The following is a 72,089-nucleotide window of genomic DNA, read 5'->3' as shown; positions in this document are numbered from 1 at the left end:
GAAGTAAATAAAATAATAAATTTAAACCAAAAAAAATCCCTGTCCTCAAGGAGCTTACCTTCCAGTGGGGGAAACATTAAAAATACATAGTAGACATAAGGTTGCATTAGAGAAGAAAGCACAAGCTGCTGGAGAGACCAGGAAAGGCTTCCTGCAGGAGACGGTCCTTGAGTTGAAGATTAAAGAAAGCCAAGGATTCTTCTAAAAGTCAGAGGCGAGCATTCCAGGCATAGCAGACAGCCAATACAAAAGAGGATGCTACACATGTCCTGTCCTCATCTCTAAATATATTCTAATTCTGTAATAAAATTTTATATCCATTCACGGAATCCTCTCAAGCTTCCCATTTTCTAGAATTTTGTCTTTTAGTCTTCTTGCTTCTTTCAGTTATAGGATCATAATGTCTTAGTATCATGGATCTAGCTCTGGAAGGAATCCCAATGTCATGTAGTCCATACCTTCATTTTATAAACTAGGAACCTAAGGCTGGGGGAGGTCTAGTAGCTTGCCCAAGGTCCCACAGATAGCAAGCATCAGGGGTAAAATGAGAACCTATGTCCTTTGCCTTGAAAAAAAAATGCTCTTTTCCATGAGACCATTTCTCGGACTTCTGTTCCAGATTCAGCATACAGGGATTGTAGAGAGGGTTTTTGAGCCATATGTTGGACCAGGTCAGGGATTCTTAACCTGAATATCTGTAAACTTGGTTTTTAAAAGCATTCTGATAACTATATTTTGATATGATTAATTTCCTTTGAAATCCCATATATTATATTTTATAAATCCCATGTATTTTATTTTATTTTTATATTTGCATTTAAGAACATTATTCTATGAAAGGGTCCATAGGCTTCATCAGACTGTGAAAGAGGTCAAAGTTTAAGAACTCCTAGTCTAGGAGATCTCTGACTTTCCTCTGCTTCTCACATTCTGTGATTCATTTGCTCTTTCCTCCTCACTCTTTATCTTATCCCATCTTTTTTCCTCCTTCAGCCTACAACAATCTCCCATGTTGTCCTCACTTATCTTGCTGTCTTTTCTGGTTTTTTTTCCTTACTGATCTCTTCCTCCACTCTCCTTTTTTAAAACTTCTTTCTTTTTCTCTTCTCTCCATTCATTTTCACTACAACCAGTTTCTCTTTAGGTCTTTTTTTATTTCTCCTTTCTCTCCATCTCTTTCTATTATGGTTTTAATCTGTGTCTATATTCCTATCCTGCATTAACCCATCTGAATCATGTTCACTTTATATGTTAATGGAAAACTACCCAAAAGAGTGGCCTAACCATCATATTTAGCTTTGTCAGATTCTTTTAGTTTAAGCATTTCAATGTTGCCAGTTTGCATTTTTACAAAATAAAAAAGTTCCTTCATCTAGGCCATTTGGCAAAGTAGTGAGTCATCTCTTTAATTCTGATTCAGTTTTATCACTGGTGATGTTTTTATTGAAAAGGTGTACAACAAATAGAAAATAAGTTTTGGTTTTTTTTCCATTTTGCCTTTGGTACCTAGTTTAACAAAAATCAAAAAATTCTTTGAAAATGGTCAGATTGTAAATAACGTTCATTAAAAATTGAGCAATCTTTCCTCCAGCTACATTCTTTCTTAGGAAAAGAACGGTAAGAATCAGCAAACAATAAGCCCTGGGGGCAGTTGGGTTGGGAGGCAGCCCTCAGCCTTAGAAATTGTCATCTCACAGACAATGTGGGGGGTCTGATGGCTGAATAGGAGAAAATTGAAGGGCCTTCCACTGTTGAGGATGTCAAGTACAGTGGCTGAGACTACAGGAGAGAAGGTGCTAGCACATACCCGGTGAGTGCAACAGCAGTATCTGCTGGTTGTGGACACTTGCAGAAGAGCAGAGTCCATGGTTTCAGTTCTAGGGCAGAGAGGACAGCTTTGGTTTGCAGGTACCCAAGGGACCATACAGAGCAGGATTATTTGTGGGACAGTGTGGCTAGGGGTCCTAGCCATGACTTAAGAATGGAGAGGAGAGCCCAAGGTTGAGCCCCAAGAGAGACCTCAGAAAACAGCAGTAAGAAGGATCTGAGACTTGGAGCATCATTCCTCATACCTTAGGACTATAACTTGATTACACTAATAGCTGCTAAAAACAAAGCAAAACAAAACAAAACAAAAATGAATAAGCAGAGGAGAAAGAACTCAACCATAGATGGATATTATGGGGACAGAGAAGATCTGGGTTCACATTCAGAGGAAGATAATGGAGCAAAAAAAACCAGATCACTCCTTTTACAATGAAAAACATCAAATGTCTCAAGCACAAAAAGAGTTCTTTGAGGAATTGTAACAGCAATTTAGATTTGAAGAACTTTTCTACCCATTAATGGGCCATGTGACCTGCTTACATCACAGGAAGTCTATGCCACATGTGGTAGGAGGAGCTTCCTGACAGGAAAAGGAAGTTGTGTCACAGGAAGTACAGAGAGAGAGAGAGAGAGAGAGAGAGAGAGAGAGCAAGAGAGAGCTGTTATGGCTGTTAATGGATGCTGTGACTGTTAGAGCTGAGGTGACGCAAGTCAACCTCTGATAGCTGCACAGATTGTGATACCCGTACTGTGAGTTTGTCTTTGGGAAGACTCCAACAGGAGGTCTGAGAGGTTTTGGGATGGGAGGCTCCATGATGTGATATTATGTATCCAATGCTTTGCTGTTGTGATGGTTTAGGTAGATGGCTTATGAGGTACGGTTCTCTGGTATCTGAATAAATGGTTTACATCTTCTACCTTCTATGTGGAGAGTCTCATATACTTTGCGATACAGAACCACATAGGCATTTTGACAATTATCATTTACATTGTTATTATTGACTTACTGATACAGGAACTTAAAAAGGACTTTAAAAACCAAGTAAGAGAAATCAAGGAAAAATTAGAAAAAATAAGAGCAATCTAAAAAATCAAGAAAATTATGGAAAGAAAATCAGCCAACTTGAAATAAAGAATCAAAAGCTTAAGGAAAAAATAATTTCTTTAAAACTAGAATTGGGCAAAAAGAACCTAATGACATTCTGAAACAGCAAGAAATAATAAAACAATGAAAAAATAGAAGAGAGTGTGAAACATCTCATCGGAAAAACAACTAATCTGGAGAAAAGATCAAAGAGAAATAATACAAGAATAGCTGGATTACTTAAAAATTATTATAAAAGAATCTTCATACAATATTACAAGAAATTATTGAGGAAAATTTCCCCAAAGTTCTAGAACAAGAAGGCAAAGCAGAAATAGAAAAAATCCACTGATTACTACCTAAAAGAGATGTCAGGAGAAAAACTTACAGGAATAGCATAGCCAAGTTTCAAAGCTCCCAGATTGAGGAGAAAATATAGGAAGCAACAAGAAAAAAACAATTTAAAGATCATGGAGCTACAATAAGGATTACACAAGACCTAGCAGCTACTACATTCAAGGACTATAGGTCTTGAAATACTATATTTTGTAGAGCAAAAGTTATGACCAAAGGGGTTATGACCAAAGGAAACTACCCCAGCAAAGTTAACTAAAATCTCAAATGAAAAAAATGGACATTTAATGAACTGAAAGACTTTCTGGTATTTGTGTCAAAAACAGCACAACTTAGGAAAATTTGATATATAACATCCAGGAGAAATATAAGGTGAATATTAAAGAGCAGTTATAAGGGACTCAATAAGGTCAAAATGTTTCCTTCTTATGTGTGAAAATATTATAAATTCTTAAGACTATCATCATTATTTGAGTAGTCTGAAAAAAGGCTTGGGCTGAACTGTGTATAATAAGGTGATTCACAAAAAATAAAACTGTGTAAGGAGAGATAAAAAGAAGTAATTATCTCATACAAATGAAGCATAAAAGGAAAAATTGATACAGAAAAAGAGAGTAAGGGGAGGGCAGGTAGTGCTGGAACTTTCATTGGGAACAAGTTAAAGAAGGAACAACATATATATCTAGGAAGGTATAAAAGTCTTCTAAATACAGAAAGAAATAATTGGGCAAGGGGAGAGGATAAGGGAGGGACTCTTGGAGGGGTGGGTATGTTAAGAAATAGGAGGCCAAGGTAGTAGGTAGAAGTAAAGCAGAGGAATGAGGAGGGATCAGAATAGGGCAAGAAGGATAGTGAGGAAAAATAGGAAGGAGGAAAAAACACAAGTAATTATGGTTCAGAATGTGAATGGGATGAATTTACCCATAAAATGGAAACTGATAACAGATTAAAATTTTGAATTCAACAGTATGTTGCTTTTAGGAAACACTATAAAAATGGGAGATGCGCACAAAGATAAAATGAAGATCAGTAGTAGAATTTATTATATAAAAAATGCAAGTGTAGTAATGCTCTCAGGCAAAGTTAGAGCTAAAATAGATTTACTCAAAAGAGAAAGGTAGGGAAACTACAGTATGTGTCAACAATATTACTTAATATTGTTTTGAAATAACTAGACTGTACAAAATGCCTGATGGTATACCTGCCAAAATAGATGCAGGATCTACATGAACATGAACATAAAATGCTTTCTATACAAATAAAGTCAGATCTAAGTAATTGAAATAATAGTTATTGTTCATGGGTAGGTAAAGGCAATATAATAAAAATGACAATTTTACCTAATTATTTATTCAATGTCATCCTAATTAAATTACTAAAAAATTATCTTACTGAATTAGAAAAAATAACAACAAAGTTCATATGGAAGAACAAAGGGTCAGGGACTTCAAAGAAACTAAGGGAAAAAAGATATAAAATAAGCAGATTCAGCAGTATCAGACTTTAAACTATATTGAAAGGTGAGAGCATTGTTGAAGTATAAAATGGATAATTTTGATTATTTTAAATTAAAATTTTTTTGTATTAATAAAACCTACGAAGTCAAAAATAGAAGGAACACAGAAAATTGGGGCAGGGGGACCTTTCACAGGCAATATTTCAGATAGAATGTGATTGGGTTGGAATATTGCTGTATTGTAAGAAATGATGAGCTGATTGATTAAGAAAAAACATGGGAGGGTTTGGACTTATGAAGGAAGATGCTATCCACCTTCAGAGAAACAGATGGCAAGTGGAAATAAGCATAGTACGATCTTATATATACGTGCATGAGTATGTATGTGTATATATGTGTATGTTTATAACTTTCTTTTGGGCAGAGGCAGGGAGGTGGGGGAGGGAGGAGAAAAATAAAGTAAAAAGTGTACAGCAAAGAACAAAAGAAAATCTACAAAGAAACAAAGAAAAGCTGGGCAGCTTTGAAGACAAAGTGTAGTGTTTATTATATAGATTTTCTTGAAAGTGGGAATGTATTATTACATACTGAATCTTCTCTTATGTTCTGCTGTGTACATGGCAATTTTTTTTTCTTTTCTCATCTTGTATTTAAGTTCAAAATAAATAATAAAATTTACAAAAAAAGAATAGTAATCAGGTATATGGTAGAATCAATCTATAGTGATCAGCATTGTGCCAAATTATTTGGTACTATGGGCTCTCTCACTGAATCCAGTGTTCTATCTATATGGAGAGACTCTTCAGATGATTAAATATTAAACCAAACTACTCTTCTAAAAATTGTATAGCTTCTAACTAAATAAAAGAAAGACCTTTTATTCTTACTTTTTTCCCCAGATAAACTTCTGCAGGGTCTTTTGGAGGTATTTATTCTAACTGTAGTGTTTGTATTCTTTCCTGAATGGTTCTGTGGGTTTACATCCATGTATAGGCAGAGCTAGACTTAGGAAAACCTGTGAAGTAGGTGTAGCAAGAATGTGTGAGAGAAATCCTAGGAATTTAAGCACACAATAGATGGATGTGGCCTTGACTCTCCTTGAGGCTTCTACTTTTATGAAGGAGTAGAGATAGGGGATGGAGGGAGGCCCACGATAGCATATGCCAAGAATGCATCATGGATAAGGTTAAAGAGGCATTCCATTTCCCAGAATTCTGAGGACTAAAGAAATATTGCAGGAAAAGCACCAACTAGAAGTTGCTAGAGTAACAAGATGGAGCTAGGAGAGGGAGAAAGTAGGAAATAGCACCTCCCTTCAGAGATAAGAGATTCTACATTATGGAACTGACTTTGGGCTCACTAATTTAAGGGTCATTTAGACCAAAAGACCATAAGCCATAGAAGACAGAGTGCTAGTTTAGAGACCTTTTAGCTGAAAGACTAACTGAATGAATGTAGTGTAGTTAAAATGTCATGGCAGAAGGCCCCAGAATTCACAGAAGTCACATGATCCCAGGAGGAAGGAAGAAGAGAAGTGGTGTATAGACTCTATTATGGGAAACGTGGCTGCAGTGCAGGTATCATTGGATTCACCTATTGTCATTGTGAGTTTTTCTGGTAGAGAATAGAGCAATTCTCTAAGAGAGGAAAGGAAGACTGGAGGAAGGAATCAATGAAAGAAGGAAGAGAATGGCACTCGCCAGAACATAGGGTGATCACTATTCACTACTGCATTGGCTAAAGAGGTCTAGAATTATTGAGAAGGCAGGAAAAAGTCAATTACATACACACACATACATATACATATATGTGTATATATATAATATATATATGTATATATATGAAATGATGCTATATTAGCCATGTTTGGAAAAAAAGCAAGAAAAATAAAGTGAAAAAAATTATATTTCAGTTTGCAGAGTTCATCACTTCTCTCTAAGGAGGTGGATAACATTTTTCATGATGAATCCTTTGGAATTGTCTTTGTAGCACTGCATTGATCAGAGTAGCTAAGTCTTCCACAGTTTATCATCGTTATAATATTACTATTAATGGGTGCAATAAATGATCTCCTTCTTCTGCTCACTTCACTCTACATTAGCTCATACAGGTCTTCTCAGGTTTTTCTGAAATTATCCTACTCATCATTTGTTATAATAATTTTTAAAGGGAATTGTTGTTGTTGGTGGTGGTGATAGTCCTTCATTGTTGAAGAATACCAATGAAATCATGAGGGTCCAGCCTTGACTTGTGCATGAGTTGGATATGAGTGGGGCAGAGCATCACAAAGTCACCAGCCTCAATCTCTTCTCATTAAAGTCCGGTGGCAAGACAAAGGTCAAAGTGACTGGCAAGAGCCCAGGATGCAGAGAGTGATGTTGGACTTTCTAAAGTAAGCTCGTTCTCAGTTCTCAGTTTTATTGGTGTGTTGGCTATTACTAGGAAAATGAACCCACTTAAAAGTTCACAATGCCCCAACTATAAGCCTCTGCTTTTACTAAGTTATTAAATAAAGTTATAACAGTTTTTAAAATGGTCCGTAACTTGGGTATATGGAGATCAAAATAAAGTTTAATGATACACGGTTCCTAAAAACATTTGACTCAGGAACCAGCCATTTCAATGGTACTTTCAAACTTTTCCTAATCAAGCCTTAGAATAAGTAAGGACTAAGAGCAATATAAAAGACTTTTAAGGGCAATAACACTAGCCAACCTGGTATACTTGGGAAAGAGAATGACTAATGCCATCTTATGGGAGCTGAGGAGAACTTCAGGAATAATGAAATGCTCCTTGGAATGAAAGAGAGTACCACAAGAAGAAGCATCATAGGGAATGAAATTGCATTAAAGCAGGTTTTGGCTTAATGTGAGGAAACAGAGCTACCTAAAAGCAAAATGGACTGCCCAAAGAAGTAATGGATTGCTTCTCAAAGAAAAACACAGAAACATAATTTATTTGTATAAAATTAACAAAAAGCAGCTGGGCTGCATATTACTTCTTTTCCTGAATGGACATCTGAGCAACAGCCTTCTGTGCTTCATCTGCAGCATCAGGGGAGGCTGGTGGATACCATCTGATGATATATCCAACTAGTTCTTTTGCTCTAATTCTACAGTGGTAGACTGTAGAACAAAGGCCAATTGTTAGGTAGGTGTGTTGTAGAAAGGATCTTTGTTCAGCTGCAGGTTAGCTTTGGTAGCTTCTGAGGTTCATTGAGATACTTGTTGACTGTTGAGGAGAATGTTAGAGGCAGTGAGCTGTAGGAATAGTAATGGAGCCAGATAACATTGATGATGGGCAATGATTCTGTGCTTATGGTCAGTGGAGCTGAGAATGAAACTGCCAACTTGAAAGAACCACACTGGCAAACCCCTGCTGGAGACCTACCCAAGAGAAAATTGTGAAGGGGATTAAAAAGGTGGAATTCCTTAATGGTAGATATTGTTATTTTCTGGGAGCTCCCTTGTGCTCTTTAGCATTTTCTGACCCGGCAATAAATCTGGTCATTCTTTGAGTCTGTGAAACATGTGCTTGAAAAGAGATATAGTAACACTGGTGGGATCAGATGAAAATTCTTCTTTTGAGCCTTTTACTCTCTGTGGAATCTGGCTTAGTGGAAATGTGTGGGTCAATTTCTCCCACCTTCTTTCATTTTCAGAGCCAGCCTTCACTAAAACTGTCAAGTGGGCAAAGTCTCTCAGCTGTCAGCTGCCTGCCTAAGCCTTCCCACTGCATTGTCCTAGTGGAGTGGTGCTTCTTAAAGGCCCAGGGTAACAGGTGATTTGCAAAGTTTGGGATGTTATATCATTGCAGATAAAATAAAATTATAGATAATTCTAATATGTGGTGTCCAGTTTCAAGCTTTACCTGATGTATATAGTTGGCCAAGTAGAGTATACATAAAACAAATAGAACTTGTCAATTACATTTATGACCCAACTTCAAAACAATTCAATGTCAGATAATGAATTTGCAAAGACAACAAAAGGCTACCTTTTTAGAGTGGAGCTTTATGTGTTCAAGTCTCACAATTTTCCCATAATGTTTCCAACTTAAGAGTATACCTGGATTCCTCAAGGCAAAGAATGCTGTACAACAAACAGCAAGTATTTGAGAAACATTGTCATAGGATTTTCCCACTGGACATGCTCCAGACCTAGGCTTTTTTCTCCAATCAGATTTTACTAGTCAAGTATCCCATTCCTTCAAGTTTCTGCTAGATAACCATTCAGGTTTTTCATCTACTTCAGTTTAAGTATTAATAATTGATAGTCTCAAAAAATCTTACCTAGACCAAACAAGAGCACTTTACAGGATTCTTTGGTATGTAACTTTAACCTGAAGGATTGAGGATTGAGAAATGTAAGCATTACAATGAAATTCAGTGGGGAAGATTAAAGAATGATAGGATCATGGATTTAGAGCTGGAAGATACCTTAGAAATCTTCTAATCTATCCCTTTCCTTTTACAAATGACAAAACTGAGGGCCAAAGAGTTGACGTGATTTACCAAAGTTCAATAACTAAACAGAGCTAAGATCCAAATAAAGGTCTTCTGGCTCTTTCCCCTATAACATGACTCTTTTTGTGACCTTTAGTGTCTTATAAATTATAACTTGTTGAGAGCTCTCTACTCAGTAAGGCTAATACTGACTTCAGGTAAGTTCCAGTCAAAGGCTAGCCCATTGCATGACAGCTATGCATCAGGCAGAGTTCCATTGGGGCAAGGGGGTGGAGAAACTATTTTTATCTCATGGGATGCTTTTTATCTAAAGTCATTTATGCTCAAGATAAAGAACCCTTTCAATTGGTCTCAAATCTCAGCTTGAGGAAGCTTGATTGAGGAAAAGCTCAATTGCTTCCAACTGGAAGATTAGAGCCTAAGATCTTTTCTGGAGTTTTGAGAGACTTAAGCTATTAAAGTCAAGTATGATGTCATTTAATATCCAATAAATGTCAGGTGATGAGTTTGCCTTTGCAACAAGCAGGCAGACACATAGTGAAATTCAAATCACAGAAATGTGCCCTTACCTTTGATTTAAAATTGATGTGGAATCCTAAGGAGCAACCTCGGATACTTGAAATCACTCCTTCAAAATGCCTCTGCTTTCTTTCCATCATTTATGTGTTCAATAGACATCATATTAATTGGCACTTGTTGATAGTTAACTTTTCTAAGTATCTTGAACTTACTTTATGTGTATCGTGGTGGGGCAGATATTATTTTCTTTAATGAAATCAGCAAGTTACTTGGAGGACAATGGCTGTGTCACATAGCAGTTTGGTTTGTGTACTTCAGTATTTTGATCTGTGTTTGTGTCATATCCCCCAACTCAAGGGCTAACTCACTAAGGGCAGAGACTATGTCTTAACTAGATATTGTACCTCACAAAGATCCAAGTCCCAGTTCTCTTCATTCATTGGTTGTTGTCCTTTGTGCTCAAAGAGGACCAAAATGGAATCATTATGTTGAGTCAAAGTACAGTAAGTTCAGCTGTAGCTGATCAGACTAATACAAGCTCAGAAGGCTCTACAAGTTGGGCACAAATAGTCCACATGAACATTTGGAGTGGAGATGTCTCTAGATTTGTTCATCTCACATTTCTTTTGAGCTACTGCAATTCTGTTTTGCTCATAGAACACAGTGCCTTTTTTGATTAAGGCATGCCAGGCTGGGTGGTTCTGTGCCAGTGTCTTCCATATCTCACGTTCGATTCCAAAGTTCTTCAAAGAGACATTAAGAGTGTCTTTGCATCGCTTCTTCTGACTTCCACATAAGCACTTGCCTTTAGTGAATTCTCCACAATATAGTGCTTTAGGCAAATGTATGTTTGGCATTCAAACAACATGGCCTGCCCATCAGAGTTGCACTCTTTGTAGTAGGGTTTGAACACTTGGCAGTTCAGCTTGAGAAAGGACCTTGGTGTCTAGCACCTTATCTTACCAGGTGAACTTCAGAGTCTTTTTAAGACAATTCAAATGGAATTTGACTGTAGACTATCCCAGCTTCATAGGCAAACAACAATGAGGTCAGCACAATGGTTCTATAGACTGCTACCTCTTCTTTTCTACTTTGGAACCTCCCAAACAATGAGGTAGTTCTGGGAATGCATGTGTCAACCTCAGCATCTTCTATGTGTATATCCCTGGAAAGTATACTGCCAAGGTAAGTGAACTTAACCACAGCATTCAAAATTTCTCCATTTGCTATAATCAATGGTTCTATGCATGGATGATGCAGTGTTGGCTGGTGGAGAACCTCTCTTTTCTTGATGTTAACTGTCTGGCTAAAATTAGCATAGGCAGCAGAGAATTATTGATGATGAAGGTCTCCAAGTATTCATAAAGCTTTTCTTTGACCTCATCAGGGTTTGTCAAGCAGGGAGCATATACACTGATGATGGTGGCATGGCAATTTCCTGAAAACAGCAATCACATTGTCATGAACCTGTCATTCATTCCTTTTGGGAGGCATACAAGCTTGTTGACTAGATTACTTTTTATTGTGCAACCTATGCCAGCTTCTCAGCATTGCCCATCACTGCAGCCAGTCCAGAAAAATGTGCATCCAGCTCTGACTTCAGTAAGCTGGCCTTCATTTACCAGCCTTGTTTCACTCAGGGCTATGATTTGGATTTGGTACCTTTTGAGTTCATTTGCAACTAGAGCTGTTCATCTTTCAGGTCTACTGAATTTCATGTTGTCCATAAGCATGTGTACAATCCACATACTAATGGTGAGTGAAATCATCTTTGCAAAAGTTTTTGCACATATTTTTTGTGTTTCAACTGCAGAGTGGGATCCTCGCCAACTGCAGGAAGCAGGCCAGGGTTTGGTGAAGCAGACAATTTTAGGGCATTTTTTCTATCTCCTTCCTCATGCCAAGAGGTGAGCAGTGCAGTCCTTTAAAAAGGCTGCTGACACCTAGGGGGCTGCCAAATCCCACTGCGCTTCAGTCCAGTGAGAAGACAACCCTATGCCCTGGGCCATCTGTGTGCAGTGTTGTAACTACAGCTCCCAGTGTATCTGCACCTGCTGCTTCATCACTCATCAGCCACCACAAGACTTTGAGGTAGGTAAAATTGGTAAAAGAGTATAGGTGATATCTTTTGATTTGGATTTATAAATTGGATTTAAGTGAGGCATAGTTGCACAAAATTGTTGTCTTCACTCTTCCAGAGCCTTTGGAGTCCATTGTCAAGACAAAAGTCAAGATTACTGGCTATGACCTGGGATTCAGTGGATGACCTTGGCATTTTCATATATAAACACGCTCTAATCACTCCACAACACCTGCGTCAGCCACCTTCATAGCCACTGGAACAAATTGTTCTCATCTACCCAGTCCGCCAAAAAAGTTTTCATGCTCATGGGATAGACACTTCCCTACCTCATCCACAGATGACTTGGTTACTGTCAACCTGGTTTAGCCTGTTTACTAAGAAGGTTTATTGGAGTGTGGCTGCTGTGCATGCTAAAGCTTCATGGAGCCACAGGTGAGAGAGAGATGGGTGAATCAGATGGACACCAAAGGTAGATGAGCAGCCCTGAAAAGGCCTTAGCAGCCTTCACAGCAGAGGTGCTAGTACTCCCTACACACTCCTACATCCATGCATTAGGTACTTAGTAAAGGTTTGTTGTTAAGTTGAAGATGCATGGAATTGAATTTCTTTTCTTTTGTAAACCTACTCTCCTCTGCAATACCTACTACTATGCTATATATGACACTCTATAGGACCTGCTTACTCTGTGTCCAGAGCTTCAGAGCAGAGATCGACAGATGAGAACATTATCTCAAAGCTTTTGGTGCTGAAACAAGGCCTGACCATTCTGCATTCAAGTTAGAACAACAGAGAAGGTGTGAGGAAGGGAGTTTGCAGAAGACTTGGTCATAAGCTTAGGAGAGAGCAGTGTGTTGTAAAGATCCTGCCCTTCTCCCAAGAAAGAGGCATAGAGAAGGGGAAATGGATGACTTCTGAGGTTCTGACAGCCAGGTTCTGGTTGTTCTCCAAACTCAACTTGTCTTCTTTCTCATGTTTTTTCCTTTCTTCAGACTTGCCCAGGCCTGATGTTCACACCAGCCTCATCTTTGCCTGTCACAATCCTTATGTTCCATCAAGGTTGGGCTTAGGAGTCACCTCCTACTTAAAGATGGCCCTCCTTCCTTCTCTCTCTACTCAGCTCTTCTTGTAGTGTTTTGTATAGATGACTTTTTTTTTGGCCCCAGCATTCCCTACAGAAGCTGCTTGAAATCAGGAACTGCATTGTTTTTGCATTCCCGGGACCTAGCAAGGTGTCTTGTAGACCGTATGAACTTACCAAATCTTTGTGGAATTGAGTTAATGTTTAGATACCTACTTCAGTGTAACAGGAAAGGTTCCATTGGAGGACCAGGTTTTGGTTCAGCAGAGGATGGACCTTTGCTGAAGGAGATAGATATACAACCAGAATGTTCTGGTTCCTTTCCACATTCAACACTCCACCCTACCTCCAAAACAAAAGCAAAACACCTCTTATATTGGGAGCTGTGTCATAAGGGCTAGCCCTTTCTCTCTCTTTTGGTCCACAGGGTGTGTGGGACTCTCATACTTCCAGAAGAGGGAAAAGGGTTCTCTCCCCATCCCAGGCAGCACTTACAGCTGTCTACATCTGGAAATGAGAGTATATGCTGGTGTTCTTTTCACTGAACACAGATGACTGACTGGACTGCATTCCTGAGACAGTTTTCCTCCTTCCCCAAAAGTCTTGTATTTTTAAAATACTTAATATGTACCTGTTGTATTCCTGCTAGAATGTGAGCCCACTGAGGACAGTGATTATTTTTCTTGTCTTTGCATCCCCAGGCCAGCTCAAGTACATTACTAAATACTTTTTGCTTGATCCGTTGATATTTATATGGCAGTAACATATTAAGGGCTGTTCCTAAAGTCTGGACACATAGGCAAAAATGCATATTTTCAAGGAATGAAATGAATGACATTTTCAACAACATTTTATTTAATTGGAATATTAACAAATAACATCTTCAATAAGATTTCCATCATTTGTGATGCAGAGGTTGATGCGCTTTGCAAGATTCAAGTGAACTCAATGCAGTAACTCCATATTGCCGTCAATTTTAGCACATTCACTCTTTATACGTTCAATCAAGTATGTTGTATCTGTGATTTTCATCGAGTACACCTTCTCCTTTAGCATATGCCAGCAAAAGAAGTCAAGGGGGCTCAGGTCTGTTAATATTCCAGATATTTAGGAACACCCTGTATATTGGATAGAGTGCTAGGCTTGGTTTAAGGAAGTCCTGGTTTCAGTTTCCATATTAATTAGGAAACCAAGGGCACAGTTCCTAGAAAAAGACCAGAGTCAAGACCTCCCATAGATGTTTCCTCTAGTCCGTGTTATTCTTTCCTTTCACTACTTGACTAAACTATCACCCAATTTCTGTTAACTTTCAGAAGTTGATCATATATTAGTCCAGAATAAAAGGATTGAAAACACAGCAGATATCAGAGGAAGCAAAATTTTGTTTTAAGTACCAGAAACCAATAGTGCAGAAAATAAGCCTGCCTCCTGTATCCCAACTTGGAGGGACAACCCGACACACAGAATTTTTAGTTTTATATTATGTATGGAAGCTTAATGAGAACAGATCAGACAGAGTCAGAAGGCCTAAATTTGCTTCTTGGCTCACCTGACTGTGTGAGCTTGCGTGCTTGTGAAGAGCATTGAATTTGGAGTCAGAAGATCTGGGTTTAATCCTGTCCCTGCAGTTCACTACTTGTGTGACTTTGGGTCTCAACTCTAATTGATACAACTGCAGAACAATCTCCAGCAGGTCGTACCAGATCAGAAAAGGTTTTCAAGTCCAGGGCTGAGGTCAAAGGGCCAGTCTAAGTAGTTGAGGAGAGCCTCATCATCATTCTGGCTACACGGACATGAATTTTTCAGCCAGTGTAACTCTAGATGACCACTCCTTAAGTCACAGAAGGGTGCTAAATCATAAAAGTGTGGAATCTACTTTTTTTTCAGGAAATCTCTGGTCTTTGAACTATGGAGGTGTAAGTGATGGAGTCACTTCCCCTTTCGAACCTCAGTTTCTTCATCTATAAAATGAGGAGGTTGGGCTATCATAGGTTCCCAAAGTGGGCAATACTGCCCCCTGGGGGACTCTGGAATAATCTAGGGGAACATTAGTAGCCTTGGGTGCAATTGAGGGGGGTGGTGTGCGGCATTGAATAAAAATAAGGGAGTGGTGGAAGCATAAGGAAAGAAGAGAAGAAAATTTTGAAAAATCATTTGTGCATATTTCATCTGTTGTGTAACAGAGTTAAAGTCATAGTGATTACATTATTTTCAAAATAAACACACAAAATACAAGTTATAACTTGTACATTGCAAGTTATAACACTGGTCCAGTCTACCTACAGGTCTTAATAAGCAAGCATTGGCAGGCAAGCATGTTGTCTGTTGTCTGGAAGTCCAGCATGCATCAGCAGGAATATGTGCGTGTAATGACTTGTTTACAATATGATATTATACAGTTACGTGATGCCATATTGTGTCATCAAAATTTCAACTCAGGAAAAAACCCCATGAATTTACAATAAATCATTAAATTTAAGATACGTCATTTAAACAAATACATTTCATATTTTTTAAAAAGTGATGCAAATTAAAAAAAAACATTCAAGGGTCAAAGAAAGTAGATTTCCAGCCAGAACACTGGCCAGATAAGTTTGGGAACCTCTGGGTTAAATGATCTCTAAAGCCCTTACTAACCCTAAATCCTATAATCCTCTTTTGTAAACTGGGGGTAGAAATATTTGCACTAGCTTTCTCACAGAACTATTGTAAAGAAAATGCTTTGTAAACCTTACAGCCCATTACAAAGCTATATGTGATCTATTATTACCTTAGTTTCAGTTGCTTTTCAGATAAACAAGCCACTCCCCAAGCCAGCCACATACCTACATCACCCCAAGCTCTCTATGTTATTCTCTCCTTTCCCACCTAAGCCTACAAGACCCCTTGTAAAGAAAACCCCTCAAATCAAGGGATCCTCTTATCTTGAGAATGGAGTCTATGGACTTAGGAAAGATATGTTCCTTCTTCTTTAGGGTTTCTCAGTCTTCCAAAGGTAGGGCCTATAATAAAGCAAGGCCAGGGATTTGGGACTTAGCATTGGCTAAGTTGGCATTTTGGACTTTGGAATCTGAATCCGGCCTCCAGTCTGTATCCTAAAGTTCAGTATTTTGGCCTACATTACAATGTTCTTTGTCTCATGTTTAAATCTTGTCTCTCTAACAAAAGTGTCAATTCCCAGCAAAACAAAGTTTCCTAACTAGTGACTAGAGGCACAAAAATCAAGTAGTGAATGATCTATAAAGAAGTACTGAAAGGCAGTGGGGGTATTGCTACTAAAATAATCCTTTGATTAATTATTTTGTGGAGTTAAATAATTACCACTTAATCTATTTTTCTAATTGGGATTTCCACATATTGAATTAATATGTTCAGAGTTGGAGGGGATATTAGAGGTCATTGAGTTTATTGCCCTCAATTTATAGCTGAGTTGGCAGCTTGGCTTTATGGAATGAACACTGGATCTGGAATAGGAGGAATAGAGTTTTATTCTCCCTCTGATGTGGATTGACCATGGGTAAGTCACTTAAAACTTTCTTAGTTTCTTTATGTGTAAATTGAGATGGTTGGATTAGATGACCTGAAAGGTGTTTCCAGATACAGCCCTATGAATCATCTGTAGTATAGAATGAGGTTTGGAATTCAGGACCTCCTCTGTATTCATATGTACTACTCTTTCCACTAGTTTTTTTTTTAAATTTTACTTTTATAGTCTTTTAAACTACATATACCTTTATGTTTTTGTATATTTTAGAGAAGAGAAAGAAAAAGCCCCATTTCCAGTCATAGGACAGAACTCATAATATGTATTCACAAGTGAACACCTGAGTTCAGGACCAAGACATTTACCATTATTGCATGCTAATAATAATAATCTCAATTTTTTGAATAATGTATAATGAGAGTCAGAGGCCTAGATTTTGTAGAGTTGCTAAAGAAAGGCCCACAGAGAAATAAAACATACAGGCAATGGGGTATAGAAATCTATCTTGCTCTACAAGAAAATAGAAGGGAAGGGGATAAGAGAAAGGGGGCATGTGATAGAAAGGAGGGCAGATTGTAGGAAGGGATAATCAGAATGCATTCAGTCTTAGAGTGGAGGAGGGGAGAGATGGGGAGAAAATTTGAAACTCAAAATCTTGTGGAAGTGAATGTTAAAAACTAAAAATAAATTAATTAATAGACAAAAACTGATATTTCCAAAACCAAAAAAAAGAAAGGGAGTTAAACAATTTAGTTACCGTAGTGCGCCCATCAGAACAGAAATGCAAATCAGGCCAGTCCTGTATTTTACCACATAATCATTGCAGATTTTATGCCAAATTTTTTTTTGCAAAAATGGTGTGACCATTATGTGAAGCTTTAAAAATTGTGCTGGTACTACTCAAAAATCATTTATTACTAGATTCTCCTTGGTGCAAGATTAGGATTCACATAACATTCATGAATATATGTTAAAATTGGGAAGATGCAAGTCCTACCGTATCACGTGACTTACTTGTGGCAGCTTTGCCTGCCCCCCCCTCCCCTCTGCTCCCCTTGAGCCTATGATTCTTCATTGGATTGAGTGACAATACTGTCAGTACTGCAGTGCTCTAAACAAACTACACAAGTCAGCTTTGGAAATATAGTGACAATGAGTGTGTGCTGAGAATTCTAGGCTCGTGGATCGTAATGTGCAAGAGATAAATGTGTATCCATATGCCACTGGTGAATACATTTCTGCTCTGTTTACCTTTTAAGCAGCATGATGAGCAGAATCATACCATGAGATGGTTGTGTGCCAAAAGGTTATAAACCAATTTTTGGACTAAATAAACAGAGTGCGACAATTATGCGGTGTTGACCATTATGAGGTGCAATTTGGTGGATGAGTCAAAATGTGAGGAGATTGAGCTCAGTTCTTCTATATGTTTGGGGGGGACTTTTTAACCATCCATTCATCCATTTGGCCACTCCCACCAGTTCAGCTTCTATTCTGCAACCCAAGCAGGACAGAGTCCTGTGACAGAAAAATCTTAATACTGCTACTGCCACTCATTCTGGAGCTGTCATAACATCCTGTACTTGGGATAGATTGACATAGAGATGGAGCCTACCACAGAACACTGGATTTCACACAACAAACAGCAGGGAGGGAAGACTGGGGGCAGAGGCAGGTTTAAAAGAATAATCAATGGCTGAAAAATGTGGATTCAATGAATCCAGACTAGCACCACTCCATTACAATGCTTTCTGTAAATCCTCTTTATGTTTACAACACTAACAGGGGCTGCCAGCTCAGCTTTCTGCACAATTCATCCTACCAATGGCCAGTCAGAAAAAAGAATGGTAGCTTGTCTGTAAGCATCAGAAGGCCTGACTCAGAGCTGGAGACAAAAAGATCTCTGGCAATTTGTTCCAGAGAACATGTGGGTAACTTCTTTGGCTGGCTACTAGTCTAGCATGTGCAATTGTCATCAGAACTGTGGGACAATAACAGATACGGACAGAGGGTCCAAAGAGGTCCAGCTACAATGATAATAGAGATTATATAAATTAATTTGGAAAACAGGATGTGAAAGAATGTGAATTTTTATGAGTTGGGAGAAAATGTCTTTGATCTCCCATTTGCATCCTGTCTCTGACTCCTACTCAAGAAACTGACTCCTACCCACATGCAAACAAACAAGTCTGTGTAATAAAAAGGGTACCATTCACAGTGAGACATAAGGACATTATAAAGGAAGAAGAATGAAATGGAAATTTAAAGCAATTTGTGAGTGTTTAGATACTGAGGGGGAGTATCAAAGATAAATAGGTTATCAAAAATGTACATTGGTTGTTTATATGGCCAAAGGGTGACTATGCTTCTATTTGGGGCATGGATACAGTATTTCTATGTGACTTGTAGACCATGAAATCCCAGGAAGGGCATGGTCATAAACAAGAAGAGGAAAGACTAGAGAGAACCTTTATCTTGGACTCTCTGGGACAGGTTTCCCGACTTTCCAAACATTATGCAGGCCTTTGTTGGCATGCCAAAAATGTGGCCAGCCTATAGCTGGCCACTTCATTCCTAATGTAGCTGAAACACAGCTCCCAGGAAAATGCAGTTGGTACGTTGATTTTCCAATTCAATTAAGAGTAAACTTGGACAGGGCTGATGTGAGAGGTTGCTCTTCCTTTCATCTCCAAGGACACATGAAGAAGAGATGGTCTTACTCAGAAGAAACAAAAATATAATTGATTGTATGACCTTTAGAGAAATAATAACATGAATCAGTAAAAGTTTAAAAAATGAAAGATTACCAAATGTCAACTTTAAAGTCGATATGACATGAAAGCCAAGGTCTTTGATATGAAAGATTTGAGGGCTGTTAGGAATTACCTTCTTTTTAGGAATATCGAAAAAATCTTAATACTAATAATAATAACCTCCTTAAAGCCCAACCCATTTTTCATAAGGTGAAGTGACATGGGGGATGGGGTGAGTGAGGGTGGCAAGGGGAAGCCTAGATAGGGTAATGCACTGAGTACTTATGTGCACTGAAACTGTTATGGTAGCTTTGAAGACCTGAAGCCTAGCAGGAGCCCTGAAGTGCTATCCAGTGTATTGATTGATTAATAGGGTTAATACACTGTTTAGTGTGGTATAACTGCTCCTAAGAGTCAAACAAATAGAGCAGCAAAGGATTATGGGCTAGCCCTACTTCTAAGCAGAAGGTGGAAGGGAATAAGACAATTGAAAGTCAAAAGTTTTAAGTAATACAAACCAAAGCAGTTCAAAGGATAAAGTAATTTAACATAAGTCAAAAATTTTACCACAGAAGCTTGAGAAGCAATGACAAGAACAAAAAAGCAGAAAAAGAGAAGCTGAATATGGAACATTTCTTGTTTTCCATGTGTTTGTACCCAATACAAACAGTACAACAGAACACATGAGATCAAACAGAAAATAAAAAGCTCATGCACCATTTACACAAAAAATGAAACAAGTTACATCTAGAGAGGTAACTAAAATTTCACCTTCTCTATAAAAGTGGATGCGGGAAGGTCAGAAAATATCCATAATTATTGGCTCAAACACTTTGAAGTAGCACAAGCATTACTAGAAAATGCTTTACTAACTTCCTTTCATAAGCAAGCCAGATCCCACCTTTAGCTATCAAAGAGGAAGCTATAGCTAAATATGTTAAGAGATGTAATGTCTTCCCAAAATCTAAATGGGAAGGACATGTCTAGAGCAGTTAGTAATTCAAATTATCAGTCAATTTACCCTTTTGGAACTGACAAATGGACCATAATGTATTTGTATCTTCCCTACTAAAAACTCATGTAATATTAACAAAACACAGGGTCTATTGCCCTAAGATAGCCTAGGAAAGAGCAATGTTTCCTCACCAAAAACAAGGAAGAGGCTCACTCTTTCAAGGACTGACATATGATAAATCCCTATACTACAAACACAGACCTCAAAATAGCCTTGAAATCTCAATCAATAAACCAATAAATCAATAAACCAATAAACTGGACAATTGTCATAAACTGAACCTTTGCCCACAATCACCCGAAAATACTACTGATCCATTAAAATAATATTTTTATTATGTTTCAACACCAATATTCAAAATTTCCAAGTTGTATAGAAGGAAAGGCTTTCAAGACAAGGAGATTGAGAAGAAATAAAGATCTTGTAAAACAAGATGAGGTACATATCATACCCATCAGCCCATCTCCCAATAGAGTTGTTTTGAGGATGATTTTAGTGAGCATCCTCATATTTATATTCAATTTTAAAAAATAGTTATTTTACCTACCTGTGCAAGAGTTCACTTAACATTAAGTATGAAAGAGTAATAGCAGGACAGTGACTTTTTCCAGGACTTTTCCTATGCATAAAACAAGATAATTATTTTTCAATAATTATAATAACACATTTATATAGTGTTTTAATTTCAATTTAGTTCAACACGCATAAGTGCCTATTATATGCAAGGCATGGTGCTAAGCACACAAAGCTATTTCTTCAGAGCAATACAATGAGAACAGTAGAGTATATAGTTCTACTTGCAAACTTTGTTTATAAACAAATTCTCTGTCTTTCCTTTCCTTTTTTTTTTCTGATATATCTTTTCTTCTTCTCCCCTTTCCTTTTTTTTCTGACAGGATCTTCAAAGCACAACAAAACTCTTCATGGGTCTTCCGTCTCAGTTGCCTACATCTATAACCTATTGTGATATCACTATTCTAAGGAAACTCTATTAACAAACTATCTCCATTAGAATGTAAACAGTTCATAGTTATAAAGTCCCTTTTGATTGTTAATTTGTTTACCTGTTTATTTTCTTTTGACTCTAATGTTTGAATTTCAAATTTCCTCTTCAACTCCTGGTTTGTCTGTTTGTCTATTTTTCCCCAATCAGGAATACTTGAAAATCCTTTATTTCATTGCATACCTTTGTTTGCCTTCTAGATTATACTTAGTTTTGCTGAGCAAGATATTCTTGGTTCTAGACGTTTATCATTTGTCTTTTAAAATAACTTGTTACATGTTCTTCACTCCTTCATAGTGATAGCTGCTAAAACCTCTTGCCATCCTGATAGTAGTACCTTGATATTTGAATTTTTTCTTTCTGGGTAATTGAATTATTTTTCATTTTATCTGACTTTTGGTGATGACATTCCTGGGAGTTTTCATTTGAGGGTTTCTTTCAAGAAGTGATAAATGGATTCTTTGTACTTTCATGTTGCCCTTTTGTTCTAATAAGTCTGATGATATATGAATGCAATTAAATACTACTGTGCTATATGTAATGAGGAAATTGATGATTTTGAAAAGACATGAAAAGACTTCTATGAACTAATGCAGAGTGAAGTAAACAAAATTATAAGAATAATTTATAACATCAGTATCATAAAAGTGAACAATTTTGAAAACTTTTATAAACTAATGAAAAATGAAATGAGTAGAACCAGGAGAACAACTTATATAATAATAAAAACACTGTAAAGACAAATTACTTTAATAGCTGTAAGAACTATGATCAATGCAATGACCATTTATGATTCCAGAGGAGAATTGGTGAAATATACTTCCTGATAAATAGGTGATAGATTTAGGGTACAGAATTATATCTATATATCTACATAAAATTACATATTATACATAATAATATTGTGTGTATGCATATATATGTACACACACATAAAGTGCTATAGATGTGATATGTTGCATGCACTTTCAGATGAGGTCATTGTGTTCTTAATTGTTCAATTAATTGTTCAATTAAGCTTTACTTTTCCTGGAGAGGCGTAATCTGGAAATGTTTGTAATGTAAAACCAAAATGCATCAAACTTTGAAAAAGAGAATGGTAGTATAAGCATTATTAGCTCCTTCAGGAAAAATGAGAACCAAAGAAGTAAAGTGACATATTCAAGGTCATACAGCTAGCAAATGAGAATTAGAACTTGAAGCTAGATCTTTCAACTGTTTTTCCACTTCACCATACTACCATGGGAAAAATGAGAAATTGATTGATATTTTTCCTTACTCATTTTGAGTAATTGCCAAGGTTACTCTAGATGCTACTTTTATCTCGGACCAGAGAAGCTCTGATTTTGGAAATGGACTTTAGAAATCATCATGACTCTGATAACTGAACGCAGATCTCAAAATGTGGAAAACGTTTTCCTCCATATACTCTTCTTATCCCAGATCTCAACTCCTTTGTTTGAGAAGCAAAGATACAGTAAGTGTTAAGGTCAGGAGAGTTGTTCCCAAGCAGGAATTTGTCCCTTTCCGGTGATGAAGATGATGATGATGATGATGATGGTGATGATAATCACAGCAGACATTTATATAGTGCCTTGAGTTCCTTTTCAAAGTACTTTTCCACTACCCTATAACGCAAATAATATCATCCTCATTTTACAGATGAGAAAACTGAGGCTGACATTAAATGATTTACCATGGCTTATATATCTAATAAGTATCTGAAGTAGACTTTGAACTCAAGTCTTCCTAGCTCCAGTTCTAGTGCTAGATTCTGTGCCTACCTAGGGGACTTACAGGATTCAGAGACCTGGAAGAGCCTTTTTGAGCAGGAATTTCATTATGGATGTGGTAGTATTTGACATAACCCACTATCACGAATCATAATAGGACTAGAATTGACTCTGTTGTTGTTCAGTCATTTCAGTTGTGTTCAATGCTTCATGATCTTGCTTAGGTTTTGTTGCATTGTTTTGTTTTTGTTTTTTTGCAAAGATACTGGAGTGGTTTGCCATTTCCTTCTCCTGCTTATTTTAAAGAAGACAAGACTGAGGATAACCAGGTTAAGTGACTTGTCCAGGGTCACACAGCTAGTAAAAGAATGGACTGAATCTGAATCTTCTTCAATCTATTCTTCAAGAAGGAGTACTTCTCTAAAAAAGTATGGCAAATGGAAATTGTGTTGAAATTGGAATAAGGATGACTTGAGTTCTAATTTGACCTCAGACATTTACTAACTATGAGACTCTGTAAAAGTCATTCAATAGTTCCATACCTTAGTTTCCTTATTAGTAAAATGATGGAGTTTGGACTCTTGACTTCTATGGTCCTTTCCTGCTTTAAACCTATATTCTATAAAACTAAGAACAATAAGACTCTATGAATTCAATTCAACAAATATCTATTAAGTGTCTATGACATACAAAGCACTTTGCTTAGCACCGGGCCCATGAAAACCAAAATGAAATAATTCCTTCTATTAAAGAATTTATATTCTACTCAGGGATATAATATGAGCATAAAAATATAGTTCAAGGTAAACTGAGGGAGAAAGCACTAACTGGTAGGATAAGGGAAGGCTTTCAGGAAGTAGGTGGCATCTAAACTGAGTTTTAAAAGGGATATGAGAATGCTGAGAGGCAAAGATAAGGAAGGGTGCATTCTGGGTGTAAGACATAGTTCGTGTCAATATACAGAACCAGGGGACAGAGCCCCCAAGGAAAATTCAGTTAGATGGGAAACTTACAGGAGTGGCTGTCCTAGGTAGTTAAAGTTGTACTAGGAAAGAGAGCAATGTAGATGGCAGGTATGACAGATTGGGGGCACTAGCGGTATTGGAAGGCAGATCTTAAGAGATGGGCAGAGGACTATGAGGTAGAGGAATGGTAGACCAGAATTCTACCAAAGAGAAGAAATGAACCCCTACCCCTAGATATTGGTACCTTGAAAAGATAGTAGGTGTTAAGGTTAAGAGAGTTGCTCCTAAAGCAGGAATTTTTCCTTGAATTTGTCCCTTTCCTAGTCATCTGTGTGATTACCCTAAGCTACAGCTAGAAGTCTGGTTTGGCTGAAGTACAGAAAAGGTCTAAAAATAGGATGAATAAGCAGACCTCCTGAGAAGGAGAATCTATACAACTTTTATTGGTACTGTAAATTATTCTAGTGTTTAACAGGGCTCTCAAAGAGGGTTAGGAAACATCATCAAGGTATGAGGGAGCAGAAAGTAACATATTGCACATTACAATTTGAAATGTGGCTGTTTTTATTTGTTTAATAGAAAAAGAGAAAGAGGAAATAATGAGAAAATAAAAAGAAAAGGAAAATAAAAGAAAACAAATACTTAAAAACAAGAGACTTCTCTGAAATTCTTTTGGGCTTCTTTGGTTGGGTTCCTGATCACTGATATTTCTCCTGGTTCCTCAGAATACTCCATTCCTAATACAGTGTTTGAATATGCTTCTCTGTATATTGAGACATCATAGCCTATAGCACAACAACAGGAAATCAGAAAGAATGTTGAAAGTATGCCAGCTTCACTTGCCGCATTATGCATGCTCAATATTGCTTTTCCAGACATGAAGAGGAAATAACAACCTTTCTTTGTAAATATGCATCTCAAAAGGATTTATATCATGGGTGAAAGCACAGAAAACAGGTTATTAGGTGTGGTATTCTTGATGAATTAAAATGACAATACTTAATGTCAGCTGTTTAACTTAGTTTAGAATCAATAGGACCTCAAAATTGAGAATGTCTTTATGAATCACATTACAACATTAGGCATTTATGCCTCCTAGTACATCCACCAGTAGCAGCCATATAGCCCCTGACTGAAGAAAATCAGTGCTAGGAATTACCTTGTCTTTTGAGATAGCCCATTACATTTGGGGATTGCCCTAAATGTTAGGAAATTCGTTCTTACATTAAACTAAAATCTGCATCCTTGAAGCTTCCATTTTTGATTATAGTTAAGTCCTTTGGTACCAAGCTCTTTTACAGAACAAACCCTTAAAATACTTAAAGGATACCCTTGCCCCATCAAGTAATTTCCTTATGCTAAATGTGCCCAGTTCTGTCAACTGATCCTCATATGATATGGTTCTGAGTCTCCTGACTGTACTGGTCACCTTCATCTGGGCCTCCTCTGACTTGTTAATGTCTTTTCTAAAATGTAGGGCCCAGAATTGAACACTGAACTCTGGATTTGTCTGAGCAGGGTAGGATACAATAGATGATCATTTCCCTTATTCTAGAGACTGTGGAAGGTCAGTGTAAAGGAATGAGTGATGGACATTCAATCAGGAGAAACTTGGGTTCACTGGTCACTGAATCTCCCTGACCCTCCATTTTCACATCTGTTAAATGGGGTTGACAATAATATCTATAATATCGACCTTACAGGGTTGTTGTGAAACTCAGAAGAGATAATGTATGTAGGACAGTGGATAAATATCAGCTATTGTTAATGGGGTCAGAATTTGCCTTAGGTTTTCTGGCTGATATGTCAGACTCAGATTGAACCTACGGACCCAACAGATACTAAGTATTTTTCCCATAGAACATCCTCAACCTGTACCTCTCAAATCTGTGCTTATATGCTTTTTAAAATACTTCTATAAAATTTCATCTTATTAGAAGTGAACTCTCATTCCAACCTACTGAGTTTTTTTCAATCCCAATTCTGTCATCAAAAGGGTTAAGCCATTTGGCCCAGTTTTTTGTCATTGTGCAGTCTGTGTGTGTGTGTGCTGTGTGCAACACTCAAAATATTCTGCAAAAATACTGAATTGAACAAGACCAAAGATGGCCCTGCAACATTTCACTGGTGATCTTCCATGCTAACATGAATCCAATAATCAGCTGCCTCTGGGGTCCATCATTCACTCAATTCTAAGCCTACTTAACTATAATATACAGTTCATGCCTCTCCATCTTACCTAGGAAGACATTATGAGATACTCCGTCAGGTATCTTTCAGATAGCATAAACCTGTATGCAGTGTGTGCCCAGAAATATCTTAAAGAAAGCCAGCAATTTTCTTGATATAGTGGGACTGCCTGTGATACAGGGTCTGAAGGAGTGAGTATGGCTTTCACTGTTTCTGTGGACACCAATCATTACAACTACTCTTGCTTCCTTCTTCTGTTTTCCATTTATTTCCCCTTCACAGAATCCAGGAGGCTCTTGCACCTGAGGAAGGAAGCACAGCCAGTAAAATAGTCACCCCCATAAACTTTATTCTCACTCTCAGTCTCTCTCTGTCTCCACCTCTCTCTCTGTTTCTCTGTCCCTATCTCTGACTCTGGCTCTGTCTCTGGTTCTGTCCCTCTCTGTCTCTGTCTTTCTCTATCTGAATCTATCTCTCTGTCTCTGTTTCTGTCTCTATCGCTCTGTCTCTCTCTCTGTCTCTGTCTCTCTGTCTCTCTCTGTCTCTCTCTGTCTCTCTGTCTCTGTCTCTCTGTCTCTGTCTCTGTCTCTCTCTCTCTCTCTCTCTCTCTCTCTCTCTCTGTCTCTCTCACACTCTCCAGATTACCTCACCTGCCCTGTTGGCACTTCTACTAGTAAGGATCAAATTCCCGTCTGTCCTCTTCACCCACCCCATCACCCACCCCCAACCCCAACCTAATTCCTGATTAAGAAATGTAGTCTGTTGCATTTAGGTCAAAGAAGAATCTACTAAATTTTTCCCCCACTGATTCCTCTGGTCATTTTGTTTTCCATGTCTTAGATGGTATTACATGGTCCTGGGGCTCAGGTTGGTAGAAGCAAGGAAGGACAAAAAGTTAATAAAAAAAATTAATAGGCTATGCCTCTAGTCTCTTGACCTTAAACTCTGTAACTGATTCTCTAAGGCAAAGCTGAGGGGAGGAGAGAGCAGGGTATAGTTGGAAAGTACTTTTTAAGCCAAAAAAATTGGGAGCAACTAGATGGTACAGTGGATAGAACACCAGCCCTGGAGTCAGGAGGCTGAGTTCAAATCCAGCCTCAGACACTTGATGCGTACTAGCTGTGTGACCCTGGACAAGTCACTTAACACTGAACACCAAGAAAAAAAAAGACTTAAAAGGTCATTGTATATTTTAGGGGAAGGGTTTCATTAATAGGAAATAGGAGTCTTTTGTAAAGTTCAAATTTTTAAAGAAAAGTTTAGTTGTTAATTTTTTATTGAAGTTTTAGTTTCTTTTGGTATTTTTTGAGAAATAAAAATATTGTCTATTGTGATTGGGTATTGACCTTTAATTTTTTTAAATTCCCTGGGTGTTCATCTCAAAGTTATGCATGCTATGCCAAATATACCATAATGTTAATTAATGTAATCTCTTGTTCAACTAGTCTAGCAAACCTACCTAAAAAGGAAAAGAGATTAGTACCACATATCTTATACTTAATGAACCCATAATAGTTTGGAGTGATCATCTCTTCCCTTTCTAATTTTTAGAAATTAATTACTCCTTTAATTCTAGAACTTTTAAAGTCATCACCATAAAACTCATTGGACGGGTGGCAGAGCCAAGATGGTGGCTGGAAAGCAGGGACTTGCTTAAGCTCTCCCCCAGGTCCCTCCAAACACCCATGAAAAATGGCTCTGAACAAACTGTAGAGCTGCAGAACCCATGAAATAGCAGAGGGAAACAGGGCTCTAGCCCAGGAGAGCCTGGATGGTCGCTGGGAAGGGTCTATCAGACAGAGCTGGGAGCGGAGCAGAGCAGAGCCCAGTGTGGGTGACACCAGGACCAACGAGACTGTGAGCCAGGCAGAACAGGCCATAAGGCCCTGAATCATTAAGCTGTGGCAGTTACCAGACTTCTCAACCCACAAAAGCCAAAGACAACAGAGCAGGTTAGTGGGAAAAGCTTCTGGGACAGAGTGAAAGGAGTTCGAGGTTGGCCACCACCCAGGGGGCAGCGGAGGTGGTGCACCTTTGTGGCTGCTTCCAGAGCTACAGCTGCAGTTGCTTCCAGCCCTAAGCCCACCTGGTGGGAGGAATTAAGCAGCAAATTAGAGCAAGAGTGCAAAGCCTGCTTTGCCCTGCCTGGATCAGGGCCACAATCCTGGTTGGTGATTCTTGGGGGAGAAGGTGTGCTGGCATGGCAGAGCTTGCTGTGTAGAAATAGCTCTGAAAACAGCAGTGCAGCCCCTAAAGCTTGGGACAAAGCACTCTTTACTCTACAAGCAGTCGTACCCTGACAAAAAGCTCAAGGGTCAAGTAGTTGGCTGGGAACATGAACAGGCAGCGAAAATGGTCTCAGATTCAGACTCAGACTTTGGAATCTTTTTTTGGTGACAAAGAAAACCAAAACATACAGCTAGAAGAAGTCCACAAAGTCAAAGAGCCTACATCAAAAGCCTCCAAGAAAATATGAATTTGTCTCAGGCCATGGAAGAGCTCAAAAAGGACTTGTAAAAGCAAGTTAGAGAAGTAGAGGAAAAATTGGGAAGAGAAATGAGAAGGATGTGGGAAAACCATGAAAAATAAGTCAATGACTTGTTAAAGGAGACCCAAAAAATACTGAAGAAAATAACACCTTAAAAAATTGACTAACTCAAATGGCAAAAGAGCTCCAAAAAGCCAATGAGGAGAAGAATTCCTTGAAAGGCAGAATTAGCTAAATGGAAAAGGAGGTGCACAAGACCACTGAAAAAAAATGCTACCTTAAAAATTAGATTGGTGCAAGTGGAAGCTAGTGACTTTATGAGAAATCAAGATGTCATAAAACAGAACCAAAGGAATGAAAAAAATGGAAGACAATGTGAAATATCTCATTAGAAAAAGTGACCTGGAAAATAGATCCAGGAGAGAGAATTTAAAAATTATTGGGCTACCTGAAAGCCACAATCAAAAAAAGAGCCTAGATATCATCTTTCAAGAAATTATCAAGGAAAATTGCCCTGATATTCTAGAGCCAGAGTATAAAATAGAAATTGAAAGAATCCACTGATTACCTCCTAGGTATATTGTCACCAAATTCCAGAGCTCCCTCATCAAGGAGAAAATGCTGCAAGCAGCCAGAAAGAAACAATTTGAATATTGTGGAAACACAATTAGGATAATGTGAGATCTAGCAGCTTCTACATTAAGGGATCGAAGGGCTTGGAATATGATATTCTGGAGGTCAATGGAGCTAGGATTAAAACCAGGAATCACCTACCCAGCAAAACTGAGTATCATGCTCCAAGGTATAATATGGACTTTCAATAAAATAGAGAACTTTAAAGATTTCTCAGTGAAAAGACCAGAGCTGAATAGAAAATTTGACTTTCAAACACAAGAATCAAGAGAAGCATGAAAAGGTAAACAAGAAAGAGAAATCATAAGGGACTTACTAAAGTTGAACTGTTTTGTTTACATTCCTACATGGAAAGATGATGTGTATAATTCATGAGACCTCAGTATTAGGGTAGCTGAAGGGAAAATACACACACACACACACACACACACAGAGGGCACAGGGTTTGTTGAATATGAAGGGATGATATCTAAAAAAATAAAATTAAGGCATGAGAGAGGAATATATTGAGAGAGGGAGAAAGGGAGAGATAGAATGGGGTAAATTATCTCACATAAAAGGGTCAAGAAAAAGCAGTTTGTTAGAAGGGAAGAGGGTGCAGGCGAGGGGGAATGAGTGAATCTTGTTCTCTTCAGATTTGACTTGAGGAGGCAATAACATACACACTCAACTGGGTATCTTACCACACAGGAAAGAATGAGGAAGGGGATAAAAAAGGGGGGATGATAGAAGAGAGGGCAGATAGGGGGAGGAGGTAATCAAAAGCAAACACTTTCGAAAAGGGACAGGGTCAAGGGAGAAAACTGAATAAAAGGGGACAGGATAGAAGGGAGCAAAATATAGTTAGCCTTTCACAACATGAGTATTGTGGAAGGGTTTTGCATAATGATATATGTGTGGCCTATGTTGAATTGCTTGTCTTCTTAGGGAGTGTGGGTGGGGAGGGAAGAGGGGAGAGAATTTGGAACTCAAAGTTTTAAAAGCAGATGTTCAAAAAAAAGTTGCTTTTCCATGCAACTGGGAAATAAGATATACAGAGAATGGGGCATAGAAATCTACCTTGCCCTACAAAAAAGTAAGGAAAAGGGGATCGGGGGGAAGTGGGGTTACAGAAGGGAGGGCTGACTGGGGATTGGGGCAATCAGAATATATGCCATCTTGGAGTAGGGGGGAGGGTAGAAATGGGGAGAAAATTTTTAATTCAAAATCTTGTGGAAATCAATGCTGAAAACTAAAAATATTAAATAATCAAATATAAACAAAAAAATAAAACCCATTGGTCAATGTTTGTAGAGTATGCTTCCTGCTTTTAGTCTCCAATCCTTTGATATTTCCCCCATTGTGTACAATTTACATTTTCCACCTAAAGTCTGACATGTAACAAAATCACTCCCCATATCTTTGAATTAAATTATGAATCTATACCTTAGACAAGACTTACACATTCAAGATGTTGAATATTCTTGTCACCTATATTAACTAGACATTCAATTTGGTTTTTTTAAAAAAAAGAATTTTAAGTTTACACTTTAGATTGATGAACTTCCAAAGTCTATATCTCATGTTTCTATACAGGAAATCTTTGCCAGATCATACAGAATTATGGAATTCCCTTGCAAAAATTATTTTTGAACATTCTGCTAACCAACACAGATCACCATTCCTCTATGTATTAGTAGATAATCTTAATTCTTTATGGCAGAAAATCCATCTTTTTATAGCCAATCTGGTCATGAGTCACTCCAAATTTAGTTAGAATGATCCTCAAATGTTATATATAAGGGATCCATGATTCTAGTTTTTCTTGCTTAGTAAGACCTAACAGACTTTATATTCTGCTGGCATAATTTTCAAGGATTCAAAGTAACTTTTGCTTCATAATAAGGCGACAGAGTAGGGTTTTAGCAGAGGACTAAAAAAATAAATCAACCAGTAACATTTCTCTCTTAAAAAGTTCACCTTTGTAAATGCTGCTAAGTATACATATATCAAGAATACTTTCATTTCAATAATAAGAATAAATAGATATCAGAATAAGAAAATCCACCATATGTTTAATAGAGATCAATCAAAAAATATTTGCATCTATTATGTGTCTGGCACTGTGCTAGGGGCAGAAGACATGTTAAGTTTAAGATGCATGTGGTGATGGGACTAGAGCTCAGGAAAGATACTATGGCTTGATACATAGCTTGATACATGGGAGCCATCTTCATAGAGATAATAATTAAACCAGTTCGAGCTAATGGTGTTAACCAAGACAAAGTATAAGAGGGAAAGGGGGCCTATGACAAAGCCTTGAAATTACATCTACAATTAGAGGGTGGGAGGTGGATGGTGATCCAAAGTAATAATCAAGTAGGAAGAAGAAAACCCAGAGAGGAGAAATTATCCAGGAGGAGAGGTAGTTAAATTTTCTATACTGTTGCCACTTTGAATATTTATTTGATTTTTTTTATTATATTTTAAGTTCTGAATTGTCTCTCTCCCTCCTAACACTGTACTAGAGCGGGCCATCACTTCACATACACATACACACATACACATATGCAAAACTATACTATGCATATTTCTATTTATCAGCTCTTTCTCTGGAGGTGGATAGTATCTTCCTTCACAGGTTCTTTGTAGTTGATTGGAGTATTTATTATACTCAGAATAACTTAGTCATTCACAGTTATTCTTTGAACAATATTATTGTTACTATATACAATGTTCCCTTGATTCCACTCATTCTACTTCATTATTTCATGTAATTCTTTCCATATTTTTTTTCTAAAGTTGATCAGCTCATCATTTCTTACAGCACAATAGTATTGCATCACAATCATATGCCAAAACTTGTTTAGCTATTGATGGACATCTGTAATGGTAATGTAAATTTGAAGATCTCTCCCATGCATTAATAGGCCCATGTGACCTGCTTAAGTCACATGGAAGCTTAAGTCACGTGGAGACTGTTGTGGGAGGAGCTTGCTGAAGGATGAAACAGAACTGACAGGAAGTGAGGTCAGAGCAGTTAGAGTGGTGGGAGAGAGAGGATTCAGGCAAGGAGATAGCTAGGATTGTGAGTGTTTTATTTGTGGAAAGGCCGGAGCAGGGGGAAGACTTGGGAATGGTAGTGTCCCCTGAATTGTTACTGTGTATAGATTTCTTTGTTGCTATGATGAATTGGAATTTCTGGTGTTGGGATTTGGTTTTCTGATGTCTGAATAAATGTTTTGGTTGTGTCTTCTATATGGAGACTCTTTTATATTTTGCAATTCAGAACCACGCCAGCATATTCATAGTCGCTGTCAGAGTTATGAATATTGCATTGGTGTTACAACATCTCCTTAATTCCCATGGGCTTTTAAATAAATGCTAAGCGTCATTGGGAGTGTTTCCTAATGTAATCTGTCAACATTATGGAGGAAGTGTGATCGAGTTTTCAATTGGCTTAGGTTAATTAAAAAAGAATATGTGATAAATTCTGAGTGTTTTCATATGAGTAAAATGTTTATGTATTGTTAAGTTAGTAGAGATCAATAATCTATCCATTTAGGGCAAGGAATTCTTAACTATTTTTAATGTTAGGAACTCCTTCTGGCAGTCTGGTGAAGCCTATGGACACCTTCTAAGAATAATGGTTTCAAATGCATAAAATAAAATACATAGGATTAGAAAGGAAACCAATTATATTGAATGAAAGTTATCAAGATATGAAAAAAAATCACAAACCCCAGGTTAAAAAACCCCTATTTAAAGCTTAGAGAAAATCACTTACCAGAAAATGTTTCTATGGTCAACTAAATTAGAATTACACTGGGATTTTGACTTATTAACTCTCATACAATGGCAAGATAACAGTAAAGTGTCAAAGGAGTTGTCTACACTCAAATTGGTCTGAAGTGGTCTCCAAGCAGTAACAATATTCAACATGATGTCCAGCTTCATAATGGATTTCTAGTTAGAACTTCATCAGCAAATAATACCACAAACTCAGGAGCACAATTTAAGAGCCCTAATTATATGCATGCTTTCCCTAAAGAACACTTCAATGTGCCAGACAAATGGGGCACATGACTAGGTGGTGATTTCGTTGTTGTTATAAATTATTAGGTTCTGTTTTACTTTTACTGTAGAAAATAGTTTTTCCCTAGATGCTGAAAGGATGCAAAAACAGACATGTTTACTAGTAAGAATGCCTACAAATACAAAAGCTTAGAGTTTATTTTTTCCATATGCATTTTATCTAAAAATATTTCCCCCTGGAATTGATCCTCTGTTTTGGGTTGGTCTCCAGGTCTTACTAAAATGGAAACTTACCAGAGCCTTTCACAGAATGACCATAAGAGAATTACAATAGGGACATGATCTTTTTAAACTCATTGGACTAACATGTCATATCTGCTCTTGAGAGTGTGTGTGTGTGTGTGTGTGTGTGTGTGTGATAGTGGTAGTAGTAGATGGAGATTTGGCCTCAGAATCAAAAAGTTCCAGTTATGTTTCTGACACATAAAAGGTATGTGATCTTGGGGAAGTGACTTAATTTCTAAGTTCTTTAAACAACTCCCTTAGAACTATAAATTACAGATGGGTTTAAGATGGACAAAGGATTTTCTCTAGAAAACAGATCTAGAAAAAATTGTCAAAATCTATTAAAAAATGAATTCCATGTTCATAAAAGGATTATTGCACCTTTAGAATTTCCCCTTCTAATAAGTGCATAAGAATATAATTTTTGCTAAATCTAATCAATAAGATAATGATTAAATAATGCATGCAAGGTATATGCCTGCGTGTTGGTAACCAAAAATGGGCCCCTCAGCACTTAGTTCAACAAGTGCACTTGAAGAGTTTGGCTTTTGTTTGCTTTGATTAATTCAGTATATTTCATTGAGTCTTACTAAGTGCTAAGCCCCAAGGCCCAAACCTCTATTAGGTATAAAACTTTAGTGGGTGTGGATTGGCAACTAAGGTGGGGCCCAAGCTGGGGCTAACTCCAGGGAGGGTCTAGTTTGCATGTCTGGGAGAGCAGAGGCTTTTAGACCACGTGGCTTTAAGTCTGCCTCTTTGTGGTGATTCTAGGTCACATGGGTGAGTTGCATGTGTGACTCACCCCTGACTGAAAAAGATATTAAAAACCAGGAGTTGGCTATCTGTTCCTTGGAGCTCATTCCCGCAGCAGTGGTGGTGTGAGTGACTCTGGGCCAGCCCTTGTTCTGAGCTCCCGGGCTGAACCTAGATGTTGGTAACTATGAATCTGTATTGGGTCTGTCTGTTGATGTTTGTACTTTGTTTGTAATTTGCTCTGAAGTTCAGGGTGCTGGCTTTTTCCCCTGAACTAAGTTAATGATCTTTGTATGCTGAATTAAAGTAAGCTTGTCAACCCTTTAATCTTGCTTTCCTTATTAAGGCAGATCAAAAGAACCTATGCTTTCGAAGCATGCCGGCAGCTTTCTGGGTGCTGGCTGTGGGTGGATCTTACACCCCCACAGAAGCTGCTAGCCAGATTGTTGAAACAACCTGGGAATATATCTGAACTTGATTAAAATAATTTAGAAATCATACATTGAAAATGTCAGACCCCAATTGCCTTTACCAGAGCTGATATTTTCTATTGGTTCTTTAGAAAATTTATAAATGTAGCTTTATTATGTTTACAAAATAGACATTTGCATTTGTCTTGATTTGGCTTTGTTTCTTAAAGGGGCTCAGTTACAACACTATTTTTTTTCATTCATTTGTCCAATGATCAAGTTTCTGTTGCTTTTGGGAAGTATGGAGGGAAGTGCAAGATTTTAAAAGTTGAAGAGCTAGTTTTTGTGACCTGATGAAGACATGGCTTTGCCTTCTACAGAAAAAAATCTCCCAGTGTTCTCCTCAAGCTCCTGCCTCACACCAAGGGGAGTTGCTCTGAATTAGCAACTGAAAGAGCTGTTTTTGACTCACAGTATTGACCCTGCCAGTTTTTTTTAGATTTATGGAAAAAGGAAGCCAAAAACCCAAGGGAATCAGAAAGGTAGAAACAGAGGAAGTGGCAGAGCTTCCATGGAAGAATGGATAGGAGATTACCAGACTCAGGAGCTAAAGCACATGAGTAAATTATCTATGAGTCATGTTGGGATGACTTTGTACTGATAAAATCCATTCAGTCTGCAGACTGAAACTTTACTCTCTCAGAGTGTAAGTGCATACTTCCAAACCTAACATCTCCATTTGGCATGAGAGGCATTATCCATGTGGCTTAAAAAGTTTATTTTTTATTTAAACGTTTTTGTTTTTTAGACCACAAATGTGCCAAAGCTATTCGTGAAGGAACTGTTAAACTGCATTACTATTGCTTGAATAACGTTGAATAGGTGATTAGAAACAGCCTAGGAGAAGAGAGAGCCAGAGACACAGAAAGAAAGAGACAGAGAGAGACAGAAATTTAAGTTGTTATAATTTTTCCAGAGAGCTTGGAGCTAAAAAAAATTTTAAAGACAGTTATCGATGCATTTCTATAACGACTCAAGACACAGAGAATATATCCACCACATTTTCTCTAGTCAACTAAGTCAGTATTAGTAGCTGGACGTTTTACTGGTATGACAAAATTGAAAAAGGCACTCCTTATTATGAAAGCATTGTTTAAAAAGAAAACCAGTCCCCTAGAGAAGGAAGGGCTTAATGGAATGGCAAGAGAAAACGTCAAGCACCAAGGAGGAGGAGCTGCAGTCCATAAAGGTTATTCCTGAGTAGGGAGTAAGGATGAATGAGCTGACAGCACTAGAACAATAACACCACAGCTAAATATCACATTTTAATATTGCCCCCATGGGGTTGGAAAGCTATCAAGATAGCACGGGTAAGCTGTAGTAATATAGCAAGAATACTGGGCCCATGGAGTTGAAAAGCCTTAGGTAAAAACTACACATGATTTGACCAACTCAGGTGACATTGAAAGGATACCATTCAAGAGATGTTACAAGACTCTTATGTCCAGGCTGGTGATTCTTCTGATGCTCCTTGGCTGGGATTCCCATGTAGGTGTCCCAGATGCCAGTCTACTTATCTCTGAGAGCATAGTCATATTCAGATTAATAGGGTTTCAAGATAATATGCTATAACACAGGCCAGGGACTTCTGATTGACTTCCCTGGGTTATTGTAGAGTTGATTTCTTATCATCTCCCTTGAAGATTGTGGCAATATTTGATTAAATCTTTAAAGTGGTGTGCTTTACCCGTTAGATTGCATAGTCTATGACATGCTTGGGGAATATACTTATTAGGGAAATACCAGGTAGGCAGCAGAACCAACTTCTTGTGATAGGCTGAAGTCAGTCATGGTAGAGAGGGGTTGATGAGAGGAGGAAATGCTTTGATGAGTTTCCCTCACTGGTCAAAATGAGTAGTCAACCCTTACAAACATAACTACACCAAAAAATATAGTAAGCAATAAGGACTGAAAACCCCTTTGGTTTATGTACCCAATACACCCTTTTAATGAGCGGAGAGTGGCAAGCAAGTGAAAGATTTGTGGATATTCTTTGACAGAGAATCCCTCATTTTGGGGGCTCTAAGTGAGAGTTTATACATATCCTGGGGACTAGTTAATGTTCATCCAAGGGTCTTTTGTTTACCTCCTTTTCATGAAATCTTTTTTGTAACATTGTGAACTGAGTGCTTGTAAGCCGAAAAGATGTCTCAGTACACTGGAAATTACCATTCGTACATTTTCCAAAGCTGACGGAGAGAGAGGTATGAGCCAAGAGATGTGACAACATCCCTCAAAGAATACTTAGGCCTTTCATATCATACGCTGTTGGCACAAGGATTACACACAATATCTGATGTATGTGATATCCTTGTAGTGATTCTTACATCAAGAGGAAAGCTGTATTAAATTACTTCCTGGGGGTAATTCCGGCTCTTTTTTAGAAGGAGACAATTTTATGCAATAAATGTGATAATAATGGTAAGAGGACCAAAGGGAGTTCCTGCAAGTGTTTCATTGTTTTCCTTGTCACTGTGAGGTCTATATCAGATTGCACGCCATCTTGGGAGGGGGAGGAGAAGAAGGGGGAGAAATTTTAAAATTCAAAATCTTATAAAAGTGAATGCTGGAAACTAAAATTAAATAAATAAATATTTTTTAAATTTAAAAAATAAAAAAGGTAAAACTGTGAGAAATCTAGAGTGAACACACATGCCATTTTCACTTTTGCTTAGAATTTCAGACATTGAACAGAGGATGAAAAATTGCTAATCAATTTTGTAAATTGGCTGATGCTTTTCTTAAGATTTTCTTAGTGATATCTTTTGTTTTTACATCATCTTCATTTTCAAAGATATGCTTCTCTATTCCCTACCCAGAAAACCATCCCCTCTAATGGAGAATTTAAAAAGAGAAAAAAAGGAATAAGGTTATGCATGTCTAAAATAAAAGTTAGAACAGCAGCTTTTTTTTCTCCTCCAGACAGTTGCTGCTTCTGAAGCAGTAGGAACTGCATTTTTATATAGATAGAATTAACTATTCATGTTTTACTTGCAAAGAAAGCATTTTAGAGGTAAATGTAGAAAGCACATAAGTATTTCTGTGCCATAAAAGAAAATACATAACAGATTAATCTTGATTCTGACAAAATACTTGGTAAAGATATTCACTGCCTGGTTCCTAGTCTTTCTATATTTTGACAGAGTGGGCATAGTCTTATTTCTTTGTATAGAGAATGCTTTGTAAACCTTAAAGCTCTATACAAATGTCAATTATTATTATTATTATTACTGTTATTCCTCCACATTATACCCCAAGTAATCAAAGAACATGAAATCAAATCTCACTTTTGCTATTGACTACTTGTATGACCTTAGTCAAGTCACTTTGCCTCTACTAAAGTCCTACTCTGTTGTCCCATTGGCATGTAGAGGTAACCTTGGATTTTGAAGACAATGCCAGTGGAAGGTAAGCCCTGATAGATCCTACATGGCTTAAAAGATTTCATTTGTAGGGCTGATGATTGACTGTATATATAACTTTTGTCTAAAGACTAGCCTAGTTAAGTTTGGAGAGGTTTATTATTAGTCTGGCCAAAAAGTAATAATTGTTTTTTTGGTCATGCAAACTATGGAATAGTTGATTAAGTCAAAGAAGAATTGCAACCTGTGTTGGTAGAGAAATATCTATATCAAAGAAATCATAGATGGTTTTGTAAAAAATTTATTTTATTTTCAATTCATGGAACAAAATAACCATTTCCATACAATACAATAAAAAAGATGATTGCACATGAAACTACAAATCTATCATGTACAACTTGCTATTCCCTCCAAATATACAACAAATTTATCATGAAAATTTCTTTTTTTTCCTTTTTTCTTCCCTCATTCCTCCACTCTAGAGAAAGCTACCACTAGATAAAAATAGGTATATGTATATGTATGTATATGTGTGTATATACACACATTTGTGTGTATATATCTAAAATTATTCTATACATACTTCCATTTGTCAGTACTTTCTCTAGATGCAGATAGCATCATTTGAGGAATGACTGAACAAGTTGTGGTGATTGTGATGGAATACTACTGTGCTATAAGAAATGATCAGCTCAGTGATCTTAGAAAGACATGGAAAGACCTGCATGAAATTCTGAAGAGCAAAGTGTGCAGAACCAAGAGAACATCATATACAGTAATAGCAATGTTGTTTTAAGGATGACTTTGAGTGACTAGGTCATTTTGACTATTATAAATACACAAATTTAAAATAAAATACAATAAAATAAATAAATGATAGATTCTTAAAACATTGAAGTATCTTACCACTAAACTCCTACTCTGATGTCTTTACATGAAATGTAGGTGAACCTGGATTCTGTTGGTCCATGCCAACAGAGCATAAGTTATGACAGATCATACCAAGATGGAAAAATCTGGATGGGCTTGACAATGGACTAGTGAGGATTAGCCTAGCTAGGTTTGATGAAGTTTATGATTGAGTTGTCCATTAGGTGATGGATTTTTTGGCTTCAGGCTCAAGATCATCTACCGAGGTCAAGAGGAGTTGCTATCTGCATTCACACCACCACTGACAAAACAAAGACGATAATAAAATCAATAACAAGGACTACAATAAAAATCATAGATCCTTGTAGCACTGATGTATTCCCCCTTAAGAAGCAACATGATGCAGTGGATTGGAAAGCACCTTCTAGGAGAGGATTTTGTTGTTGTTCAGTCATTTCATTAGTGTCTGACCCTTCACGACCCCATTTGGGGTTTTCTTGGCAGAGATACTGCTTTGCCTTTTCCTTCTTCAGCTCATTTTACAGACGAGGAACCGAGGCAAACAGAGTTAAGTGACTTGCCCAGGGTCACACAGATAGTAAGTGTCTGAGGCCAAATTTGAACTCAGGAAGTTGAGTCTTTCTGACTTTTGGCCCAGCAGTCTATCCACTATATCACCTAGCTGCTCCAGAAAAAGATTACCTAGATTCAGTTCCTGCCTGGGACCTGGAAATTGTATAGCTTCGCGAAAGTAACTTCAGTTCTTAGCACCCTAGGAAATTCTCTAAGGCTATAAGATGCTGATTCATACTGGCAGAAGAAATTTCTATGCTGGTATTACCTTCATTGATGAAATCATAGCTCTGGGCAAAGAAAAAAAATGATGAGTATCAAGATAGCAAAGAAAAGCCAGGAAATTCCCTGAATTCCCCCCAGTTTCTTTCAGAAAGAACATTAAATCAAGCCTCTAAATGGATTTTTGGAACAACAGGACCTACAAAAAGATGGAGTGAAACAATTTGCCAGTTTAAGATAACTTAGAAGGGCTTCAGGAAAGTTCTGTCTCACTTGGGTAAAAGGGGAGCACAGGCCAGCATAGATGGTGTTCAGGCAAGCCAGCAGGAGGCTCTTAGCCACAGTACATAGCCTCAAAGTTCTGACTCAGCAGACCAATGGCACAGCAGGCCTGCTGTGAGGCTTCCAGCCCCAGCACACAAGGCAAACTGCCAGCCCAGGAACCCCAAGCACAACAGGTTCAATTAAGCTGGGCCACCCTAGAGCAATGAGCAAGCCGCCAACACCTGAGGTCCTGGCACAGAAAGCCAGTGGCCAGTCCCCTAGCCCCCAGCACAAGAAGCTTGAGCCAGTGCCCCCTGTATCTCAGGTGCAGAGCTCAACTTTAAAAGTTATGAAATAGGTTGAAAAAATGAATAAAAAATAGAAAAGAGCCCTGAACATAGAAAGGTACTATGGTGAAAGGGAAGATCAAAACACAATGTTAGAAGAGGACAACAATGTCAAAACACCTACATGCAAAGCTTCAAAAAGGAAGATGAATTGGCCTCAAGCCCACAAAGCCTTCTTGAAGAGCTCAAAAAGGATTTTAAAAATCAAATAAGAAAGGTAGAAGAAAAATTCGGAAAAGAAATGAGAGTTATGGAAGAGAAAGTCAACAGCTTGGAAAAGGAAAGATAAAAATTGACTGAAGAAAACAATTCCCTAAAGAATACAATTGGCCAAATGGGGAGAAAATTCACTGAACAGAATAACTCCTTAAAAAGTAGAATTGGCCAAATGGAAAAGGAGGTACAAAAGCTAAGTGAAGAAAATAATTTCTTAAAAATTAGAATTGGGCAAGTGGAAGCTAATGACTCTATGAGGCATCAAGAATCAGTCAAACAAAATCAAAAGAATGAAAAAAATAGAAGAAAACATAAAATGCTTTATGATACATTTAGCTCTTCCCAGAAATATGATTCAAGATAATTCCAAAAAACAGAAAATGGTATCCACGTCTAAAGAAAGAACTATGGAGTCTGAATGTAGATCAAAGCATACTATTTTCACTTTTTGTTTGTTTTATCTTTCTTGTGGTTCTTCGCTTTTGTTCTGATTCTTCTTTCATAACATGACTAATGTGGAAATAAGTTTAACATGACTGCATATATATATAACCTATATCAGATTGTTTGCTGGCTTGGGGAGGAGGAAGAGGAAGGAGGGAGAAAAAATTGGAATGCAAAATCTTACAAAAATGAAAGTTGAAAATTATCTTTACATGTAATTGAAAAAAATAAAATACTATTAAGTGGTGGGGAAATCATAAGCATCTAAGATGGTGGATAGGGTGCTGGTCATGGAGTTAGGAGCTAAAATCTGGTTTCAGGCACTTATTAGCTGTGTGATCTTGAGCAAGTTTTTGGAGGGAATAACCTCTGTTTGCCTCAGTTTCTTCCACTCTAAAGTGGGGATAACATAGCACCTACCTTCCAGGGTTGTGAAGATCAAATAAGACAGTATTTGTAAAGCACTGAGCACGGTGCCTGGTACAAAGGGGTTGTTGTCATTTAGCTCAGTTGCCTATAGTTTATACCCCAACTAACCCCTCATGCTACTTGTAATGTGCAATCATTTGTGTATTTGGGCATCTGGTGGACAGAGTGTCTGGGGATGGAGGGAAAGGCACCACAGGAAGAGAAGAGAAAGTAGAGAAGAGACCATGACTATGAGGGAGAGTCAACTCCTGGCATTTGCTTCTCACTTCAGACACATTATTTTAGCCTTGGTGGCATCAAAAAGTGACCCTCTAGGTTAGTACTGATGGGAACTAAAGCACCCCATTTGAGTCTGCTGTTTAGAAATAGGAGCTTTTAACTTAACTTAGAGTTCATAAATTTCTTTTTTAAAATATGATAATGATAAATGTTTGATAATGAGCTTTAATAGCTTTAAATTGAGTGAAGACTTTTGGGACAGCCTTTATTTCAATATAACAGGTTTCTTTTATAATCTTATGCATTTTATTTTATTTGTTTAAAAACATTATTCTGAAAAGGGGGGCAGAGGCTTTAGTAGACACCAAAGAGACTCATGAAGCAAAAAAAGGAAAAAAATTTAAGAACCTATAGGGAGATGGCTTTCTCATCAGTTTGCCCATGTGATTATACCCTCCCTGGCATACTGATTATAAATCGAAAGACCATCTAAATTAATTATGAAAATGAATTATAAAATTAAATGTACTAGTAGTATGTTTTAAAGATAAAAGTCAGTAACAAGTCAATAATTATGGCCAGCCACATCCATTTCCTTCTTCATTTCCCATGGAGGTTCTTTCACTTATTTCTAGCTTTTAGTACCATGGACAACTTCATTGAATTTCTGGATACTGGAAAGTTAATGCCTTCTTATATTTTTAATATTAAAACGGAGCATCTTTTTCCTCTAGGCAAATATTTATGAGGACATTGCTGAACAGAAAAGAAGCCTTCCATTTGATTTCCTTTCTGCTTAGCAGCTTCCCCTGCCTGTTTGAGGCAATGACTAATTAAATATTAACACTGGAGTCATGTTGGATTCAAATGTTCTACAATTTTTAGTAAATGGGAAGAGAAAGGAAGCTAGGAAGCTCAGTATCAAGAATTGTCCAGGATAAGGAACTAGGATGGTGTAACCAGGATTTCTTTGATGAAGAAAACTACGTCTAGAGTGGAAATACCAGCAGAAAGCCTGAAAAGGATAGTCTTAGTTTGAGATTTTCAAGGCAAAGCATTCATTTCTAATTGTGGTTTTTAACCCTAAAAGGTAGGTCTTTAACCCTTTTATTTCCCATTTCTTTAACCCATTTATTTCCAAAACTTCAGGTAAGTTACTCTTAAAAATTTACGTCTTTCCATTAGGCAATATGGTGCAGATAAGCAAGTATACCACCTGGTGGTGTAATAGGAGGGTGCAAGTAATCTTTGGAATGACTTTTTTAAAAAGTCAATAAAGACACTGAAGAGGCATAAATAATGGGCTCAAACACAAATAGGGGTTAACATCAATATTTTAAGAATAAGGCCTATAGAGAAAAGAATGCATATGTTTTGACTTCTGACCATAATTATACCTCTCCCCACCCCCACCGGAAAAAAAACCCCACAAAAAACAAAAACAAAATCCAGAAATACCATTTGTCATCAACTTTAGGAAAAAATTCTGGTAAAATAGAAAAAGTACTGGATTTAGACTAAAGGACTCAGTTCACATCTCACATCTGCTCCTCAATATTGTGTGACCTTGGCGAAATCACTAAAACTTTTTAGGTGTCTATTTCCTCAATTGTACTAGATGGCCTTCCAATTTAAAAACTGTAACTATATGAATAAAAATCCAGACTCATTTCATTTTAAGAAATTACCTAGGAACAAGCCCTCAGCTTATGAAATAGATTGTAAAATTCTTTGCTTACAAAAAATTCTTTGCTTTTCCAAAGAATTTATTGCAAAGTTCTTCTAAATATGTTTTCTTGGCAGACCTGTATGACAGGCTAACAAACCGAGTATTAGTTGTAACTGCTAGTGGATGACCAGCCAAGAAGGAAAGGAATGCACTCATAAAAAGCAAAATGTAAGTGCAAATCAGGCATGCCTAGTTTACCTAATACGGAGGTGCCTTTTTTTTTCTTTGTGCAATACACCTTTATTCTCCTTTTACCTTTGCAGTCATCTTTGAGTAATCATCACGTAAACAATAGAGTGGAATGAAATTACATTAAGTTGGATGCAAATGGCTCTAGAACATCTTAACAATTATGACAATGCAATCATAAATAACTTTACTTAGTAATATATATTTGCTGTTTTAAAGTACATTTTAAAGAGCTGCCATATCTAGGGTTAGTTAGTAAAGAGTCATGGTATGGTTCAAGGAGGCTACCTCCTTGACAGGATACTCCAATTTTGAAAATCCTAAAGTTTTACTACTTCCGTAATATATATCTAGATATGTCACAACTTAAGCAGAGGTCTACTTGGGCTAAAAACGTTTATCCTTGAAACCTAACAGCAATTTACCTTTAAGTCATTGCACAACGCCCTTTGTATTTTTATTTTCTCTCCATCTCGGTATTCTGCAGAATTTCAAGTAAAGGTCAGATTCTTGTTTCTTTTTTTCTTTTTGTTTTTCAAGTTTTTAATCTTTATAAAAACAAGTCCTATCAGTTAGGAAGCCAAATCAGAGATGGGCAGAGTTAGTGAGCGGTCTAGCTTAATGGCAACATCATACTATGGTATTCTAGCTCGTAAAGCCCCAGGAAAGCAAAACTTAAGCCAAACATATGTATTTGACAGGATACGTATGAAACTCCTAGAAGTGAGACTATTCTAGAGTAAAGCAGCCTCAGGAACATTCTTAATATTAATGTCTGCAAGGCACCTCCCATTCCCTAGAGACAATCAGATTGTGGATTGGTTTACAAACAAACAAACCAACATAATATGCTTTCTAATTCCTAATTAGGCCATTTCAAAAACTAGAAGTTACAAATACTTGAGGGGCCCTTCCAGCATATCTGCTGTTGCCTAACATAGAAACCTCTTCAGCCTTTCTCTTGTTGGGGAGGGTAACCTTTTTTGATTGTCTTCCTGCTCTGGAGACTGAGCCATTCACTCTTTTTCTATTGCCTTGTTTTTGCTGCCCTCTTTTAAGAGCCTTTTACAAGCTATCAGAAAAGTCTCCACTACAGGAAGGGGGAAACTTGAATGACACAGCACACAAAGATAAATGCAAGTTGTTGTTGTTGTTGTTGTAGAGAAGCTGTGCTTTCATCAGGAGAGGGAGTTCACATTAAGGACTTTACCAATGCAAGTCAGCAACTTTTTCACAGACCAAAGTCTTAAAGAGTTGCTTGGGACACTCAGCAGTCAAATGAATTGCCCAGGGTTATACGATTGCTATATATCAAAGATAGAACTTGAACTCTGGTCTTCCTAACTTCAAAGCCAGCATTCTATCCATGACTCCACAACTATTGCTCTTCAAAAGTTGTCAGTCTGTGCCCAGTCTGGATTCAGAGGGGCCGCTGATTGGCCATTATGAATTACCTCTCTTCTTCCCTGTGAGTCCATGACCCTTGTCTCTCCTCAGTCTTGCTCACTTAGCATTACTTGGTCATATTAATGGGTTAGTGAATCATCTAACACTTGCCTTTCCCAAATTCCTTATTTCTACTGAGGGAAGCAGCATTTTTTCATTTATACAAGTTCATTCTCTAGGAGTCTTCCACAATTCTCTCTCTCTCTCTCTCTCTCTCTCTCTCTCTCTCTCTCTCCATCAACCCATCAGTTGCCATTTTTTATGTATTCTACCTGTTCAACATCACTCACATAAGTCCATATGTTTCTTTCTCTACATTTATATCTCAAGCACAGTAGTCTAGGCCCTCAACACTTCTCAGCTAAACTATTACAATAGGTTCTCTCACTGGTCTCCATTGATCCAATCTCTTCCTCTGTAATCTGCCCTCTGTGTAGTTGCCAAATTGAGACTCTTTAAGTGTTTTTCTTAACTTGTCATTCTTCTGCTTAAGAAACTTCAATGGCTTCCCATTGCTGTTAGCATAAAATAGAAATTCCTCTGTGATTTAAAGGTCTTCACACATTCTTCATTGAGACAAATTGACCTATTTGCTGTTCCCCATATACTGTATTCATCTCCTGCTACTATGGCTCATACCAGAATGCTCACTCTCTTCATTTTTTTCCTCTTGGAGCAATTTGTCCCCTTCAAGGTTCAGCTCACATGCTACTTCTTTCAAAGAGCCCTTCATTATTCCTCCAGTTGTTAGTCCCACCCTGTCACTATGTACTTGCATATATCCTGTATTTATTGACTGTGAACATATTATATCCTGCTACTATAATGTAAGCTCCTTGAGGACCAAAGCTGCCTCACTTTGTTATTTATATCTCCAGAGCCTAGCACTATGCCTGACACCCAGTAGGCACTTAATAAATACTTGCTGATTGATTAACAGGTAATTAGCATCATTGGAATCAGTACTAACTTGTGGGAATATGTTCCCTTCTAAGGGCTTCCATTTTCTACTATTTCCTCAAATTCCATATTTTAAGCCAATGGGGTAAAGAATAATGAGTGCGTGTGTGTGTGTGTGTGTGTGTGTGTGTGTGTGTGTGTGTGTGTGTGTGGACTATAAATTTAAACAAACACCATCTTTATCATTTCTCTTGAATTTGTATCATAGTGTCACACTGTCTCCTTCCCTTTCCTCTACTTGCCCTCTCCACTTCCATCCTGACCCAGGCTTTGTCCCCAACCACAAGGAGAGTCATCTCTGTAGAAACATTCATGACATTCATTACTTACCAAAGCACAATACTTCTCTAGTCATGGTGGTTCATTAACTCCCAACCACAGGGCATTCTTTCTCTCTCTCCGCCCCCACCCCAGCCAATTGGGGGAAAAAGTTCACCACTTTCTGATCTTGTAGCATTAGTAGATTAGGAGGAAACTAACATAAAATTATATAATTAAACTGTAATGGACTCTAGAGACAACTACTCTAATCCCCTCATTTTATAATTAAGGAAACTGAGGCATAGACAGGTTAAATGACTTCTATGTTTGGTTATCTTCAAAAATCCAATATTTAACAAAGCACTACTCTAGAGACCAGAGACAGCAAAGATTTTAAAAAAAGTTTCTACTCTGGAAAAGGTTATAATTTAATGGGAGATATGATATGCATGCAAATAAATGTGAAACAGTATTATGTGATAAGGACAATAAAAATATAGACAAGCTGTTCCAAGAAAATTTGATAAAAGACAGTTTATTTTCAAGTGGGAGAGTTTTAAAAGGCTTTAAAGAAGGAAGTAGCATTGTCGCTAGGTCTTGAAAGAAGAAACTGATTTAAACAGACAGAAATATGAATGGAATACATTTTTGGGGGTGGAATACCTTCACAAATGTACCAAGATGGAAAGGGCAAGATGGGTTCAGGAAACACCTTTATTCTAGCATGGAGAAAATGTAGAGTATGTGCAATGAATTCCTCCCATACCATGTCTTTTGTCTCCATTTTGGCAGCCCTAAGAGGCCTGATTTTTTCTTTGTTCCTTTGCTCCACTCCCTACCTCTTCCTCACCATATCCAAGGCTAGAGTTGTGCCTGAGGCACTGGAGTTCAAAGCAAAATAACTGGCCACTCCAAAATTACAGGGCCTTTAGCTGGGGGAAAACTGGCCCAGACTCATAGGGATCCCGTTGTCTTATACTTTATTAAACTTAAAATACCAGATATTAGGTAAAAAATCACCAGGAGAGCTTCTCATATAATCAGAGCTCATCAAGATTTCACTTATGGGAATCTCTAACATTCAGACAGAAACTTAGATGACTGATTTGTTTAAATTCTACATATTCTCTGACTTGCCATTAGTATCTTCCAGTAGCCACCTATATGCAACCGATATATACATATGCACTATACAACATTCATGAATAGTCATGGCTATTAAATCAAAACAAAGCAATTTCAAAGGCAAGAATTAAATCATGTTATGAATAGACCAAAAGGACCAAACCAAAACTGGGTAAAAACTTCCTGCCATTTGCAGACTGAGACAGAAATGAGAGGGAAGTTGAGTTGATACACAGCAGTTTTAGTAACCTCTCAAAGGGAAGTAGTTCTTGGCAGAGTGCCTACAATCAACAGAGAGGAGATCAGGGGAAGCCCCAGCTGCATCAATACTCATGTTAGTCTCCAGAGTGTCTGCCTACCATTGCACCGCTCTCACAGACGCTCCATTTTTTGCCTGTGTATCTTTCTCCTTGTCTCAAAGGCCAATTCCAAGGCTCTTCCAAAGCTCTTCTACTGTCTAGCTCAGAGCTAGATGATAGGTTCCCTAGTCTTCCCCAGCACAGAGAATTCAGTTCCTTCCAGGACTAAAACTCCTAGAATCCGTAGCTAATTTCAAGCCATTTGTACCACCCATAGGGAAATTAATCTATGATTATGTTATAAAAAGAAAGAGAAAAAATATCATAACACTAGGATTTAAAGTCAAGTCTTCCTCACCAGTGACAGTCCAATGACATGTTTCTTCCTTAAGGCTACTCTATAGAGAGAAAAAACAGATCTCTCTTCAATCCCTCACCATCTGCTTTCTTCACCCATCTGTCATTCAGTCAGTAGCTCTCACTTCCACCAATTTCTCACCTGTTTGAAATAGACTGGAGCCTGGGGGAGGTTTTCCAAAAACTGTAACAAATAAGTCATATATAGAGAGAATTTTGGTGATCACAAAACCTAGAATGCTCATATTTTATCAGTCGAATTCATTTAGAAAAAAAGTGCTCTTTCCTTTAAACTAATATTTCAGGAACACTGAATTTTATGCTAAGATTAAATTCCTTTATTTTAAATAAAAATTGCATTATTATTCACATAATCATACTGAGACAGACTTTTCTTTTCACGTGGACCTAATTAAGAAGGCATTGTATGCTGCTTAGCACAGAGTTTGTAGAGTTTGATCAAAGATCAGCAAAATGGGCATATTGAAAAACTCTTTTGAGAGGCAGTGCAGAATGGTGAAAAATGTAGGGGACTTCATGGCAGTAGACTTCAATTGTGATCCTATATATTCATCTATAAAGTAAAGAGGGAGGGGAGAGAATGTATGCTTTATAAGATCGCTTTCCACAGTAAATCTTTGTTCCTCCAGCTCTTATTAAAGAATCTATCTGAATATGAGCAGGTCACTTGACCTTTATGAGCCTGAGGTTATTCATCTTCAAAATGGAGATATTATTTAAGAGTCAGACATGCAAAAGTTGGGACAATCTGCAATAAGAGTATTATTAGGGGAAAACCAAAAAATCCATGTTTCATAATGGATAACATCCTCACCATTTCATAATTAGCTGAAACATGTAAAGAATCAGATCCCATTGGGAATAATGATTATGAGAAAGTATTTTATTTGATGGAACAAAACACCACCTTACAGATTACTCTTTTACATCAAGGTATCTTCCATCCATATATCCAAATCATGTAACAGAAATGATACTGTTTAATGGCCTGATGATAAGAAATATCAGGAGAGGCATAAAACTGGGAGATGTATGCTTCCAAAAAGTATTTGCCATCTGAAGAAGGAGAACCAACACAGAGTTCAGTTATAAAAGGATTTTACTTCAGATAGTGAAGTCCTCCAGATGTTCCAGTTTGCAGATGACATTGTGCTGAATACAGCAAGGCCCAAAGCCCCCTGGAACTTGATCTGCCCGTACCCATAGGAAGGATCAAATGGATGGAGAATGCCTAATACCCAGAATTTCACAAACATTTGGATGAACACCTTGTCCATTAATATGCATACTTTGGACAGATGGACAAACAGCTGGGTTGAACAGGAGGAGGAGATTAGGTTTGATCATCTAAACTCAGGCTTTCTGTAAAAGCAAAGGTTCCCAATTTCCTGCTTTCCTTCTGATATCAGCTATATTTCTTTTATTTGTACAAAAACTTCTAAATTTAATGTAATCAAAATTATCCATTTTATACCTCAAGTGCTCTCTACCTCTTGTTTATTCATAAATTGTTCACCTATCTGTAATTCTGATAAGTAATATATTCCATGTTCTTAAAATTTTCTTATAATATCTCTCATTATATCTAAGTCATGTATCCATTTTGATCTTATCTTGCTAAATAGTGTAAGATATTGGTCTATGCCCAATTTCTGCCACACTGCTTTCCAGTTTTCCTTACAATTTTTACCAAATAATGAATTCTTATTCCAAAAACTTAAAAAGAAAAAAGAGAAAGTTCATTTTTCAAGTACTAACATTCTACCACTGCTGCTATATATCATTGAGACATGGAGTACAATTGCCTTTAAAGAACTAAAAATGAGTATTGAACAGTGGCCAATGGAAAGATGCATGGTGGATACAAGCAGGCTGCAACATATAACCAATAAACAAGATCAGGAGTAAGATGTCATTAAAGGATTATATAGTAAGGAAGAGAAGATGGACTAGTCATATGGCAAGAACTAGGGGTGGTAAGTAGACAACTGAGTGCTTCATTGATGGCCTCAAAATGTCAGGACAAATAGAGGAAGACCTGCAGCCTGAAGCCCTTGTGGTAAACTTCTGGAAGGGCATGGGCAACAGTCACATAGGATGGCCAGGCATGGATAAGTTCAATCTACGTTGCTGAAGGGATGAATGGATGAATTCATCGATGTTTTGAATATTTAAGATTCCTCAGTGCCTAAAGCAGTGCTTGGTACATGATAAGAACTTAATAAATTCTTGTTGATTGATTTATTATTTATTATTAAAAGGGAAATAGAGGGAGGGTGGTCTCCAAAGTAGTAGATAACTGACCCCAAAGGATATGTGATCATCCTATCAGAGGGTAGGAAAATGGGTAACACCTGAAAAGAACCAATCATGAATCAATCTGATGCAATCATATCTATTCTGTTTGGCTTTTAAAACTCCTCATACCCTGACCCACTTGTTACCTTTCCAATATTTTTTTGGAGGAGGGGAAGGCAGGGCAATTGTGGTTAAGTGTCTTGTCCAAGGTCACTCAGCTAATAAGGGTGTCAAGTGTCTGAGGCCGGATTTGAACTCAGGTTCTCCTGACTTCAGGGTTGGTGCTCTACTCATTGTGCCACCTAGCCTCCTCCTCTTTCTATTATTCTTACACCCTACTCCCCTCCATGTAAATAAATATTGACTGAAATACTCTTTCCAGGGATTCTGGCCTCCTTATTGTTCTTTGCACAAGATGCTCCATTTCCTAACTGTGCATTTTTACTGGCTTTCCCTCATGCTTGGAATGCTCTCCTTCCTTGTCATGGTTTCCCTGACTTCTTTTGGATATTTCTTCTACAAGAAGCCTTTTGTGATTCACCTTGATATTAGTGCATTTATTCTGAGATCATCTCCAATTTATCCTGTAAATATCTCTTTGTATCTTTTTTGTATGTTGTCTTTCCCATTAGGTTCTGAACTCCTGGAAGGCAAGGCTTGGCTTGCTTTATTATTTTTTTTAATTTAATTATTATTTTAATATTCTTTATATTCCCAGTGTTTAGCAAAGTGCCTGGAACATAGTAGTGACTTAAAAAATGTTTGTTGACTTGACTTGAATTGATCATCCTTATCCCCAACTCTCCCCTCTCTACCTTCTCACTCCACTGTGCAACAGGCATAGATCCCTTAAGGCAGTTAAAACCTAGCTGTACCCAGGGACCCACAGCAGGAGCTGTGTGGGTGCTAACTGGGAAAATTCTATGCCCCCCCAGTCTCTGCATCATATTCACCTTCTCCTCTCCCCCTATAAAAAAAAATCTCCTCACTGCTGTTTCTTCCTATTTCTAGTTTCTTCCTCCTCTCCTGTCTATGTCCTTTATTTTTTAATAAAAATAACTGAAATTCATTTTGCGAATTTGTTTTTTCGTTTGATCTTCACAACTCTGTGAGATGAGTATTATTACTTTCTCCATTTAACAAAGGAGGAAATCAGAGGCAGCTACATGGTACAGTGGGTAAAGCATGGGCCCTGGAGTCAGTTCAAATCCCAACTCTGCTACTTATTAATTATGTGACCCCTGGCCAAGTCACTTAACCCCAATTTCCTCCAAAAAATCCCAAAAAAGCAAATGAGGAAACTGAAGACGAGATAAAGCTGAGTGACTTTTATAGGGTCACATGGATAATAAGTTTCTGAGTCAATATTTGAACCCAGGACTTCCTGATTCTTAATGCCAATTCACAGCCACCTGCCTAGTTCAGACCCTTATCACCTTTCATCTGTACTATTACCATAGTCTCCTAATTGGTCTTCCTTACCAGTTCATCTTCTATACAACTGTCAAAGTAATTCTTCTAAAGTGAAAGACTGACTATGTCACTCCTCTACTCAATCAACTGTAGTGGATCCCTATTAACTCTAGGTTAAATTTTATTTCATCTCTGTCTTATTATTTTAATTTTTAATAAATGAGTTTGATAATGCACATAATTAGTGTATAAGTATGTAAATAAGTAAATATACACTTTTGGGGTGACTTGCTATTTTTTACCATTATGGATACACAATAAAAAAATTGAGACTACAGTTATAATGGATAGACACTTCTTAGTCAAGAAGATCTGGGTTTAAGACATGCCTCTGAAGCATATGGCCTAAGTGTGCCACAAGCCAAACAAATCACTAAACTTCTCAGCAGCCCCAGTCAACTCTCTCAGGCTTTAAATTTCAGAACAGTTACTGATTGGCATTAGTTGACAATGTTTCCTCATGGGTAGTTTCATAATCATTATCCTCATCATAACAATTGTTGTTGTTATAGCTAGTGATTATATAGTGCTTTAATTTACAAAGGACTTTACAAATAATATCTCCTTTGATCCTGACAACAACCATGGGAGATAGGTGCTATTATTATTACTATCCTACAGATAAGGAAACTGAGCCAGGTGTTTGTAACAGCAATGTTGTAAGCAGCTGTTGTGGGGGTGAAAGACCAATAACACCAGCACACAGAAGGACTGTCAGTACAAGTTCTTTGATCTGCTTTTCTAAGGAAAGCAACTTAAAGGGGTTAACAATCTCATTTTAATCAAATATACAAATATCATTCACTTAGTTCAGGAGAAAAAGTCAGCACCCTGAACTTCAGACCAAATAGAAACAGAAATTACAAACAGAGGCAATATAAACAGAGCAAACACACACAGTTATCAACAGACAGGCCTCTAGCTGTCTGACCAAAGAATTACATAGTTACCAGAGAGAGAGGCACCAACATCTGGGTTTTCCAAAGCTAGGGGGCTCCTTAACAATGGCTACCCCATGTGTCATCTGGTCAAATCACAAAACATTCTTCTAGTGAATGAGAGCCCCAAACAAAATGCTAACCTCTGAGTTTATATACCCTGTTCAGGGTCAAAGGGTGTCACAACCACGTGACTCAAAACCATGTGATGCTTCTCCAGGTGTCACAACTATGGGACTCAAACCTAAATGAGCTAGGTTTTCCCCTGATGTAAGCAGGTCATCAAAGACTCCCAGTTTACTCAAAGAAACAAAGGCTGGACTCATGAAAGGTACTTGATTACCTAAGTGCCCCCCAAAAGAAAACAGTAAAAAAGGTCCCACCTTAATTTCCATTGCAGTGTTAGATAAGTGACTTGCTCTAGGTCACATAGCAAGTAGTCTAAGGTTGGATTTGAATTCAGGTCTTCTTATCAAAGTCTATTAAAGGTGCTGAAAGATAGGATGAGGTCACTAAAGAGAGTGAGAAAATGCTCCAAAGACATTTCATTTATTTTATGGTTTCAGCCTCAACAAGTCATTTTAATTTGCTTAAGAATCTCCTGTACCACTTACCTGTCCTTTTGATTATATGAAGCTTTGTCCTATGTTTCTGCTTTATTCATATGAACAGGAAAAGATGGCCAGGACAGAAGATGTCTGAAAGGACTGGAATAAATAAAAGTGAACTAGATATCTTCAGAAATTAAAGTATAGCATCGAAGTGAGCAGAATCAGGAAAACAATATACACAATGTCTACAATGATGTAAGCAAAAGGAACCCTGAAAAGCAGCCCAGTCCTGCATCATATTAATGACCAATTTTGACCCAGAGAAGGGATGCAGAAATGAACCTCTCAGCTTTCCTTGAGAAGAATAAGAAATTCAGGTTCAGATGCTGCATGTGCTGGCAGATATAGTTGCTGTGTCAGCATTTTTTTCATATTGTGTTGTTGTGGTTGTGGTTGTTGTTAAAAGGGAAAATTCACTGGTTACAGAGGTGGTATACATGGAAATAAATATGACATAAAAACAAAAGGAATTGATCAAATATTTTCTTTTATATATATTTTTAAATAAAGCCTTATCCTTTTAAAGCAATGATGTTCTAATGATGTTAACTGTATTTTTACATGTAAAAACAGAGGCAGGAGGAAGATATGTAAAGTAGGGGATTCATATTACATGCTGAGTATTTACAGAAATTAACTTTATTGTGATTATTCTTTAAACAGATGAGTATGGGCCCAGCTGAGGAGAATGTGATTGGAACTATGCTGCCATGTCATCCAGACACTAATTCCACAGCACACTGCCTCTGAATCACATGGATTATCACTGAGTTTGAGATTTGGGAGCACTTTAGCAAATGATTTGCTTTAGAGAGTGAGTGGGCAGCCTTTCTGTAAAGCTGCCTTGAAAAGAGAAAAATTAAATTACTTATTTGAATGAGTGAGATAAAATGAGACATTACTTATTTAAGCTTATTTAAAAGCTATATTATATAAAATATTACATATTATTCTTGGTTTGTAGTAGTCTAGCCCTTCAAACGTCATTCTGTCTGAACTATAGGAGTTCTGAACTTTCTTGTGTATCAGGAGTTCCTTTGCCATCTGGTGAAGCCTATTTACCCCTTTCTAGAATAATGTTTTGTTGCCTATATTTGTAATTAAAGGGAATGCTAAATTTCAGTTAGAAATTAATGGAAAAAAACATTTAATTCCCTCCCTAATTCACAGACCTTCTTAAAGGAATTTTTAGACCTGAGGTTAAGAACCTCTGCTTAGAAGCCACAAATGATCATCCAGGAAGAGATATTCATAACATTGGTATTGATTATAAACTATTATGTATGTATTCATGTTTCTGTATTACTCCTAATTTTTATATATACACATAATATATATGTATAAAACATAACCTATCTATATCTATTTTATCTGTATTTCTATCTCATCTATAGCTACAGCTATCTGTCTTACATCTACATCTATATCTATATCTATATTGATCTATCTGAATAAAGCCTAGATCTATGATTCATTAGTTTAAGGAACACCTAGATGAGTAAGCTCTTTCTACTAATTCAGGTCAAAGCTTTCTCTTCCGTTTATATTCTTAGACAATAACCTAGAGCACTGACAACTTGAGTGACTGAGAGGTTGTGTTGCCTAACTCTGGCCACCATCAAGTGAAGATGAGAAGGATCATGTATCAGGTTGTTGTGGAAGGTTACATGCTTAAAGTACAGATTGGGTCACATACCTTTTAAGGTCTTTTCCAAGTCTGGTTATCTGATAGCAGATTGTCCACAAACTCTTGGAAACTTTTAGGCATAACAAAAAAACCTTAATGTACTTAATTCTGAAAGGTCCTCAATGAAAGATGATAATTTGGTATCAACAGTAGAAATACATATATAACAACTATTTTTTGATGAGCTTATGCAAACATGATTCCCCAGGGTCACAAAGTAAAAATGTGTCAGAGGGGGACTTGAACCCAAAATCTTCCTGACTTCAAGACCAAGTCTCTATATACTACATATCATCTTGCCATGTTGCCTTTTATAGATAGATAGATAGATAGACAGATAGATAATGTGTGTGCATACACACAAACATATATACACATATTCTCTTTTTTCCCATTTCACTCCTATTCTTTCAGAGGAGAAAGGAAAAAAAGGAGCAACGGAATGAAATAAGGAAAAACTCTACATATTTCACAAGATAGTTTTAGTTATAAATATCTGATCTTGGTAGTATGAGCTTAGGGTGTCTGAATGGGAAGTTAAACAGCAGCACTGGGAAATATCATGTGTTCCCAGTCCTCATTGTGTCAGACATTTTCCCCATCCTACATTTACATGATAAATTGCTAGATTCCCAGTGTAGAACTTTACTTTTCTCTTTCTTTCTTATATTTCATTCTCTAGAGGCAACATGGCGTAGTGGATACGAAACTGGACTCAAAGTGAAGAACATTTGTGTTCAAGTCCCGCATTTGACACAAAGTGACTCTGTGACCTAGGACAGACATTTAGACCCTGTGTACTCTAAGCAACTTATAGGAAACTTATAAGTTTCAAAGAATTTCCTGATGTCCATTGGTAGAGGACATTTCCTAACTTGGGAGTTTGCCTATACCAATGAAATCAAAAGTCCAGTCCCTGTCTTATATTTAGTCCATTGTTTCAGTCTGTCAAGATCTTTTAAGACACTAATTTGTCATCTGAGGTGTTAAAATCCCCTTCCAAGATAATTATATACAAGTTAATGACCTTGGGCAAATACTTTAATGTCTCTTTTAGTTTCTTAAAAGTAAAATAATGAATACCTTGGTAGTCTCTTCTGGTTCTAAATCTGTGACCCTGTAATCCTATGCCTAGTATTTTCTGACTCCTCTTGCAAAAAATAGGTACTATATTACTGTGAGTCTACAAAGTTGTCTACAATCCTTTGTCCTCTTTTAGTTCTTAGTTTCACACAATATTTTCCCATATTTTAAAATTCTGAATATAATAATAAAATATAAATACATCCATATATAAATCAGAGAAACAATTATATATAAAACTGAATCTCTACTGCCTGTTTTTTTAAAAAGTTAAGTAATAAATTCAACATGTTGCTTTCAAAGCTTCTCTTTGCAAAGCAAATTCCTCACTGCCTGGCACATAATAGCATAAATATCTGTCACATCAGTAGACCCTCAATAATAAATATTTTTTGGCTTGACTTGATGTGAGCATATTCATTCAGTATGTTAATAAGCTGGATCGCATTAAATAGAAATACAATCTTAATTGCTTTTGGATTCATGTGTGTCCTTGACTGTCTACAGGGTGCTCAGTGGAGACAGAGGCATTGAATGACCTTTGATATATATAGCTAAAGAGACAGAGAAGACCAACTTCCTCTATCTGAATATCAGAGTGGAAGGAATTCCTTGTTCCTTACTCTGTGCCTTTCACTAAGAGTTCTTAAGCTAAAATCAAGAAGGAATCATATGCTTTTGACTTATTAATAATTTTAAAAATAGAATTCCCAAAAGATGTAACTAAACAGAATCTGGGATCCTCCCCCCCGCCCCCCCACCAGGTTAGAAAAGATATCTAGAAAAAATAAGTAAGCCAGAGTGTCATTTTCCTGACTAGGACAAGGACTGGGCTATAGGGCCACTCTGTCTTTCTCAATGTTTTCTCACGAAGTAACTAGGGAGTGAGTCCAGTCCAGTGGAGGGAGAACAGGCAGGAATTGAGAAGAATCTGGCCTACCCACATTCCAAAGGTCGATTACAGAGGAGGCAGTAAGTTCCCCTCCCTTCTTTTAAAAATCTAGGAATCTTTCTTTTTTTCACCTTTGACCAAAAAAACCTTCAAACCCACATACCACAGAAGGTTATACTTGTCTTGTTCTCAAATGTTTTCATGTATTCTTTATAGATAAATAAGAACAAAAGCTTATATTCGTGCAACACTTTAACACTTGCAAAGCTTTTTAAATGCATTATCTCATTTGATGCCCATGAAAACCCTATAAAATCATTGCTCTTATTAGATTTATTTTATGGATGAAGAGCCTGAGACTAAGGCATAAGTCAAGAGGCTAAGCCAGAATCACATACATAATAAGTTTCTCAGACAATAATCAAACTTAAATCTTCATAAACTTCTTGGAGTTGAGACAATGGCTTATGCTTCTCTTATATTCCTCAATCCCTGATTGACTGAATTGATGAGTTTCATAGGTGATCATAAAGTAGACTAATTTTTGTAAAGGTTAAACAATGTTCCCTGATTCTTCTTTTTCTAGAGACAAAGACAAAAGTTTGGGGTTTTTTCAAAGCTTGATAAGTCAAGACATGTTAATTGTATAGGTTGTTTAAAGAACATTGCATGATGGAAAAATCAGAAACCAGAGCATAACAAGATACTTTCAACCAATCTGCAAATTTCTGAACAGTAAGAAAACACTAGGAGGATGAAGGAGGAAAAGGTGATGTTGAGATTACAGCCTGGAATGTTAGGGGAAAAAATTATAATAATGTGATGGTAAATATTTAAGGACATGTTCTGGGGGTGGGGGATGTGCATGAAAGACATGCCTTTAAGTTTAATCTATATTATCGACACTTTCTCCATCACTTTTTTAAGTCTAGACAATCAACAAAATAATAAATTAAAGCCTGATTTGTAATGTTTGCTGATTTGCAAGGTATAAAATATGCTCATACTGAAAATTTAAAAATTGACTCTCCAGAGACTATTTAAGCTGGCTCCAGCTCACCCCCCATGTGATTAAATGGAGAATCTAATCACATAAGAGATGTAGAAAGTTCTAAAAAGCTCTAGAATGCTAGACTTGGGCTAAGGTACTTCAGGTCCCTTGACATCCTAGAGAAGCACAAAAATTTTGGATTATCCTACAACCCAATAGACAATTGCTCAATTTTTGAGACATTACATGGTATAATAGGGAGAGTACTGGATCTGAAGTCAGAGAATATGAGTTTGAGTCCTGGTTCTGACTTTATGGCAATCATTTAATTTCTCTGTGTCTCCTTTGCTTCGTTTGTAAAATGAAACTAGATTACTTTGAGGTTCCTTTCCCCACTAAATCTATGATGCTATGAGATTACCCTTCTGGAGAATCCAACACTTCATATTATAAGGAACTATAATGATTATCATCATCTCCTACCATTGACCACAACATTTGGATCCTGTTTCTTCTGTGCATTTCCTCATTTGGCTCACCCTGTTAAGCTATTTCCCTTCAAAGATTGTTTCATTTTATTTTCTTAACTACTGTAGATTGTAAACTCCTAGAAAATAGGGTCAAGTACTTCATGTTATTCTTTTGGACCAATGTGCAATAAAGATATACATGTAAATAAACAGTGACTACATCTTTTTAAGTAAAGAATTCAGATACTCTAAAACCTCTAAAGGCGTGGTGTTCAAATGTGTTTATGTACAACCCAGCAAGAGCTTTGCCAGTGGCAAAAGAAGGGAAATAAAATGTTTTTTTTTCCTTGCTTTTTAGCTTTACGGATGCATTTGGCTTGACACTATTCTTCACAAACTTCTCTCAAAATGATTTTTAAGGATTAGGAGGAACTCAAAAAGTCAGTTTGATAGCAAGCATTAATTAACTGTTGTTCTGTGTAGGGTATATGTTAAGTGTTATATTCAGTGGCAAGAGACAAAGACAAATAAGTGTTTGCTGCAAAAGGGATCTGAAACAAATAACAGAAGAGGTAGGTCCCAGTAGAATGTAAGCTCTTTGATATCAAGGACTATTTCATTTTTGTCTTTGTATGAAGTATATTATGAAAAAATGGGGCAGCTAGGTGGCACAGTGGATAGAAAACCAGTCCTGGAGTCAGGAGGACCTGAGTTCAGATAGTATTTTCTTCAGTGGTCTTTTGGACCTCCTTTTCCATTTGGCTAATTCTGCCTTTCAAGGCATTCTTCTCCCCATTGGCCTTTTGGAGCTTTTTTGCCATTTGAGTTAGTCTATTTTTAAGGTGTTATTTTCTTCAGTATTTTGGGGGATCTCCTTTAGCAAGTCATTGGCTTGTTTTTCAGTGGTTTTCTAACATCACTCTCATTTCTCTTCCCAATTTTTCCTCTACTTCTCTAACTTGCTTTTCCAGATCCTTTTTGAGCTCTTCCATGGCCTGAGACGAGTTCATGCTTTTCTTGGAGGCTTTTGATGTAGGCTCTTTGACTTTGTTGACTTCTTCTGGCTATATGTTTTGGTCTTCTTTGTCACCAAAGAAAGATTCCAAAGTCTGAGTCTGAATCTGAGTCCATTTTCACTGCCTGGCCATGTTCGCAGCCAACTTACTTAACCCTTGAGTTTTTCAGTGGGGTATGACTGCTTGTAGAGTAGAGAGTACTTTGTCCCAAGCTTGAGGGGCTGCGCTGTGGTTTTCAGAACTGTTTCTACACAGCAAGCTCTTCCACACCAGTGCTCCTCCTCCCCCAAGAACCACCAACCTGGACTGGACTCAGATCTTAAGCAGGCTCTGCACTCCCGCTCAGATCCACCACTTAATTCCTCCCACCAGGTGGGCCTGGGGCCGGAAGTAACCGCAGCTGTAGTTCTGTAGCTGCACCACCCCCACTGCCTCCAGGTCAGTGGCCCAACTGCGAACTCCTATCACTCTGTCTCCTGCAGCTTTTCCCACTAACCCTCTCTGTTGTCTTTGGTGTTTGTGGGTTGAGAAGTTTGATAACTGCCACAGCTCACTGATTCAGGGATGCTAGGGCCTCTTCCTCTGGGCTCCTGGTCTGCTTAGGTCCAGGCATGGCTCACCCTGGGCTCTGCTCCATTCCGCTCCTAGTTCCATGTGATAGACCTTACCCAGAGACTATCCAGGCTGTTCTGAGCTGGAGCCCTGCTTCCCTACGCTATTTCGTGGGTTCTGCAGCTCTAGAATTTGTTCAGAGCCATTTTTATAGGTTTTTGGAGGGACCTGGTGGGGGAGCTCATGCAAGTGCCTGCTTTCCAGCCACCATCTTGGCTTCTCCCCTCAGGAGGACCTGAGTTCAAATCTGGCCTCAGGCACTTGAAACTTATTAGCTGTATGACCTGGGCAAGTCACTTAACCCCAACTTTCTTGCCAAAAAATATATATTATAAAAATTAAATAATGTACATAAAACTTTGTTTTGCGTAAAGTTTAAAGCACTATGTAAACATAGAAGAGATGACTTGAGGAGAGCCTCAATTTGTTGGACTGGGTCACCTCCCATGGCACTATACATGTGTGCTCCTAGGGAAGGACACTTGCTTTGGCTTAGTGTTGAAAGGTTTGTGCTTTCAGATGAAGCAATAATTTATCAGTCCTCATGACCAGCAAATCATGTCTAAGATTATTGGTACCTGAGACAGGAAAAGGCAATACTATTTCAGTAGGCTAGGAGAAAAATGAAGAGCAACTACTTCAGATCTATTTGAGAAGTTTTATTTAGAAGGGTTCCAGCTCTTTATCTCCATTTGACTTTCACCGGGTAGAAAGAGATTTCACTTTTATCCTCCCCTACCCTACTGGTCATGGCAGCCCAGGGGAAAAGCACATGGAAGTGGCAATCAATATATGCTTTCCTAGATGAGCCTAAGAGTAGGCTTCAAGTCTCTGTCTGACTTCTCTTTTGTGCTGTCTTTTCTGTGTACAAGTCACAAAAATGGCAATTCTGAGAAATAGATGATTCTGTCCCTGATGTTTATCTCATTAGTCAGGTCAGAAAGTCAGGCATTCCCCAGTTAGTGCAGGGTACCCAGTTTGAGGTGCTTCCTGAAACAAAGGAGAAACTAGGAGGACAAAGCTGAAGCTGAAGGGTCTAAGAAAGCCCAAACATTGCCCTGGATTTCCAGGAGAGCTAGACTTGTGAATTGTGTAGAGAGAACAGATCAGAGTTGAAAGTGAAATATATGTTAATTGGTCTCACAAAATGCCTTAATCTTTGCTCAGAGGAAGGTAGTTGTGACATGGCAGATGTGATGTGTTATTGTTTTATGTTTTAAATATCTATTAATGAGGGCTTATAAATCTTTGTATTTTAAGTATTTCTTTTGTGGTAGAAGAAATAAATGTGTTGATGAGTCATTTTCAATTGTGTCTGGCTCTTTATGACCTGATTTAGGATTTTCTTGGCAAAGACACTGGAGTGGCTTTCCATTTCCTTCTCCAGTTTGTTTTACAGATGAGGAAGATAAGGCAAATAGAGTTAAATGACACCCCCTGGGTGACACAGCTACTAAGTGTCTGAGGCCACATTTGAACTCAGGAAGAACTACCTTCCTGACTCCAGGCCTGACACTCTAGACTCTGTGCAACCTGTGCAGAAGAAATAAATAGCTGTCCTGTATCTCATATCTACTTTATACATTGAACACATTTTGTAGAAAAGATCCTGCTAGCACTTTTAGAGGAGACCCTAGATATGAGACATGCCTAAACTTTGTTGTAGACATTTTCCCTGAAACCATTGTGTGGAGACACAATAAGCCTGAGAATTTGAGAAATGTTTGATTCCCTCTCTTAAGGGGTCTGACTCCCCCAGGGTAAACTTGAACTTAGCTCATAGGAGTCCATGTCCAAAGACCTTGTTGTTATATAGGGATTCTAGACCACTGTTCAAATAATTATCAGTTGCTGTGGTTAGTTATTTTCCCATTGCCTAACATCATGCGTTGTACATATTAGGTACTTAATAAATACTTGCTAAATTGACTTGGATAGGCTGTTAAAGACCTTGAAGATAAAGAATAGAAGTATCATATCAAATGGAAGCAGGCACAGGACAGCAGGACAAAAAGCAAGATAGATCAGCATATAAGAATGAAAGACAGAAGCTGAATTTCGGAATTGTTAGAATGAACTGATGTGCTAGCACCACGGACAGGGATAGCAGGCAAGCTAGTTCTGAGCTGTTCATAACTGAGCTGCATTATGTGAAGTTTTAAGGAAAAGGAAGAGGACAACCACAGCAACAAGAATTACAATAATAGTGATAACAATTCACATTTTCATACTGTCAAAATAGCTTTATAGGTTGGGTAGTTTTATTATCCACATTTTACACAAGATGGTAAAACTCAAAGACCTTAAGTGACTTGGTCAAGATCACACAGCTTAGAACAACAGCATCTACATGCTGGAATCTATAGGAACATTCCCTGACACAAATATTTCTCTGTATCTTTTCTGGTACACTCAACATAATAATGTAACCAGGGAAACTGAAGGTTGTGTCTGTATTTTTCCTCCCCCTAGGGATCCAGCATACTGCGTCTATGCCTGGTACCTCCTTATTAGGCAGGGGTCAGTCTTCTGATATAGGTGAATCTGTGGTGACAAAGACACCGTTTCTACAAGGCAAATATGATTCTGTCATTATCTTCAGGGTATATTTGAAAGCTTGAGGCATATTATGAGGAGTCAATTAGGTGGAGTATAAATATAACAAGAAAAGAGCAGACTGGTGGATGAATGACAGATTGACACAAACACACAATATCTGCTCTAGCCTTGAATCCTTTCATGATACGTTTGCATATGTCAGCCACATCCTCTTCTATTCCTCTAAAGGAAAAAAAAGATGTGTGGTGGGCATGTCACATATGGGTTCCACAATCTAGGCATTTGAAGAGATACCAAGATTTTAAAAATAGAGAGCCCTGGCCTTAAAGAGTGTATAATCTAGCGGAAGAAAGGAAATGTGTACACCAAAACTTTAATACAGGAGAGAATATGATAAATGTGTAAAAGGTAATGGTACCAAAAAGTGCCACAATTCTGGGGAGAGACAGATAACATTAGGCTTAGAGGCTGGTGAATAAGAGAAGCCACATTTGAGCCTGGACTTGAAATATTCACAGGGTAAATTATACTAGTAGGTAAAGACAGGTGCAGCAAAGACATTCTAAGAAGAGAGGATGGTGTAAATAAGGGAAAAGTGATGGAAAACTGAAGAATTTGTGAAGAAGAAAATTTGGTTTGACCAATAGAGTCTGTGAATCGAAGGAGCTTAAAAGAAGGCTGAAAAGGGGACCGACAGTCAAATTGTGTAGCGTTTCAAATGCCAGCCTGAGGAGATTGGACTATATTCAGTAGACAGTAGGGAGTTATTGAAGTTTTTGAATGGTAGAGTAATATATGTGGTCAGAGCTGTGTTTGGAAATAAAAAGGATGGATTCGACAAGAGAGAATTGGAAGCAGGAAGACAAGTTAAAATGCTATTGGAATAGGCCAAGTCAAAAAACCCACAGCCATAAAGACTAATGTGGTCATGGGATAAGTTCACCAAAGAAGAGGGTGAAAAGAGATGATATGACTGAGGACAGAATCTTAAAGTTTGTCTCTAATAAATGGTGGGAGAAAGGAGATCTAGGAAAGGAGAAAGAGATAAATTATAAAAGCAGGAGAATCCTGAGAACCGAAGGATGAGACTGTATCAAGGATGCTATTAAAAGAACTAAATTCTATGGAAAGGTAAAGGAAGATCAAAACTGAGAAAAGCCCATTGGTGTCCTTACAGAGAAGATTTTGAGAGTGAGTATTGGTGCTGAAAAACAGATTACAAAGGATTAGGGGTAAAAAAGTTGGGTTTTCAAGCACAGACTGTTCTGCAGAAATTTAGCAGTGAAAAGGAGGAGAGAAATGTGACTGTTGATAGTTTGAGATGATAGTAGATAAAGGGAACTTTTGTTTTTCTAAGAATAAGACAAGCCAAAATATGTCTTTAGATGGAAGAGCTTGCAGAAAAGGAGAAATTAAAGATGTAAGATAGGTGATGATTTTTGTTGCTAGGTCCTGAGGGAGGGTAGAAAGTTTCACCTTGACAAAAAGTCACCTCTTCCTCTGAGATTAGGGAGAAGAGGAAAGATATGGGTGAAGACAAAGAATTTGGGGGCTTGGGAGGGGACTTGCTGGAACTTGTTGTGTGGGCTATCTGTTTCCAGTAACGTTAAATGGGTGGCCATCTGCTAATAGTAAGGGTGGTCTAACCAGGATCTGTTGGGGAGAAGAGGGTGACTTAAGGGGAATAACCACTACTATTCTTTCATCTTAATTGTTTTTTATTGTCATTCATTGTGGGTATATTACTAAAAAGAATATATACAAAGATACATACATACATACGCACATATATATGTATACATATATGCTTCATGCTCCCCCTCCCTCATCCTTTCAGACTAGTGGAAGAAACTCTTATATGCCTTGATCTTGAGATCAATTAAGGTTCATAGCAGGCTATGGTGGATGATATCACAGACATGACAGATTACAGTGTATTAAAACCCTGGCTTTGTGGGGAAATGAGTCCTTTACAATCTTGATTTCATGTGCTTCCAAAAGATTTTTTATTTTAAAAAATATGTGCGAAATAAATGATGGAAAACTCTGCAAATCACACTTTAAATCACACTGACAGAGATATACAGGGCTCACAGATCTTTGTGACAGTCATTCAGACTATACACATTCATTACACTGCTTGAACATAATTCTTGCATCCCGTTAATGAATCAGTTTCCATTTCTCAAATAGCATCTGCTGAAAGAAGAAGGAAGGAAGGAAGGAAGAAAGAAAGAGAGAAAGAAAGAAAGAAAGAAAGAAAGGAAAAAAGAAAAAAGGAAGGAAGAGAAAAAGAAGAACATGAGAAGTAACTTCTTATTTTTTAAAAAATATTCATAATGGAAAATGTACATGTGTGTATAAGAAGAGTCCTTTAAACATCTATTTAATACTACTAACATAATTATCACTTCTGTAAAACCTACAAGAAATTAAATGTCACTATAATTTAGAACACAAACACATTTGTATGTGTATCCACATAGGCTACCTTTTCCAGTGTGAAACAAGGGTGCATGCAGACATTATTTGTGGTAGTCCTCCTAAGCAGATTTTCAGAGCCTTATTAATCAGCAAGTGATCATTACTTCCTAAGATCATAGGATTAGTGCCCTCTAGTAAGGCACCTTAGAGATCACCTTGTCTAACTCTCTTATTCTACAGATGAGGATGCTGAGAGCTGGAAAGATTATGTGGTTTTTCTGAAGTCAGACAGGTGGCAAGTTTCAGAGCCAGGGAATGATTCTCTGTCCTTTGATTTCCAAATGAATGCTCTTTCTACTACATCAATGATTGATGTTTGGAGGGCTGGTCACAAATAGTCTGAATAAGATTAAGTCTCAAAACAAAGCAGATGTTTATATTATCCAGAAAAAGGGTAAAGTATATTGCTTGAATTACCCAATGAAAATTTTTATTAGGCACATTAATTACCTGGATGTTGCTTCAATTTCCTGACCACACTTTGCTATAGACTACTTGGTTAAAGTGAATGGAAAGTATTTTATTAATGACACTAAATGGAAAAGTAATTCTTAGTAGCCCAGAGAATTAGAATAAGAAAGTAAGAAGGTTTGTGACTCAGGGCAGTGACTTCAAGAATCCCAGGATATACATGATGTGGGAAAAGCTTGATCAGAAATTGTGATCAAAGGCAAACTGACTCCTTTAAGTGGGTGAATGTAGAGAAAGAAAACAAAGGATTATGAGCTGAGTGCTAGGGTCTGTGATAGTCAATGGATGAGGGGAAAGATGAAAAACTAATAAATAAAACACCAAAAAATGTTCTCACAGAAGAAATAGGAGAGGGCTAGAAAATGTAAGGATGTCCATTAATCAAGTATTCAGATTTGGGTTATCTTTGTATAGACCAAGAAGATCATGAACTATGTGACAGGCTGTTTCTTTTTCAATGGTTTGAATTTATGTGTCTTTTGAAATACATTTTATACATACACAATATGAATCAATGGAACCCAAGTTCTCCTGCTGTTATTGGTTAAGCTCTAATGTTTATCTGCACAATAATGTAGCCATTCCTACTGTTATCAATTGAGATATTCCTCCTGAGTAATATTGCTTGGTAGCGGAAGCTAGGTGGAGCAGTGGGGATCTGGAGTCAGGAAGATCTGAATCCAAATCTGGCATCAGACCCTCACTAGCTATAGAAAGGTAAAGGAAGATCAGAACTGAGAAAAGCCCATTGGTGACCTTACAGAGATTTTGAGGGTGAGTATTGGTGCAAGTCACTTAACCATGTTTTCCTCAGTTTCCTCATTTGACAAATGATCTAGATAAGAAAATGGTGAACCACTCCACTATCTTTGCCAAGAAAACCCAAAATGGGGACATGCAGATCTGGGTATGATTGAAATAACTGGACAAAAATAATAAATACTACTCAGAGTACATGAAACTAATACTCCATCCATTGGCTAGATTTGGGCCAAAGGGATCTGAGTAAGAGCTAAGTATCTCCCATTTGCCAGAAGCTCTGATGTTGTCCATGCTACTGCGTAGCCCAGATCTGGGAAATGCTAGGGATTTGGGAATTCCATATTGTGTCTGTATCCTTTGCCCAATAAACAGCTAAATTGATTTGTTAGCAATTGTACATTCCCTACTGTCTCAACTGGAAAAATTTTACTGGCTTGAGTGATACAGGATGTAATTAACATATAGTTGTTTCTGCCAGACTTCTCTACAGGGACAAGAGGATGATATACAATGTGAAAGGTAGAGGAAAGTTTGATGACAGTAGCCATTTGGTCAGTGAATCACTGATTTCTCTAGATAAATTAGGTAGAATGCTGGCGTTTAATCACTTAGTGAGGACGCAAGTTAAGTTGCAGATATTCCAGGAAAAAAATAGAAGGTATAGTTAAATAGGAAAGTTTAGATCTCTACACATACACATACAAACACACACACACACACATACAAACACACGCACACGCGCGCATGCTCATGCACATTTATATTTCCCTTCTCTAATGGCTCTTTTATAGCTGCCTTCAAAGTTATTTAGGTAATCCCAATCCAAGAAAGCACCCACTTGACCCCTCTAGTTCATCCCACTGGTATGCCATTTCTCTTCTCCCTTCTTTGATCTAATTTCTCGAAAATGAGTCTATCCTGATGCAAGATCAATAATGACACCCAAATCACTAATCCAAAGACCTCCACCATAACTCCTTTGCAGCTTTCCAAACTATTGATCGCACTCTCCTTCTGGAAATATCCTTTCCCCTTGGTTTCTAAGTCATTACACTCTCCTAGTTCTTCCTCTACTTCTTTGAACTCCTCTTTGTCTTTTTGCTAGCTCCTCTACTTCTTCCTGCCACCTTAACATTAGTGGTCCCCATGGTTCTGTCCTCAGTCCTCATCTCTTCTCTCTCTCATTCTGTCCCTTGACTATTTTATTCACTCCCGTGCCTTCAACTATCATCAATTATCAACTATTATTCAACCACAATGCAGGGTAATTCAGAGACCTAAATTTTCAGTCCTGACCTTTAATGCTGGGCTTTAAATACAGAGATTCATATCAAACTACTGATAGTTATTTTCACTTAAAATCCATCATAGCATCTGAAATGCAACATGTCCAAACCCAAACTTATCTTTCCCTGCTCCCCTTTCTGACTTCCTTCTTTGTAAATAGCACCACCATTTGCCATTTTTGATTTTCCTCTCCCCCCACCCACATCTAATTGTTAGCTCCTAACTTTTCTTCTCCATTCAGTCATAGCCTTCTGAGATTGTGAAGTCATTTAGAGCAACATGGATTTTCCCAAATACTTTATAGTTTTCATAGCTCCAGCTAAAATGTGTAGGGACTGACTCTGATGTAGATACATAGTCCTAGTGCTGGGTAGCATCTGAAAACAAGACATTTTCTATAACATATCCCACTATCTTCCCATTCCCATGACACTACAAGAATATCACACCTCTTATGTCACTCCATCCTTCCTCCCAGAATCCCAACTTCGTCGTTATTTGATGCAATTTACATAGTACAAGTTCAAACTTTTTTGTGTTGGTAACTAGCCATCTCTGCCTGCTCTCATTGCTTTAGTTCTACAGTTAATGATGCTTTATTTTCTGGCTATCAGAGCCTGGCTTTCACTGATGCTGCATTTTTTGTGGTCCTCCCTGAGGCTCTCTCTCCACTCTTTATAGGTATCTAATATATGTACCAATTTCTAAGATAAAGGGCCTTATCCCTATTCCTTATCCTACCCCCTCTTTACATCCTACACTAGAATATTTGAACGTGAAGCATAGGAGCAAATGTACATGTAACTGACAGGCCCACTTCCTTTCACTCTAAGCCTGCACTACTCTTTTCCTCAGGCCTTTTTCTTTAGCCAGACTTTGACCCGTTTTTGTCCATTAGTCACTATAACACTTATAAATTGTCAATCAGATTCTACCCGTATAATATTTCTTGAATCTGTTCCCTCTGCCTTACTTCCACTGCAGTCATATTTTTTTGCCATCTCTCTGAATTATTACAGTTATTTTCTTACTGGCCTCCCAAATTCAACTTTCTTCCCTTTCCAATCTAGCCTTTACATTACTGACAAATTAATTAATTACACATAAATTTAATCAAGTCACTCCTGTGCTGAAAATTTCTGCTCTGCCATTCTTTATTATATATCAGTACACCAGAAAATTGTAATCAGGTTTAATCTTTGTTAAAATAGTATTCAAAGAGCTTGAAATTTTACCACCTTTATGTCTATCCAGGATTGTCTCACACACACACACACACACACACACACACACACACACGCACACACACTGCTCCCCTCCATGTAAATTGTATTCCAGCAAAATTAAGCTTACTAACCATTTTTCCATGCATGTACTCTGTCCTTCTGCACATTGGATGATGCTATCTTGAAATGTCCTTCCTTTGCATCTCAGCTGCTGAAATTCTAAGCAGGAATAAGTATTCATCAAGGCCAGTACAAATGCCATCTTTTTCATTAAGGCATCTATAATCCTCCAATAAGTAATGAATGATTCCTTCTTCCTCAGACCTTGTGAATTTTTCTGATATCATCTTACAGTTTTTCATGTGTTTCTTTGTGTCTAAATTCCATACTGAATTGTGAGTTCCATGAGGGATTATTTAATCTTTGTATATCCTTCAGTGTCTCACACAGTGTTTATGGACACTAATAGAAGTAAAACATATGCTTGCTGAGGTTGTAGAGGTTGTTCATAAGTGGGAGTAAAGATAGGGGGAAGAAGCCAGAGGGGACAGTAGGCTAAAATGACATTTTTGAAAACTATAGATAAAATCTGATTGCATTTTAAGGTGGTTAGGTGACAGGAAAAAGTCAATATTGTCAGAAAAGGAGGAAATAAAAGTAAAAATCTTCTGTAAAACAACATTATCTTTTTTCTTACATAAATAGACGCTAGCTAAGAATAAAATAAAATAAAATAAATAGCTATGTGAATTCAAGGTCCCAGAAATAATTTGGATCACATGTCCAGAAGTCAGATATTCGCTTTTTCTAGGGGGTAGTCCTTAAGGATAGAAAACATATTCCCTATTTCCACTGGGGAGGGACTTGTTCAGGACTATTTCTGAGTAGAAAAGAAAGTAAATGTAGCCAGTAGCCTGATCTCTCATTCTCTATGGCTACCAGCAGGTACAAAAGATATATTTCTCTCTCTCAAGTATATATTTTCTTTTCTCACTTCAAAGATAAAAAGGAGTTTAGTAAGAAGTTATGAGAATCCCTGCTTCAGCATTCTCAATAGCTTTATGTCATGATACTCCTAGCCCATGATCTATCTTGGTATGTAAGAATATTTTGACTGGTTAATCATCTATATACAATATATAGAAAAATTATAGAATGTTAGATCTTCCTAGAGACTGTTTTGTCCAACTTTCACATTTATAAATGAGGAAATTTAGTGATTTGTGCAGTGCCACACAATTACTCAGTGAAAGACCTAGGACTAACGCTCAAGTCTCCTGGCTTCCAGGCAAGTATACTTCCACTGCCATGAAGGCCATCCCATAAACCTCTCCTTATGTAAACTAAAAAATCATGATATTTAGAAATGATTAGGATTTGTATTTATGTCTATCATTAAAATCATTCTATCACTCAAAAAGTTATTAAAGATTTAATATTGATACATGGGTCATAACATCCTTTATTAACTGATGTCAGTAATCATCACATCTATTTTAATTACTATATAGCAAGTCTAATTGAAAATCTAGCCAAATTTACCATCTTTATAACATCATCAATTAATTTGTGAGTTTTTTCCCCATGAAAACATTTATTTAGCAATAGCTTAACAAATCCATTAAATTCATCATAGCAGCCAGTACTATAAAAATGTAATTTCCACCCTCAGGCTAGATCTAATTTAGAAATCTTAAAGTTGTCAATGATTTCTACCATTTTGCTGTAATTACAATCATGCTTCTTTTACTTGGGAAATGGAATGCACAGCTTCAACAAGTCTAATAGTGGGAAACCCCTTCAGAGAGTAATATTCTACTTGGAAAAAGCCAAACCAAGTGCAGTCCCTTCTTGCTTATCTGCAGTAATATAGGAAAGCTGGGGTGGTAATAATCCAAAGTAACTGATAACTTTCAATAATTTCCATTAGCATTGTGAATACATACTTGTATGGTATGGGTGTGCTTTGGTTCAAAGCTCGAAGGACACTTAGAAAACCATCTAGTCCAACCACCTCCTTTCCCAGATGAGGAAACTGAGAATCAGAGAGATTAAGTGACTTAGAGTAAAATCAGGATCTAAACCACATCCTTTGACTCCAAAACCGGTGTGCTTACAATGTACTTTATATCACAACTCCACCTCTACAACCACACAACATTTCAAACCAAATGACAAACATTTCAAAGAGCCGATTACCTTTTATATTGCTATTCAAAAAATGCTACATAACAGAAAATCTGATTTACTTGAATAATGCCTCTGCGTAGCATAAAAAAGCAGGACACTGGGAATCAAGAGATCTGTGTTCTAGTCTCTGCTCTTACTAACTAGTTATGTGAAGTTGAGTAGATTACTTCACCTTTCTGTGACTCAGGTTCCTCAGCTGCTAAACGAGTGGATTGGGGTAGAGGATCTCCAAGATCTTTTTCAGTTCTAACATAATTCTGTGCCTTCTATTTGCCAAATTGTCCTCTTTGCCTCTACCAGGATCTCAAGACATAGATTATCTTGAATAGCCATTGATTTAGGGGAGGAATACAAATTTTATTAGAGCCATGCTACCTCGGTCAAATTTCCTGGATATGGAAACTCTGAGCCCATAATAAAAGTTGTTTCAAGCTCTCAGTGATTCACAAATTCCTTAAAGTCACTAGCAGCAAGGATTCTTAATTTTGGGGGGGGGGTGTTGTCAAATACCTTTTTAGAAGTCTGATAAAACTTATGAACTACTTCTTAGAATTATACTTTCAAATGTGTAGAATAAAATTCATAGGATTATAAAGGAACCTGATTATATTAAGTACAGTTATCTAAAGACACACACATACAGTATATTCACTTATGTATATGAATATATAGTATACATCATATATGGTACATGGTATATTGTATTTATAGTGTGTGTGGTATATAGTATATTGTGCATAAATATAAATATATATTCATTTACACATGAATATACATCTGTGTTTATATGTGTGTATGAATGCACCTGATTACGGGGTCCATTCTCTGTACTCCTATCTAAAATTTCAATTAGGAAGCTTGGTTTTATGGTTTGGTTCAGTAACAAATCAGCTTGTTGGTAGGCATGATAAAGATAAATCATATTTGTGTATCTTTATTTTAAATGTCTTTATGATGAAGCTAAATAAAATTAACCACAGAATCATAGGCTCTTAGTCCCAGAAGGGATTTTAGAAACAATTGATTCAAAGACCTTCATTTTAAAAATTAGAAT

Source organism: Trichosurus vulpecula, chromosome 2, assembly GCF_011100635.1.
Source record: "Trichosurus vulpecula isolate mTriVul1 chromosome 2, mTriVul1.pri, whole genome shotgun sequence".
In the NCBI taxonomy this organism is placed as follows: Eukaryota; Metazoa; Chordata; class Mammalia; order Diprotodontia; family Phalangeridae; genus Trichosurus; species Trichosurus vulpecula.
This window is presented reverse-complemented; position numbering follows the sequence as displayed.